The sequence below is a fragment of the Triticum aestivum genome, chromosome 6D, assembly GCF_018294505.1.
Source record: "Triticum aestivum cultivar Chinese Spring chromosome 6D, IWGSC CS RefSeq v2.1, whole genome shotgun sequence".
Classification (NCBI taxonomy): domain Eukaryota; kingdom Viridiplantae; phylum Streptophyta; class Magnoliopsida; order Poales; family Poaceae; genus Triticum; species Triticum aestivum.
This window is the reverse complement of record NC_057811.1, coordinates 4,489,273-4,561,361: the sequence shown is the minus strand read 5'-3', so window position 1 is coordinate 4,561,361 and position 72,089 is coordinate 4,489,273. Positions and strand designations below refer to the sequence as shown.

Below are 72,089 nucleotides of genomic sequence, written 5' to 3'. Positions count from 1 at the left end.
TTGAAGAAGGACACCAAATTCAATTGGACTGAGGAATGTGAAGCTAGTTTCCAAGAGCTGAAGAAACGATTGGTTACATCACCAGTGTTGATTCTGCCCGATCAACGCAAGGACTATGAAGTTTATTGCGACGCTTCTCGTCGAGGACTTGGAGCAGTGCTTATGCAGGAAGGAAGAGTTGTGTCGTATGCTTCACGACAACTTAAACCCCATGAGAAGAATTATGCTACGCATGATTTGGAATTAGCAGCCGTGGTGCATGCATTGAAGACATGGAGACATTTTCTCATCGGAAACCATTGTGAGGTGTACACGGATCACAAGAGTTTGAAGTACATTTTCACGCAGAAGGAGTTAAATCTCAGACAGAGGAGATGGTTGGAGCTCATTAAAGATTATGATATGAGATTGCATTATCACCCTGGAAAGGCTAACGTAGTAGCAGACGCGTTGAGCCGCAAGAGTCATATCAACACCCTCATGACAGGAGAGTTACCTCAGGAGTTAGCCGAGGACCTTCGTGAGCTATGTTTGGAGATAGTCCCTAGAGGCTATTTAGCGACATTGGTGATTCAGTCTACCTTGATGGAAAGGATCAGAGAAGCTCAGAAAACAGACAAGGAGATTGAAGAGATAAAGGAGAAGATGAGCAAAGGAAAAGCCAAGGGATTTCGTGAGGATGAGCACGATACCTTATGGTTCGAGGACCGCGTATATGTGCCAAATGATCCGGAGATCAGGAAGTTGATTTTGCAAGAAGCCCATGATTCACCGTACTCGATTCACCCAGGGAATACCAAGATGTATTTGGATTTGAAGAATACTTTCTGGTGGATCGGAATGAAAAAAAGGATATTGCGGAGTATGTAGCAGTTTGTGATGTATGTCAGAGAGTGAAGGTAGAGCATCAGAAGCCAGCAGGCTTGCTACAACCATTGCCGATACCCGAATGGAAGTGGGATAAAATAGGCATGGATTTTATCACGGGATTACCCAGGACTCGTTCAGGCTATGACTCGATATGGGTTGTAGTCGATCGTTTGACGAAAGTGGCTCATTTCATTCCAGTGAAGACCACTTACGCCAGTGCTAAGTTGGCAAAGATATACATGACCAGTATCGTATGTTTGCATGGAGTTCCGAGGACCATTGTATCAGACAGAGGAACCCAATTGACCTCGAAGTTTTGGAAGCAGTTACATGAAACATTGGGAACCAGGCTGGAATTTAGTACAGCTTTCCACCCACAGACAGATGGACAGACCGAGAGAGTCAACCAGATTTTGGAGGACATGTTGAGAGCATGTGCACTAGATTATGGATCTAGTTGGGACGACAATTTGCCATATGCGGAGTTTTCATATAACAACAGTTATCAAACCAGTTTGAAGATGGCCCCTTTCGAAGCTTTGTACGGAAGGAGGTGTAGAACACCGTTGTTATGGGACGAAGTTGGAGATCGTCAGTTGTTTGGACCAGATTTGATTAAGGAGTCTGAGCAGAAAGTGAAGTTGATTCGCGATAGGCTCAAAGTAGCCCAGTCCAGGCAGAAGAGTTATGCTGATTCTAAACGAAAGGAGACAGTTCACGAAGTCGGAGACAAAGTGTATCTTCGAGTATCACCACTTCGAGGAGTGAAGCGTTTTGGAGTTAAAGGAAAGTTAGCGCCCCGTTATATCGGACCATACAGAGTGTTGGAACGTATGGGAGAAGTTGCTTACAAGCTGGAATTGCCCGAAGGATTGTCTGGAGTACATGATGTATTTCACGTTTCGCAATTGAAGAAGTGCCACGCAGAGATGGCTGAGATACCACTGAGAGACACCGTGCCACTGGAAGCGATTCAGTTGGAAAGTGATTTGACTTATGAAGAGAAACCGGTTAAGATTCTCGAGTATGCCAGCCGAGTTACCCGCAGCAAGGTTATCAAGTTTTGCAAAGTTCAGTGGAGTCACCACACAGAGGATGAAGCCACCTGGGAGCGAGAGGAAGATCTACGGAAAAACCACTCCCACCTGTTTTCTAGCCAACCCGAATCTCGAGGGCGAGATTCATCTTAAGGGGGGTAGGTTTGTAACATCCCAAATTTTCAATTTGGAATGTTATACATAGACCATCATTGCATATCATGTTTTGTTGCATTTTGACAAATCCTCGATAATCCTAAGCAACTCAAGGACCCTCGGAGAGAGTTGGGGATTTTCTCGAATTTTCAAATTTGATTTTTCAAACGAGGATTGTGGTTTTAATTATTTTTCTCTCCGGAAAAATATTTCATTTTAAATAAACGAGAGGAGAAAATATGACTTCTCCAAAACAATTGAAATACTGGAGGAAAAATGTTAAAAACATTATTTGAAATTTATTTGGATTTTATTTGCAATTTTTATTGCATTAAAAATATTGCATGTTTTCAAATTATTTATTTTGTTTTAAAAAAATGTTCACCCTATTCTAGATTTTCTAACAAGACGGGGAAAATTTATTTCATATTTTTCTGATTTTGATTTATTTTTCTACGTATTATTTTCCGCGGAACTTATTTAAAAAAAAAACCGCCCGCGCGCCGACTGGGCCAAAGGCCCAGCCGACGGCCCGCCTCGCGCCTTCCTCTTCCCGCACAGGAGCTCGCCGCTGGAGTCCGTCCCGGGCACGGGAGCCGCCGCCGCCTCGGGTGCCCCCTTGCCCAAGCCGCCGCACACCCCCCTCCTTAAATTGAACTTTCTGGTTGGATCTTTCATTCGAGTTTTACCTGTGCATTAGTTGAGTACTGATTGTATGCTTGTTTGTTTGCGATAGAGTACCCGGAGTGTGCCGCTTGTTACTTCGACTCGCTAGATTTTGCGGATCATCAGCAAGGCAAGTAACACTTTGATCATACCCCGTTCATACCCAGTTTTTATTGCATTAGATCTATTCCTCAAACACATTGCATGATTAGGATCTAATTAAACTGTGGGTATTGGGAAGTAGTTGAGGTAGTACCTATCACCTGTTTTACATTATCAAACCCTTGGGAGTTACTTCTACGTTGCTTTTATTATTGCCATGCTATGCTCGTAGACGTGGATTGGGTTTGAGTGATATCCATGACAGATGTGAGATGTTTATTAATGGTTCAACTTAAGGTGGCAACTAAAAACTCACATCTGGGTGGATTGAGGCACCTGGAGAACCCAGTGTTGTCTGTATGTATAAGGTCCGCCACCCAGGCTCAAAGGGATCATAAGATTATTCATGCTAGAAACTTCCGTGTGCAGCCACAAGCTATTATGGGCTCTAGCAGAGCTGAGTAGGTTACAGGATCTCTTGAAGAGGTGGACTAGCAGATGTAGGGGAAAGTAGGTGTACCGGTCCATCCAGAGTAAAGAGTGATTGTTTCTGAAAGACCGTGTCTCGGTCATCCGTTTCTCAAACATCATGCAGTGCGAGAATCAAGCGGAGGCGATCGAGTCTTGTGGGGAAAAATGCACAAACCTCTGCAGAGTGTACAAACTGATCATGATTAGCCGTGTCCCCGGTTATGGACAACTTGAGTATCTAGTACCTGGATTATCATTTGAATCTCATCACCGTGATACTTATAATTAATTTTGTTGGGTTAATGATGATACTTAATTGGGATTGAGTTGGAGGTACCTTCTCAATGTTTCAACCACCATGATAGTTAAATAAAATTTATTCCTTTTGAAGTAGGATAAAATTGGCTTTTCGCAAAACTGTAACCATAGAGCTTTCCACCAGCCATATATGCATATAGTATAGCATTATTATTGTTCATTGCTCTCTATGTGTTACATTGCCAGCATATTCTATGTGCTGACCCGTTTTCGGGCTGCAACGTTTCATGTTGCAGACTTTTCAGACGACGAGTAAGGTGCTTTAGGTCGTGGTCTTATACTCAGTGATGCCGCTGGAGTTGATGGACTCACTTATCTTCCAAGTCTTCCGCTGTTATCGTTATTAGATGGCCTTAAGCCATGTTTATCATTCTTAATCTCTTTGGAGATATTCGATGTAATGAGTGTGTGATTGCTACTCTATTATAAATCCTCCATTTGTACTGTGCGTGTCAGCATTACTGATCCAGGGATGACACTGGTGCACAGCAGCACAGGCCATTTGAGGTCTGGTCGCTACAGGTGTTGACGAGCCTAGCATGTACAGACATGGCCTCGGAACACACGCAATACACTTAGGTTGACTTGACGAGCCTAACATGTACAGACATGGCCTCGGAACACGGAGGACCGAAAGGTCGAGCATGAGTCGTATAGAAGATACGATCAACATGGTGATGTTCACCGATCTTGACTAGTCCGTCTCACGTGATGATCGGACACGGCCTAGTTAACTCGGATCATGTTTCACTTAGATGACTAGAGGGATGTCTATCTGAGTGGGAGTTCATTGAATAATTTGATTATATGAACTTAATTATCATGAACTTAGTCTAAAATCTTTACAATATGTCTTGTAGATCAAATGGCCCACGTTGTCCTCAACTTCAACGCGTTCCTAGAGAAAACCAAGTTGAAAGATGATGGCAGCAACTATACGGACTGGGTCCGGAACCTGAGAATCATCCTCATAGCTGCCAAGAAAGATTATGTCCTAGAAGCACCGCTAGGTGAAGCACCCATCCCAGAGAACCAAGACGTTATGAACGCTTGGCAATCACGTGCTGATGATTACTCCCTCGTTCAGTGCGGCATGCTTTACAGCTTAGAACCGGGTCTCCAAAAGCGTTTTGAGAAACATGGAGCATATGAGATGTTCGAAGAGCTGAAAATGGTTTTCCAAGCTCACGCCCGGGTCGAGAGATATGAAGTCTCCGACAAGTTCTTTAGCTGTAAGATGGAGGAAAATAGTTCTGTCAGTGAGCACATACTCAGAATGTCTGGGTTACACAACCGCTTGTCCCAGCTGGGAGTTAATCTCCCGGATGACGCGGTCATTGACAGAATCCTTCAGTCGCTTCCACCGAGCTACAAGAGCTTTGTGATGAACTTCAATATGCAGGGGATGGAAAAGACCATTCCTGAGGTATATTCGATGCTGAAATCAGCGGAGGTGGAGATCAGAAAAGAACATCGAGTGTTGATGGTGAATAAAACCACTAAGTTCAAGAAAGGTAAGGGTAAGAAGAACTTCAAGAAGGACGGCAAGGGAGTTGCCGCGCCCGGTAAGCCAGTTGCCGGGAAGAAGTCGAAGAATGGACCCAAGCTTGAGACTAAGTGCTTTTATTGCAAGGAAAGTGGTCACTGGAAGCGGAACTGCCCCAAATACTTAGCGGACAAGAAGGCCGGCAACACCAAAGGTATATGTGATATACATGTAATTGATGTGTACCTTACCAGTACTCGTAGTAGCTCCTGGGTATTTGATACCGGTGCGGTTGCTCATATTTGTAACTCAAAACAGGAACTGTGGAATAAGCGGAGACTGGCAAAGGACGAGGTGACGATGCGCGTCGGGAATGGTTCCAAGGTCGATGTGATCGCCGTCAGCACGCTACCTCTGCAATTACCTACGGGATTAGTTTTAAACCTCAATAATTGTTATTTAGTGCCAGCTTTGAGCATGAACATTGTATCTGGATCTCGTTTAATTCGAGATGGCTACTCATTTAAATCCGAGAATAATGGTTGTTCTATTTATATGAGAGATATGTTTTATGGTCATGCCCCGCTGGTCAATGGTTTATTCTTGATGAATCTCGAACGTGATGTTACACATATTCATAGTGTGAATACCAAAAGATGTAAAGTTGATAACGATAGTCCCACATACTTGTGGCACTGCCGCCTTGGTCACATTGGTGTCAAGCGCATGAAGAAGCTCCATGCAGATGGACTTTTGGAGTCTCTTGATTACGAATCATGTGACACGTGCGAACCATGCCTCTTGGGTAAGATGACCAAGACTCCGTTCTCCGGAACAATGGAGCGAGCAACCAACTTATTGGAAATCATACATACCGATGTGTGCGGTCCAATGAGTGTTGAGGCTCGCGGAGGATATCGTTATGTTCTCACTCTCACTGATGACTTAAGTAGATATGGGTATGTCTACCTAATGAAACACAAGTCTGAAACCTTTGAAAAGTTCAAGGAATTTCAGAGTGAGGTTGAGAATCAACGTGACAGGAAAATAAAGTTCTTACGATCAGATCGTGGTGGAGAATATTTAAGTCACGAATTTGGTACGCACTTCAAGAAATGTGGAATCGTTTCACAACTCACGCCGCCTGGAACACCTCAGCGAAACGGTGTGACCGAACGTCGTAATCGCACTCTATTGGATATGGTGCGATCTATGATGTCTCTTACCGATCTACCGCTCTCATTTTGGGGCTATGCTTTAGAGACTGCCGCATTCACTTTAAATAGGGCTCTGTCGAAATCTGTTGAGACGACACCGTATGAATTATGGTTTGGGAAGAAACCTAAGCTGTCGTTTCTAAAAGTTTGGGGATGCGATGCTTATGTCAAGAAACTTCAACCTGAAAAGCTCGAACCCAAGTCGGAAAAATGCGTCTTCATAGGATACCCTAAGGAAACCATTGGTTATACCTTCTACCTCAGATCCGAAGGCAAGATCTTTGTTGCCAAGAATGGGTCCTTTCTGGAGAAAGAGTTTCTGTCGAAAGAATAGAGTGGGAGGAAAGTGGAACTTGATGAGGTGATAGTCACCCCTTCCGAACCGGAAAGTAGTGCAGCGCGGGAAGATGTTCCTGTGGTGCCTACACCGACTGGGGAGGAAGTTAATGAGGATGATCATGAAGCTTCAGATCAAGTTACTGCTGAACTTCGTAGGTCCACAAGGACACGTTCCGCACCAGAGTGGTACGGCAACCCTATCCTGGAAATCATGTTGTTGGACAACGGTGAACCTTCGAACTATGAAGAAGCGATGGCGGGCCCGGATTCCGACAAATGGCTAGAAGCCATGAAATCCGAGATAGGATCCATGTATGTATGGACTTTGACTGACTTGCCCGATGATCGGCGAGCCATAGAAAACAAATGGATCTTTAAGAAGAAGACAGACGCGGATGGTAATGTGACCATCTATAAGGCTCGACTTGTCGCTAAGGGTTATCGACAAGTTCAAGGGGTTGACTATGATGAGACTTTCTCACCCATAGCAAAGCTGAAGTCCGTCCGAATCATGTTAGCAATTGCCGCATACTATGATTATGAGATATGGCAGATGGACGTCAAAACGGCATTCCTTAACGGCTTCCTTAAGGAAGAATTGTATATGATGCAGCCGGAAGGTTTTTTCGATCCTAAGAATGCTAACAAAGTATGCAAGCTACAGCGCTCAATCTATGGGCTGGTGCAAGCATCTCGGAGTTGGAACATTCGCTTTGATGAGATGATCAAAGCGTTTGGGTTTACACAGACTTATGGAGAAGCCTGTGTTTACAAGAAAGTGAGTGGGAGCTCTGTAGCATTTCTCATATTATATGTGGATGACATACTATTGATGGGAAATGATATAGGATTCTTGGAAAGTATAAAGGCCTATTTGAATAAGTGTTTTTCAATGAAGGACCTTGGAGAAGCTGCTTATATATTAGGCATCAAGATCTATAGAGATAGATCAAGACGCCTCATTGGTCTTTCACAGAGTACATACCTTGACAAGATATTGAAGAAGTTCAATATGGATCAGTCCAAGAAGGGGTTCTTGCCTATATTGCAAGGTGTGCAATTGAGCACGGCTCAATGCCCGACCACGGCAGAAGATAGAGAAAAGATGAGTGCCATCCCCTATGCCTCGGCCATAGGGTCTATTATGTATGCCATGCTGTGTACCAGACCTGATGTAAACCTTGCCGTAAGTTTGGTAGGAAGGTACCAAAGTAATCCCGGCATGGAACACTGGACAGCGGTCAAGAATATCCTGAAGTACCTGAAGAGGACTAAGGATATGTTTCTCGTTTATGGAGGTGACGAAGAGCTCGTCGTAAAGGGTTACGTCGACGCTAGCTTCGACACAGATCTGGATGACTCGAAGTCACGAACCGGATACGTGTATATTTTGAATGGAGGAACAGTAAGCTGGTGCAGTTGCAAGCAAAGCGTCGTGGCGGGATCTACATGTGAAGCGGAGTACATGGCAGCCTCAGAGACAGCGCAAGAAGCAATCTGGATGAAGGAGTTCATTACCGACCTAGGGGTGATTCCCAATGCGTCGGGCCCGATGACTCTCTTCTGTGACAACACTGGAGCTATTGCCCTTGCGAAGGAGCCCCGGTTTCACAGGAAGACCAGGCATATCAAGCGTCGCTTCAACTCCATTCGTGAAAGTGTTCAAAATGGAGACATAGATATTTGTAAAGTACATACGGACCTGAATGTAGCAGATCTGTTGAGTAAACCTCTCCCTAGAGCAAAACATGATCAACACCAGGACGCTATGGGTGTTCGATTCATCACAATGTAACTAGATTATTGACTCTAGTGCAAGTGGGAGACTGTTGGAAATATGCCCTAGAGGCAATAATAAATGGTTATTATTATATTTCTTTGTTCATGATAATTGTCTATTGTTCATGCTATAATTGTGTTATCCGGAAATCGTAATACATGTGTGAATACATAGACCACAATGTGTCCCTAGTAAGCCTCTAGTTGACTAGCTCGTTGATCAACAGATAGTCATGGTTTCCTGACTATGGACATTGGATGTCATTGATAACGGGATCACATAATTAGGAGAATGATGTGATGGACAGGACCCAATCCTAAGCATAGCTCAAAGATCGTGTAGTTCGTTTGCTAGAGCTTTTCCAATGTCAAGTATCTTTTCCTTAGACCATGAGATCGTGCAACTCCCGGATACCGTAGGAGTGCTTTGGGTGTGCCAAACGTCACAACGTAACTGGGTGACTATAAAGGTACACTACGGGTATCTCCGAAAGTGTCTGTTGAGTTGGCACGGATCGAGACTGGGATTTGTCACGGAGAGGTATCTCTGGGCCCACTCGGTAATGCATCATCATAATGAGCTCAATGTGACTAAGGAGTTAGCCACGGGATCATGCATTACGGTACGAGTAAAGAGACTTGCCGGTAACGAGATTGAACAAGGTATTGGGATACCGACGATCGAATCTCGGGTAAGTAACATACCGATTGACAAAGGGAATTGTATACGGGATTGATTGAATCCTCGACATCGTGGTTCATCCGATGATATCATCGTGGAACATGTGGGAGCCAACATGGGTATCCAGATCCCGCTGTTGGTTATTGGCCGGAGAGGCGTCTCGGTCATGTCTGCATGTCTCCCGAACCCGTAGGGTCTACACACTTAAGGTTCGGTGACGCTAGGGTTGTAGAGATATTAGTATGCAGAAACCCGAAAGTTGTTCGGAGTCCCGGATGAGATCCCGGACGCCACGAGGAGTTCCGGAATGGTCCGGAGGTGAAGAATTATATATAGGAAGTCCAGTTTCGGCCACCGGGAAAGTTTCGGGGGTTATCGGTATTGTACCGGGACCACCGGAAGGGTCCCGGGGGTCCACCGGGTGGGGCCACCTGTCCTGGAGGGCTCCATGGGCTGAAGTGGGAAGGGAACCAGCCCTTAGTGGGCTGGGGCGCCCCCCCCTTGGGCCTCCCCCTGCGCCTAGGGTTGGAAACCCTAGGGGTGGGGGGCGCCCCACTTGGCTTCGGGGGGAAGCCACCCCCCCTTTCCCCTTGGCCGCCGCCCCCCATGTAGATGGGTTCCAGGGCCGGCGCCCCCCCCCCCTCCAGGGGTCCTATAAATAGTGGGGGGGGGGGAGGGAGGGCAGCAGCACCACAGCCCCCGGCGCCTCCCCTCCCCCTGCAACACCTCTCCCTCTCGCAGAAGCTTGGCGAAGCCCTGCCGAGACCCCGCTACTTCCACCACCACGCCGTCGTGCTGCTGGATCTCCATCAACCTCTCTTTCCCCCTTGCTGGATCAAGAAGGAGGAGACGTCGCTGCTCCGTACGTGTGTTGAACGCGGAGGTGCCGTCCGTTCGGCACTCTTTCATCAGTGATTTGGATCACGGCGGTCCATCAACCCCGTTCATTGGAATGCTTCCGCTCGCGATCTACAAGGGTATGTAGATGCACTCCCTTCCCCTCGTTGCTAGTATACTCCATAGATGGATCTTGATGATGCGTAGGAAATTTTAAAATTCTGCTACGATCCCCAACAGGATGTGGCCGCGGTGGAGGTGGGCGCCTCCCACCCCCTCTCCCGCCTTGCCGATAACCTCCCCGAAAACGCTCATTGGGGCCGGTGACACCTTCAACAAAATTGCCGAGCGGTCCCTGAAATCGACGTCCTGGACCACCGCCATTGTACCAGTTGAAGCCTCGGCCACCACTGGAGGAAGATCCACGGTGCTGCCCCTCACTATATGCATCATAACCATCATCTCCCCACTGTTCGTACCGGTTTCTCGGACCATCTCTGCCGTATCCACCTTGTCCGTGAGCATCCCATCCATGGTGAGAACCACGACCTCTTCCAAGGGCCGGCGCCTTGGCCACCGGCGCAGCACGTTCCTGCCTGCGGCTGCCACACGTTCCTAGCAGCCTGCCCCGGCGCCTGCCGTCCTGAAGCGCAGGCAACGGCCCCTACCTCGCGGGAGGTGGAGCGCCACGACCGGCTCCGCCGGTTCCTGCCTGCGGACCGGCCGCGGTACTGGCACCGCAAGTGGCGGCCCTTGCCTGGCTGGAGGCAGAGCGCCTCGGCCGGCGCCGGCGGCTCCGGTGGCGGGCGTCAGCCCATGCCTGGCTGGTGGTGGTCCGCGTCCAGCCATCTTGCCGGCGCAATGGATCCTGGCCGCGTGCCCCGCGCCGAGAGTCGGGAAGCCTGGCGTGCGTACAACCATAGCTGCGATCAGTGAGGACTCGAGTATCGGTGATACTTGCATGCACGTAAGATGCGAGTCGGATGTGGCTTGGGCTTCTAAATGGGCCTCGCCCGAGCCTAGAGAGCCCACGACCAACGCTGCTTCCGTTTCGATCCCTTGGCCCAGCAGCAAATTCAAGCGCGCCCTTCTGGCCGCTCGAATTGCGCTCGTCGATCTTGTCGGCGGCGGCCGACCTTTCTTTCCCTTCTTCTTCCGAGTAACTAGAGTCCATGATTCTGGAATAAAATCCGACAAAGTAACGGGTTCACAAAATACCTTAGGGATCGGGCCGATCCAGGGTTTCACGGACGGCTTGGGTCGTTGAACCTTGGACCGATGCCGATCGGGTACCGATTTGAACTCCGACGGCTTCATCGATCCCGTATCCTTCAAAACCTCAAGCAGATCCGGCGAGGCTTGTTTCTCGGCCTGTTCTTCATCATCACTCTCAATAAGAGCCCAAAAGCGCCCTCCCGGTCTTCCACGTTCTATCGTCTCCGTCAGATCAACTAGCTCCACTACGTCCAGAGCCAGATCAACCTGCACACAAGGACCGACAACCACATCATACATATCAATCATGAAATGGAGCCCTACCTCGATAAAGTCGTCGTTCGGAAGATAGTCGCCGGCTAGCACTTCGTTCTCCATATCATAGTTTAAAAAACTGAACCGGAAATCGAACCGGAATGGTTGTCGGTTCAGGTTTTTACCGGTCGGACCGCCGGTTCACCGGTTCGATTGTCGGTTTTTTAAGAAATAAAATAATATATGTTAATTAATATATGTGCTAATATACTGTGAAATAGTGGTCAAATAAAATTATATCCATGTAGTGGACAACAAAGTAGCACAACCAAGTTGGTTATTGGGCCATTGGCAGGCCCCACGTACTGCTCAGACGACCTTGGATCGAATCCCAATTTCTATAAAACTTTTTTCCTGGTTTTTCCCGGTTCAATGGCCCGGTTTTCCAGAAAACCGGCCGGTTCGACCGGTTTTCTCTGGTCTAATTGCAGAACGGTCTTATTAGCTCAAAAAATCGATGAGGCTGCCGGTTCCGGGTTTTTTTGGTTCGACTGCCGGTCCGGTCCGGTTTTTTTAACTATGCTCCAAATCTAGGAGAACCATCCAGCGCGACTTTGGAGTAAATCGGAGCCGGCCTTCGATCCATTTGCCGGGATCTGTCCCGACGGAGAACTGAATCCTCCATTGTCCCGATCTAGTCCTCTCCTACCCGATCTCTCCATGCGCCGTGACTCCGTGATCAGAGCCTGGCAATCTCGCCGGCCCCTCCTTTCCTCCAGGTGGCGCCGCCACAGGGGCACTTGGAGAGGATGCGCGGATCCGCGGCGGCCCGGTCACAACACCGTCCGGCGAGGGGTGGTTTGCTAGTACATTTTAGCTGTGCAACAATCATGATATATTGCACTATTCGGTTAGAAACTCATCATGTTGACAGAGCATTCATCTTAACTATGCCAGCATGAATGAGCGAAAATCAGTTTACACGGGAATGCTGCTACTCAGTCGCTCCACTGTTGCTTCACAGGGTTGGAAATATGATACTTCGATGCCAGGTAAATCATAACGCAATGTACTACATGAATAGAGTGTTTCTTGTCAGCAAGAGGTGACCCATAATCATCACATATCAGTTGAACTATACTTTGATGAATGACTGACCCATAAAGCAAACTTTTTGGGTGCAGCCTGCAGCATGCATGCAGACTTTCGGATATACCAGCAGGTCCGTATGTACATAAAAATGAACTCACATCTCTGGATCAAGTCAATATGTAATAACACTTGAAAAAACAAAGCATTGAATCTGCCATTACACACGAAATAATTAAATGGACTCTACACGAAATGGTGCCTGATTTTGTGCAATATGGGTCAACCAATTTTGTACTACTCTCACAGACTAGCTTAATTTTTCATGATTCCAACAATAGATTTTAACTTTTCCATTGTGCAAATTATATGAAAATATCCAAAGCTGAATCATTTGAGAACATAGTTAGACAAAATAAATAATAATACAAATGGACAACAAAAAAAGAAGAACAATTAGATTCTGTTGCTGCGACTTCAACCACTATGGTTGATAAGTTCACAATTCGTTTTGCTACAAAAATACGTACCATCGGAATATAAACTAGTAAAATGTCAGTGCGGCATGCATCCATTCATTAGATGCAAAGACTAGACTTCCAAGATTGTTTTAAATAAACAACGTACTGTTCACACACTGTTCTGACCCGAATTTTTTTTGCTGAGCGCTGCTCAGATGCCAAAATAAGTGGAAATTTGGAGCGAACCTAACGCATACAATTTTCTATCACACAAAAAGAATTTGGATTTTTTTAGTATTTGTTTTGATTTTTTTCTAACAGGGTGCAGATGAGCCTGGGCACCGAATTGGATTTTCGATTGTTTGTACACTACTACGTAAATATGCAAACTAGTCCGAGCGAAAGAGTTTCTACAAGAAAGGTAGTATTGCAGCAACAATATTGAAAATTCAGAACCTAGTTCAAGGCAAACACTAGGAAATCGCACCGCAGCAAGAATCCAAAGATGAATCGCGCAAAGGATGTCAGAAGGATGCACAGAAAATTACCAGCCAAAGATCTGACAAATCCACAAGGTTGATATGATATAGTGGACCACCAAGTTGTCAAGACATAATGGAAAATGAGTTAACCACAAGGTGCTAGTACACTGAAAAATCCAGGCATATTAACTGAAGCAACTCCGTGATACACTGGACGTCAAGTCCACTTCACATGCAGCACCATCCAAGACGAAACAACCGTACCAACATGTTACAAGAAGGATCAAGTTCAGAGTCAACTCAATAGAGAGCGCACGAATGGACGATCTATGTACTCATTTTCAGCTTCACCTTGTCCACCAGCAATGCCTACAAGAAAAATAAGTCGAATAAACCAATGGAAAAGATTAAGATGTAATGTAATTTGAGTCACTTTATGTCAGTTCTACTTCTCTACTGGCCTGCGTGCCGTTCGGTGGCCTGGGTGCCCTGTAACTCACACTTTCGTAACTTCTGCTTGCCCTTGGTTGGGCGTGGTCGTGGATGTCGGTTTGGTGTGTCTGGAACACTGCCGAGTGGCTTTATTTATAAAGTCGGGCTCATACCTTTCCTCTAAAAAAAATGTAATTTGAGAGGCAAAAGGATAATACTCTGTAGCACGGATTGAAATGTGTAAAAGAAACCACATATATCGGCAAGTGCAAGGAAGAAGGATGATAATCATTACCAAGTTGAAGCAGATTCTATGGCAATTTCAATGTTCGAAGGACATGTATTAATCAAGATTTACTCACAAATTTCTCGTCAATCCTTAAGCAGACACTATGGATATTTATAGTGCTCCTTTCCACTAGTTGGAAACCGACTGATAAAAATACAATGCATGCACAGAACATAGTTAGAATTTAGCAAAGGCAACATACAAATAGCCATATTATTTTTCTAGCTATAATGGGCCCAATAATAATAAGAAATTACTAGCACATACGCCCATGCGTTGCAACGGGCATATGCACATATGCCCGTCCGTTGTGCCTGCCTCTTCATTTGGTGGCTCTGCGGCGACCTTCGGGACACGGTTGCTTCGACCACTTTATCCTACGACGGCGTAACCGGCATTATTATTAATTGCAGCGTATAAATCACGTTTCATTAGCATAATCAGGCATGAATGTCCCTTCTTTTTGAGAATTTATTCTGTTTGATTATTTTATTGCTCAAGTGCACATAATTTTGCTCTAACTAAAGCCGAACAACATTTTCTCTTTTATTGGCATGTGCCAACAATTTCTTTCACTTATAGACAACCATCATAGAACGAACACGCACCGCAAACCAATGGCTAGCGCGAATATTTAAGAAATATTATAGCGTCAGATTAGAAATATGTTTTGACTTTTTGAATATTAAAAAGAATGAATTAGCGAATATTCTTGGAAACATTAACAATTTTTTTGTATCCCGTTTTATTTTCAAATAATGTGATTTTTTTCTGAAAATTCGAATATTTTTGGAAAAACACGAACAAAATTAGAAACATTAATAGTTTTTGAAATTCACAAACTATATTTTAAAAAACATGAAAATTTTATAAAAACACAAACATATTTGTATTTTTGTGTTTTTTAAGTGTAACGTTCCAACCAATTTTATCAAATGTTTTCTTAGAAGCAAATATTACTTTAGTTTTGTGAACATGTCACAGAAAGAAGAATATATTAAAATATGGAACATTTTATAAACTTTACTATTTATAAAAAAATCTTGATGAATTTTTTAAAAACACTAACATTTTTTCAAAAATGAGAACACTTTTTTAATGTTGAGAAAATTTTGAAACAGAATTTTCAAAAAAGATTCGAACATTTTTCAATTTTTTAACAGAAATTGAAAATCTTAATATTTTTCTTAATTTTTACTTCATAGTAAAAATAAAAATAAAAATAGAACAACAAAAAGGGGAAACAGGTCGGCGCAGTCTTAGGCCCCAGGTGGGAAGCTTCAACTATTTATCGCTTCATGCGACAAATAAGGTCTTTCCAACTGCGTGGTCAATACTAAGTGGGCTTGCTTCGTTGAGCGAGAGCACGCGCTGCTAAATTACGGAATTCTGAACAAACCTTTTTAGTTTTCTAGCGGATAGACGCACAAAAATTTAGTACTACCTCGGATAGAAAAAAAAATCTTTTCAACGTAAATTGGAGAAACACACCTTGCTTTATTAGTAGGGGTATAGATATACACATCATCACAAGTTCTCGTAGTGGATGTACAAACCCAACATCTGGGTTCAAATCCTCATGGAGGCCAATTTAGGTTCCTATTTATTCTTGAGGACCAGGCTTTCCTGATACTTACGCATTTATTGAGGACTAGGCTCAGTGCATAACCGATATTAAAAATCCTAATACTCATACTTAAACGGCGTATGCATCCCTAGTTGGTGCAGAGGCCGGGGAAGTGAAATTCTCTCCCAATTTTATATCTACCATCTGGCAGGATACGAGATCGCCTAGGTCGCTCCCGCAGGTGGCTGGGCGAAACCCTAGCCACCGCCGCCGCCCGCACCTCCTCCCCGCCTCCCCCTCCTCTCGCTGCCGCCGGAGGGCCCCGCCGGGCGAAGCCTAGTTGGCGTTGGCGGTGGCAGGGCCCTTATCCTTCCTCCCCTGGTGGATACGGCGAGGGACGTTGTGACCGGGCGTGGAGCGCGGCGCTCCCGCAGGGCGTTGCGGCGGCGTCTCGAACAACCAGGCCTTGGGCGCGGTGGTGCGTGGACGCGACAGCGACTGCATGGCGAATGTGGCGGGGCGGGCCGGCGTGGCGTGAGCAGCGAGGGCCGGTGTCCTCCGTCGAGGCGGCGATGGCGTCAACGTGATAGAGGCAGCGGTGTGGTGGCGGTCCTTGTACTCTTGTCGCATCACGGCAACGATCTGCTTGATCGATCCTCCTTGATCTGGCTGTCGACGTGTTCCGAAACTACTGCTAGAGATCATACCCAATGATATTTGGACCGGATAATATCCGGTCGTGCATGTCCATATCAGCCTACGTTGCTCCAGGAGGGCGCATCGCGAAGCTCTGTTGTTTGTTGACATCATGAGACATGTCAGCATCTTGATTTCCATGACACGGACAACACCGGAGGAAGTCTTGATGGCTAAGATCGGAGGATCAGTACGGCAGATGGGGCCTAGTAGGCGATGGAGTCAGCCATATGTTTGATAACTTTCAGTAGCAGTAGTGTCAAGTGGGGGCGACAGCACATGAGGATTTGATTTTTGGTGGTGCTCCTCGGGTGCTGAGTCGTGACTTTCAGGGTGAAAACCTAAGCTCTGGCCTTCATTGGTTGTGCCTGGCAACTGCCTTGTTGAAGGTATTGTTTTGAGTGCTCGATCTTTCTCCAGGGTGAAAACCTATGATCTTGGATTGGGCGACAATGGCGCTGGTGCACTGTTTCCTTCTTGAAGGCGTCGTTTTTGGAGGTCTTTTATATTTTCTGTTTGTTGTCTTTGGTGGTGGTTGTGTGCCGATGCTTGTAAGTGCATCTAGTGCCCCTTAGTGATTTTGGTGTATTGAAGACTTATAGGTTAAGGGACTAATGTGTTTATGAGTGTACACAGGTCTATAAGTCTACGAGGAGTTTGATATTTACAGAGAAAGTCGACCCCTAAAAATGAAGTTCTTCGACTGAAGACTTTCTGAAGACTTTGAAAGTGAAGAAATTGGTGTGACCTTGAAGACTTGGTATTCATTTGAGGAACATGAAGCGTGAAGAATTTTGTTTTCGTAGTTTCATTTTCTCTTTCTTGAGTCATAGGAAACACCGTACTGTTAAAGGGGTCGAGGAAATACTAAGGAAAATTTTCCACCTACCAATCCCTTCGAGTGAAGCCATTGGAAATCTCATACAGTTCAGTCATATTCTTCAGTGACAGAGACGAAGTTCTTCTGGTCTCTGAGGAATTTGTTCTGACTGAGGAGTTAGGTATTCGCCAGTGCGGATTGCCTACGCAGTGAGGAACATGATAGCCCTGAGGAATTTGATACTCAAATTTCCGACCGTTGCTGTGCTATGCGCCAGCTGTCCCAAAATATCTACCCACCTAACGGTCATATCATTAAAGTGCATTTATGTCTTATCATGTCGGGCTGCTCCCTAGGCTATAAATAGCCGCCCCTATAACCACTAGCTGATTGGCTGCTCCGAGAAAAACTGACATTTGTCATTTGAGAGCATCCCATCCTCCGAGGACTTTGAGCGAAAATCATCAAGTGAGGAAAACCCAAACCCAAACACCTACAAACCCAAAGTGATTGAGCATCACTGAAGAGATTGATCCTGCGTGGATCCGACACTTGTTACCTTTGAAGACTGTGCTTCTTCCAGACGGTTAGGCGTCATGGTCTAGAGCATCCAAGAGGAATTGTGGATCGCCGAGTGACCGAATTTGTGAAGGTTCAGAAGTCACCTGAAGACTTACCACGAGTGATTGGACGAGGTCTGTGTGACCTTAGTTCAAGGAGAATACGGTGAGGACTGTGTGTCATCAGGTTTAAATACCTAGCCGCTCCAACCAGATGTACAACTGAGACAGCAGTTGAAACTGGTCTACCAAATCATTGTCTTCACCAAGCCTATTGGTTCTATTTCCTCAACTCTTTCATTTCCTCATTACTTTGTTGTTAGCTTGTCATATCTGTGTTTGAAGACTTTGACTGAAGACTTTCTCAATTTCCTCAGTTCAATTTCTTTAGTCTGTTTGTCTTCATCCTGTGTTATCCTGTGATTACGCTTTCTGTACTCTGTGCTTGTTTTCATTTCATCATGATGACCATGCTTGTATTCTGTTATGCTTACTTTTGAGGACTTATTCCGCTGCAAGTAGTTCTTCGCTAAGGAATTTCCTTACCGGCAAATTCCTCAGTGAAGAATTTATAAAAATCGCCTATTCACCCCCCTAGTCGATATAACGCACTTTCAATGCTGAGAGGAGTTGGTCACCTTGGCGAGGCCATTTTTTCCCTTCCTTTTCTTTTCTTTTCTTTTCGGGCTGTGTGCATCCTAGATATCTTTGTGACTTCTTGTTGGTGCAGAGACCGGGTGTAATTGGTATCTTCACGATATTAATGTATTCTCCTTCTCAAAAAAAATCATAGGTCATCGGACCAATAAATTAACTAGCAACTCCTTGTATTATTCTATGCTTGGTCGATCCTTAATCACTTGAACAATATTATAACAAGCACCTACCAAATGTAGCTTTAATGAATCTCAGAAAAAAAAACTTAAATGAATTTGTTCACTTGTGAAATGTAGATAGGGCGGTATTACATCTAGCATAGAAATTTGTGTAGGGATGATATTCGAGATAACATATGTCATTTCTTTTAATAATCTGTTTGATCTGCATCGAGTCAAGTGGGAACATGAAGACGCCAACAATAGATATAACAATCACATTTGTCTCGTCATCATACTCCACAGAAACAACTATTATGTGGTCATTATGCATTCTCCGTGGGAACAACCACTCATGTGGGATGGTTTTCCGCAATGACACCCATCTGACAACACCATCACAGTAAGATTTCCTCTCCCAGAATTGGATGGTCTGTTTCGACGAAACAGCAAGGCCAAGCCCACCATCCTTCATCCGCAAGAGCTGGAAATGCCACTGGGAAAAAACATGCTTGTCTGCCAGCTTCTCGATCACACAAAGGCTTTGTATTTGAAAATCAAACACAAGGACATCACCTCCGTAACTCAAAGAGAAAAATGCATTCCCAAACAGCAGATGTCGAGTCGTTGAGAGAACCAAATGCCCGTTTCTTTCCAACGCAGACCAAAGCCAATTTAAACGGACTTGAGACGCAACCTTCATGAACATGCCCATCTTGGGCATCAGTGCACAACTTTGCGACATCCCAGGTCTTGTAATGCCCCCTTAGGGCATTATTCAGCCCCAATGGGAAAGTCACCCGGTGTTGTTGTCCAATGAGGGGATCCCACACAGCAATACCGTGCTCCCATTCATTTGTTAGGAGAACGAGGCCATTGCGGCAGGCCATAAAATTACAGTGTTTGTTGTCCAGTAGGGGCACAGGGAAGCGAGCGACAGGTATGCGGTTGGGGGGCTCCAAGATGGGGGTGAAGACGTGTTTTGTGTTATGTGACCCTTTGTAAAGAAGCCTAGCAGAGGCCTTCAGTGGTGCTTGGAGAAGCGGTGGAGGAACTTAGGGTCAAATACGATGCTGGGCCAGCGCGGGCAGACGAGGGAGGCGCACGGAAGGGAGGATGGCTGGTGAGGGAGGCACAGGAGGATCTCCTTGAGGAGTGGAAAATACTGTCAGAATGCAATTGGGAAAGGAATAGATAGTAGAGGAGCACTAAAAAGCGGTTTTCACCACTTGTTTGTTTCTTCCAGCAAGCGCCGCCGAGTAGCTAGGGACAGGGCATGGTTGAACAACGGAGGTCTTGCGGGCTGAAAGAAGTGCCCTGCAGGACGGGTTGCGCTAGAGCCTACAGCCTAACTTGGCCGAGGAGACATAGCTTTGCACTTGTCCAGTTTTGATAGTACTGATTTCGGGCACACATGAACAGCTAAGATCGATGCAGGTAACAATAGTAGAGCAATAATATATTAATTGATGGCAGAGATAATCTATACATACCAGGTCAATGCCATCTTGATAAAGTAGTATTTATTTCCTGGTCAGCAAATGGTGAGCTCCTCGATTGAGCAGGCTAATAATACATACCAGGTCAATGCCACCTTGATCTAATGGCAGGGATACCATCGCATGCAGCGTCCTGTCATCAGTTGAGCTAGCAAATTTAAAATATTATCCCGAATGCTTCGGTTTATTGCCTATCCAGCGACTCTGGGTAAACTACTAAGCGTGTTGCCTACAAGGAATCAACTCATGTGCTGAGTTGATTCCCGATAAGATATAATTAGTTTCAAATTGCCTGGTGATGAACAGGATGCTGATTTGTATTCTCTGATTGGCGAACCATCTTGTAACAACCATCTACCAATTTGTATTCTCTCTCCCAAAAGCTTCTTGTTGCATCCCACCCTAGCACCAAGATTAGTTTCTTCTATTTTTACTACGACTGCCAAATGACGTGTTGATGTAACTGTAAATTTTGGAAGTTATCAGCTCCAGTAAAATGTGAGAACCAAGAAAGATTTGATGCTTGTGCAACACTTTCTCTGTTGGGTTAGGTGCACGTTTTAATACATGTGTAAACTGTTTTTATGAAATCTCGGTTAAACATACGTTATACTTGACCAGTAGGAGGCTTCAACTATATTAACAGTAGTACTGCCTCTATAACTTAAGATAAGAAGTTTTTTGGCACTGTCATAGTTTTGAAAAATGTCTTATTTTATGTTACAGAGTGAATACATTGTAGCTGCACACTGATGATGAATTTTTTTTGCAACAGAATTGGCACCACATATTAATTATGTTGCACTATTCGGTTAGAAATTAATCATGTTGACGGAGCTTTCATTTTAACTAGTACTTGTAAGAATGAGCTAGAAATGGATTATATTTGAAAGCTGCTACAAAGCTGCTCCCGGTATCAATCTCCATGCTGCACCTCCCATTTCATTACGGAATTTAGTTCTTTTTGAAGATTAAGAAAGATCCGAAATAGCTTGAAATAAATAATAATTGGTTCAATAATAATTGTTCCGAGAGAACCTTGTACTAAGATAAGAGTTGGCCATTGGTACATGGTATAAACATAATCTTAATGAATTAACTGACTTGTTTTAGTTACTAAAATAAAAAATCTTAAAAATCTAAAATTTGACCTGCTAGTGTTCTAAGTTCAAAAGTCTAGTAAAGGCAGTAAAGACAATGGATTTTATCGCAATCGAAGGTCATGCAGTAGGCTACGGAACTATGCAGAGTAGCAATGAATGACGACGACCAAGGTTATGATATGACCCAGAAAACTCTTTGTGGCGCACATGGAGCATAGTAACTAGAATGAATTTGGAAGGTGCATGCATCATTAAGTACCCATCTACAGAAACCTGATGAACATTCTACAAACATTAGCTCTCTTTTCCAGAAAATTCTTTGTTATGCACAGTAAAGTTTTCAAGTACAGGAAACCTGGTGAACATATAAATTAAATTAAATTTGTGTTTTCAAAATATCTGCTCTTTCACATAAATAAGAATAGTACTATGAATCTCGGTTGATTCGAACTGTGATGGTCAAAACCAATTGTATGTACACTAGATTGGATGGAAACCGACGTATGCGTCGTCCACAGTCTTGAGTATCAGTGGTTCTGTGGGCATGTGTAGTCGATGCACATGTGCATGACCAAAACCTCAGGTCCATGTAGATGGATGCGTTGGTGTTGCTCATTCGGATCCAAACATCCTCACGTGTTGCCCTAGTCACATGCCACCGTGCAGGTTGGTTTGATATTGATTACATTTTGTGCTTTTTTCACCAGAATCTGAGGGTCGTTGAATTACTTGTGGCATAAGAAGAATCAGTCTAATGGATTTTTGGAAACTGGAATTGATCTAATCAAAGGAACCGATCTAATCATTGGCGGATTGGTTGCCGTGGAAATTGATGGTAGGACTCGTTGTACTAGCCGCTCTAATACTCTTCCGAAGTAATTTCTAATTGTATTTTATCATTATTGCATATTGTTAGTGTGTATGCTTCACTTTGATTTTGCATGAAACAACTTTATGTTCAAGAGTCTACCCTGCCTCAATTTTTTTTTGTTCTCCACCGCTGATTAAAACCACTCTTTTTAAGAGACAAGCCGTGATGCTTGACTTTATTAATAAAGCAACCATCGGCAATGCCAAATAACATTCAACATATGGATATGAAAGATAATGGAGTCAAACACTCAAATGACCACACTAGTCGAGAGACACAAAATACAAAGATAGGTAAAGTAGCCAACTAGGCCAACTGAATAGGCCAACATAAAGAAAAGGAGTACTATAGGGGTGGAGGCAGGTTGTGGTGAAGATCGAGGTAGTACTTGGATCCTTTGTGCTTAGTGCATCAGTGGCATCGATTTCGGCTCCCTTAGTGAGTGCCTTCAATCCCATAGCTACAAAAATCCAATTAATTTGAACAGGCAATCAGCTGGGATATTAGGGAATAATTTTTCAAAGGTGAACTTGTTACGTGTGGTTCAGAGGGAGCAACATTGAGCATAAAAAGCAATCTAGAAATAGGGAGAGCTTTGCTATGAAGGCTAGGCACAAAAGTAAAGAGAACATTGAAGTTGTTACGACCCCGATGACGTTCAGCCACAACTAAATGCAACTCCAAAAAAAATAGCAAGCACACATTGAAACTAGATCTGCTAGGTATCTTCCTTTGCACCACAAAGAGAACAGGCAACGTTAGTTGTTCCATTATGCTTAAGTATCTGATCACTAGCCAACTCTCAGTGAAGAAACATGCATGATGTTGAGTCGTGAAACTACTTGGACTTTTTCTTTTCGAAATTATCCTTTTTGCACTTACCTAAAAAGTAAATTTTAGTTGAGTAGTAGGACATCTAAAAAATTGACAGAGATATTGTAATTTATGGGTGTCCAGTTTTATTAGTTGGTTCATGTTTGCATCTCTACTGAGTTCAAGGAAAAAAGGGTCAAGTTTTCTTCTTAAGAACTTAATAGAAGGTAGAAAATCAACAATTACTTTGGTTGTGTCACCGCTGATTAGCAGAACTCGGATATCCATTCTTTGAGAAGATATATTCTGGTGGGTTTCTTGATCTTGCATGAGACTCTAAATTCAATGCAAGTAGGAAAGGAAAGTGGATTAGTGTGTAGGATGAAATTTGAGAATGCATATGATAAGATGATCATTTGTGCATCCGATCTTATAGATGAAAGGATTCCCTATGTTATGGACAGTAGAGGAGAAGGGCAGCTGGGTGTTAAAGTGAGTCATGTACTTGGATCTTACTTCAAAACTCATCAACATCAAGATGAGCAGGGACACCGAGATAGTGCATTAGTTCATCCACTACGTCCCAATTTTCATCTCCTATGTCTCCACCATCAACTTGCATACCTGCAATTAAAACAAGTAAAATAAACCACCAGTAAAGTTGAATTTGATAGTATATATGTAATACCTGCAAAATGTTATATATCTTATCAATGATGTAATGTAACTGTATGCTGGGAAGGGGGGGGGGGGGTAGGATGTTATTTTTTTGCGACAAAGATAAAAATGTGTAAATGATGCTACATATATCGCCGAGTGAAAGGAAGAAGGATAATAATCATTACCAACTAATAAAGGACATTTTATGGGAACTTCCATGTTCAAATAAAATGATTTAGTCAGGAATTATTCATAAATATTTAGTCAATATTTAAGCACACTAGGGACATTACTGCTAGATTCCACTTGTTACCAACCTCTTGATGAAAATACAATAAAAACACAACCATAAAATCACTGGACCGAAAAATTGCTTCACCATAAAATCACTTGACCGACAAATTAACAAGCAACTCAATTTATTTTTCTATATCCTAGTCATCCTTAATCACTTGAACAATATTACAACAGCCATGAACTAAAAGTAATGTTAATGAATCCAAGAAAAAGAAACTAATTGGACTTCCTTCACTTGTGTAATGCAGATAGAGCGGTATTACCTCGTGTATGGCAATTTGCATAGGAATGATAGGTAAGGTAACATATGTCACTACTTTTAGTAATATGTTTGATTTGCATCAAGTCAAACCGTACCATGAGGACACTAATCATCATAGTCAGACCAATCAGATATGTGTCCTTATCATACCCCACGAAAACTACACTTTCACCGTCACTACATATTTCCCACTGAATAATCCCTCAAGTGGAATGGTTTTCTGCAACAACACCCATCTGACAACACCACCAGAGTTAAATGTCCTCTTTCGTATTTAGATGTCTAGTTCCGACAAAACTACAACGCTAAGTCCACCATCCTCCATCCGTAGGAGCTAAAAGCACAAGTTCTGCCAACATGGTCGTATCTTAGCTTCTTGATCACACAAAGAGTCTGGATTTTGAAACCAAACGTAAGGAAATCACCTCCAAAATCTTACCAGCAAACTGCATTCCCCACAACGATGATGGACCTTACCTTAAAATTGCCTTTGATATCACCACTGAGCATATATTTACCCAAATACCAGACAACGGGTCACGGAGAGAACCAAATATGGATGTGTGTATCCACCAAAACCAATTTGGCAGGATCTAGTGCACATATCCATCTTCGGCTTCAGCATGCAAGGGTGTTGTATAACACCGATTAAAAGTCTCGCTGGCTATGGGCCAGTCAGAGAATCACACACGACTATCTCACAATCCCGACCATTCTTTAGGACTGCAAGACCATGGAGGTAACATATGAAGTTTGAGTGTTCATTAGCAAGTAAGGTTACAGGGAGAGGGCAACTAGTGTATGGTCGGGGTGTGTGTGTATCTGGTAGGAGTGAAGACCTGTTTAGTTTGATACAACCCTTTGAAAAAGCCAAGTGGGGGGATTTCCAAGTGGTGCTTGTGATAGTTATGGGATGAATTTTGGTCTTAGAGGATGTTGCGCCAACACGGACAAACAGGATGGCATGTGGGAGGGAGGATGGTTGGGTAGAGAGGTGGAATTCCTCCCCATCCAGTGGGGGTGCTATTGCCGGCAAAAGAGGGGCAAAACCAGGAATCCCCTTAGCTGAGCTGAGCTAAGGCTCCTAAAATGCAAAGAGAAGAAGAGAATCATCAAACTGAAATTGGAAAAGCAGCAGGAGACATAAGATAAGCAACAAAATTACGGGTGTTCATAGCCTGTTTCTCCTAATGTCCGGTCAGAGGGCTGCCGAGGGGTTAGGATCAGGCTGGACACAGTGCCCAGTGGGATGATTGTGCTAGAGCTTACAACATAACTTAGCAGAGGAGACAACTTGCACTTGTTCAATTTCGGTAGTGCAAATTTCATGGCAGAAAATAACAACTAACATGGCTGTTGTCGATCTCTCTTCAGATATCGAGGTCAATCGTAATAATCATTGTCTATTAGTGGTATGTAATTTAGTTAGTTATTGTTATACATGAGCGACGAGATTATGCTTCAAATAACATTTTTTATAGATTAGTTACATCCCATCCTTCCTTCAAGTTGTATCAAGACATCTCGTAATAGCTCTAAATGATTAACTCAAGTGTCTGGTTAGGGAGAAAAGAAGATGATGCTTCAAATATATTAATTGATGGTAGAGACAATCTACTTATTTGTACTAGGTGAGTTGTACAATGATTAATTTGTAATTTATTGCTCAGTGAGTGGTGATCCAGACCCATCACATGTGGTGTCCTGTCTTAGTTGAACTAACTAATGCTAGTACATTGGTTTGAAATATTGTCCAAACTATGTCGGTTGACCTACTTAAGCATCTAATGACTCACTAAGCATGTTGCATAGAAGAATTACTTCATGTGTTTCCATAAAAAAATATGTGCACTGAAGTTTAATGAACGAAAAAAATATAACAAGATTAGCTTCCCGATGTACCAACCGAATTGTCATTCTGGATATGTGCTGGTTTCGCTATATTATTTTTGTGAAATTGTTTCCAATTTTGAATTATAGGAAACCTCCCCATGACCCCATGGTAACTACAGGATAAATGCATGTACAAATGAGTTGGCAATGAAATGATGGTTAGCGTGTAGCAATGGGTAGACAATGAAGTAATAGCCATGTACCTGGTCTAGCTTTAATGTAGCCTATTTTTGAACTATGAAGTTACATCACCATACAATGACCACAGCGAAAGAAACAAATAAACCAATATGCTCTTATGTATCTAGTCAATCCATTATCAGATGAACAATAGGACAACAAACACGTATGAAAAGTAACTGTAACAAATACAAGAAAAATAACCTAGTTGGACTTTTTTGCTAGTGTAACATAGATAGGGAGGCATTACCTGCAACATAGAAATTTGCGTACGGAAAGGTAAATCCATCTCCTTTTCTTTTCTGAATATGTTTGATCTCCATCGTGTCAACTTGCAGCATGAAGTCGTCTCTCAACACAGACAGAACAATCGCATTTGTCTCCTCGGCATACCCTGTTATGTGCACCCTTTTCCTCTCACTAAACATTCCTTGTGGAAAGAGCTCCTGCAATTGAATAGTTTTTTGCAGAAGCACCCAGCCGACCACGCCATGACAATTTGATTTCCTCTCCCATAATTGAATGGTCAGTTCTGACAAATACGCGAGACCAACACCACAATCCTCTGTTCTTAAGAGCTGAATAGAACCGGAGGTGTACTTGATTTCCAACGGCTTGTTCATCACATGAAGGCTCTGGCTTTGAAGACAAAATGCCAGAACGTCACCTCCAGAAAGCAACCAGCAAAGTGCATTCCCAATAAGAACGCCAGGCCTCATGCTATAATTATAATTCTGTTTTGTAACCTCCGTGAAGACAGTGTCTCCCCATACACCGGTTGCTGATTCATAGAGGCAAGCAAATGCCTGCGTGCATCTGACGACCCAGATTGCGACCAATTTGAACGGGCTCGAGAAGCAATCCCCGTGCACGTGCCCATCTTCGGCATCAGCGCACAACAGTTCGGCATGCCAGTACGTCACTTTGTTGTTGTCAAGCCCCGCTGGAAAACCCACGCGGTGTTGTTGGCCGCTGAGGGGATCCCACACGATAATCTCGCGGAGGTGCAAGTTGGTTAGGACGGCGAGGCCATGGCGGCAACCGAGAAAGTGCTGGCTGGCATTGAATCTATTCTTGGGCAAGGAGAAGCGCTCGGCGGGGATTCGATCGGGTGGGTCGAGAGCGGGATTGAAGACGGTGGGAAAGCCCGTTTCAGAGAAGAAGAAACCGAGAAGCGGGGGTTTCCGATGGTGTCTACGGAAGCGCTGGATGAACTTGGGGTCGGAGAGGATGCAATGCCAGCGCGGGCAGACGAGGGAAGCACGGGGGAGAGAGGATGGCTGAGGAGGCAGGCGGAGGAGAATCTCCTGGAGGAGGTCCTCGTCGTCCAGCGGGTGCACTGGCGAGGAATGGAGGCGGCTCATCCAGGCTAACCTTCTTCCATCTGCACATTGAGAAAAAAAAGGCGGCAGTATATCTTACACTTGATATGAACACAAGACTCAATATTCATGGCGTTCACGTTGATGAGATACTAACCTGCTGGCAGCAGCGACGCCGAATCCATGGCTTGGCTTTCTGAATCCATGAGATCCATCGATCTAGGGGTCATACGGCACCGAGATCAGGGAACGAAATTCCAAGGATCCATCCATCCACAAAGCATGGTAATGAAATCCGGAAGCTCACCTGAATCGACACCTAAACTCAAATTGGGAAAGCAAGTTCTCAAAGAAGCAAGAGAATCGTCGCCGGGTGCTAGGGGCGAGGCCAAGCGTCGGAGGTTGGGGAAGGCGTCTGGGGCGGGTGGGGCTGAACGTGGTGTCGTTGAGAGGGTGTTGTGCTATAGCCTCACTTGGCACAGGAGACTTAGCTTGCGCTTGTCCAAATTTTGTACTGATCTCATGGCAGACAAGAACAGCTAAGATTGATGCTGATGGCAGAGATAATCTATTATACGTACCAGGTCAATGGTACGTGCCTAGTTTAGTAGGAGGACTAGTACTTATTTCCTGGTCGGTGAGTGACACATGACCATCACATGCAGCATCCTGTCATCAGTTGAACTGGCTAATTTAGAAAATTATCCTGAAGCATCCAGCGAATGTAGGAAAACTAAGCACGTCTCCTACAAAGAGTCACTACGTTTATCTCTATCTCCCAAAAGTAGCACATCCCACCCGGGCACAAAGAGTTTCTTCTATTTTTACTACCACTGCCTAATGACATGTTGATGTAACTGTAGAATCTGGAAGTTATCAGCTCTAGTATAATGTGAGAACCAAGAAAGTTTTGACACATGTGTTGCACTGCCTTCTTTTGCTTTAGCGCTGTAGGTTATGATACACGAGTAAAATGTTTTGTTATACGACCAGTAGCAGGCTTCTACTATAGTAACACACTAACACTAGTACATTTTAGCTGTGCAACAATCATGATATATTGCACTATTCGGTTAGAAACCCATCATGTTGACAGAGATTTCATCTTAACTATGCCAGCATGAATGAGCGAAGAGTCAGATTACACCGGAATGCTGCTACTCAGCTGCTCCACTGTTGCTTCACTAGGCTCGAAATATGATACTTCGATGCCAGGTAAATCATAACACGTTGACCGAAATGGAGGATAATAGTTTTCTATACGAGGCGAGCAAATCTATCGCCAGGCCCCCGCGTCGCTCGCACAGAGCGGCTCGGGCGGCGCCTCCTTCCGCGGCGGCCGCGGCCACCCCAGCCTCCTCATCTCCTCGCCATCGCCAGCGTTAGCCACCGGGGCAAAGCCCTCGTCTGGTGCCGGCGGCGGCGGGACAGCGCCCGCGTTCATAGTTTTCTTCAAATCCCGTGGTACCTTCACCAGATCTATCCATGGTGGCTACTCTGACAACGGTGCAACTGCTCGCGGCCTTCACAGCTGCTACTCCTCGGCTGTTCGGTGGCACGCTGCTTCGTGGTGACGGCTCGTTGGTGAGTGTCCGCCGGCGCGGCGGCAACCTGGATCTGGTGGGCATGGCGGCAAGCGACGCGTTGGCGCGCTGGGACGTGTGGACTTGGTCCAGCTGATGCGTGCGTCCTCCGGCGTCGCTTGGGCCAGGCCTTGCTAGATGGTGGCTCGGTCTCCCGTCGTCTGTGCGCGGTATCTCGGGCGGTAACGGTGATCCAGAACTTGTTCGGCCTAGAGATGGTGGCTGCAAACTGTGATGGTGCAGCGATTAAGATACGTACTTAATCTTGAGCAATTTTGGTTAGATTCCGACGATAGATTCTAACTTTTCCATTGTGCAAGTTATACGAAAATATCCAAAGCTGAATCATTTGAGAACATAGTTAGACAAAATAAATAGCAATACAAACAGAAAACAAAAAAAGAAGAACAATTAGATTGTGTTGCCGCAACTTCAACCACTATGGTCGACAAATTCACAATTCTTTTTGCTACATAAATACATAATATTCTAATATAAACTAGTAAAAGATCAGTGGCCACATACATCCATCCATTAGATGCAAAGACTAGACTTCCTTGATTGTTCTAAATCAACAACATACTTTAGAGAATTGTACGGACATGACATTTTAGAAATTAATCAAATTAATGAACTAGAAACTTGAAAAATAAAATAAAGCATCATCTTATAAATTGAGTATCCAAGATGAAAAAATATACTGCCTTAAAGTTAAAAGCTACGGACACAGAAAGAAGATAAGTTTAACTCACCTATTGAACCCATATGGCACATTAGTAGATCTTTGTGTTCGAAGTTCTAGATGCAACCATTTCCATCCAACTCCCTTGTCTACAAGCAAAACAAGCCCAAAAACAATTGACAATTTGCAAAGAGCAGTTGAATCGATGATAAACTGTTGATTTAAACACCATATCTTTTTATTAATTGGATGAGGTGAAAGTATAATTTTTTACAAGGATAGTAAATGAAGCCACTCTATTGTTAGGTCCATAGCATCAATGGTTAAAAATAATGGTATGACAGAATAGATGTTTATAGAAAATGCAGCTCTTCAGTGACAAAATTAGTATCCCATTATATAGCAACTTTAGAATTTAATGAACTAGGACTGTTATCGACAAGAAATAAAGCGCATGGTATTATGAATTGATGATTATTATCAAGACCGGCAACGATATTTTTGTCTTTTTGAAGAATAATAAATGAACTGGAGCACATAAAAAGATTTAAGCCTCCAATTGTGCCAGAAGAATTGCTATTCAAGATAACATATAGTTTCAATATATCATTTTCTGTGAAATTGGTGCCATTTTCAGATTACATGAAACTCCTAGTGAATAATTATAGATAAGTGCAAGTAGCAGTGGGTACGCAACAAGTTAGCATGTTAGCAATGGGAATGCAACATAGTAAAATTTGCATTAATGTCCTACCTTCAATATAGCCCCATTTTAAACTAATAAATTACATCACTACATGATCATCATACCGAGCATATTCTTATATATCTAGTCAATCTTTAATTACATGAGGAATATTTCATGAATCAGGTACCAAAATTATCTTAATGAATCTTGGCAAAACAATCTATCTAGATTTTGTTTTGCTTGTGCAATGTAGATAGGGAGGAATTACCTGCGGTATAGAAATTCACATAGGGATAGTAGGTGTTCGAAGACTTGAAATTTCTTTTAATAACGTGTTTGATCTCCATCATGTCAACTTCGAGCGTCAAGTCACCTCTAATCGTAGAAAGAACAATGACATTTGTGTTGCCATCATAGACCTTTATTTCTACTGATTTTTCATTATACCCCTTTTTTCTTACACTTTCTTCATCCATAAACATCTGTTCAAAAAAAAAACATCTGTGGAAAGAGCTCCTCCAGTTGAATGGTTGTTTGCAGAAGAACCCATCTGACAACACCATCATAGTCCGATTTCCGCTCCCATAATTGAATGGTCTGTCTAGACAAGTATGCTAGGCCAAGTCTACTATCCTTTGTCCGTATGAGCTGAACAGATCCGATGGACACAGTAATACATGCTAGGTTCTTAACCACACCAAGGTTCTGATTTTCAAGATCAAACACAAGGACGCCAACTCCACTAAGCAACCAACAAAGTTCATTTTCCAGCAAAGACACCAGGACTTATGAAATAAATTTGATTTGTAATTTCCATGACAATCTCTCCCCATACACCAGATGCGGATTCGTGTAGGCAAGCAGATGCTTGCTTGTGTCTGACAACCCAGATCAAGACCAATTTGAACGGGCTCGAGAAGCAATCGCCGTGCACGTGCCCATCTTGATCATCTGCACACATCACCGAGGCATGCCAGAACGCCACTTCATTGTTATCAAGCCCTGGTGGAAAATTCACGCGGTGTTGTTGACCAGAGAGGGGATCCCACACAATGATCTGGCGATGCTGCCACATATTGACTAGGACGGCAAGGCCATGGCGGCAGCCGAGCAAGTCCCAGCTAGCGTAGGGTTTGCTGGCCTTGGGCATGGAGAAGCGCTCGACAGGGATGTGATGGGGTGGATCTACTGGTTTGAAGATGGTGGGCATGCCCCATTCTTCGACGAAGAAGCCAATGATTGGAGGTTTCTTGTGGTGTCTGCGAAAGTGGGTGAGGAACTTGGGGTCAGAGAGCATGCAGCGCCAGCGAGGGCAGACGAGCGAGGTGTGTTGAAGGGAGGATGGCTGTGGAGGGAGGCGGAGGAGGATCTCCTGGAGGATGTTCTCGTCCTCCAGCGGGGCCGCCGGAGCCGGCAATATGAATGGCTGCAGCTCATACTTGAGTGTATGTACAATGAATCAGGAACAACTTATATCACCTAGCTAAAAATCCTAAAACACAAAAGAGGAATGAAATCATAATATGAAATTGGGGAAGGAGGAGACGGGAGGGAAGTAAGAAAAATCAGGGCTGCTCACGTCTTTTTCTCCCAGCGTCGTGCCGGAGCGCCACCGAAGGTTGACGGCAGGGCTGCACTTCGGAGGTTGGAAGAGGAATCGATGAGCGGGTGGGCAGTCGGTGAGAGGGTTGTGCTGCAGTCGGTGACAGGAACAGCTAGGATCGATGCTATCTCTCAAATATCAAAGTCAATCGTGGCAATCGCTGGCCATGTACCAGCCAATAATTCAACTCTGAGATGCTGCTATCGATTGATGACAGAGATAATCTATTATATAAATACTGGGTCAATCCTACCTTGATTAAGTGGTATTTATTTCCTGCCGGGCAAGTGGTGACCCATAACCATCACATGCAGCGTCCTTTCATCAGCTCAACTAATGTTATCATTATATTAATTTATAATATTATCCTATATTAATTTAAATATTATCCTACAAGCAGCCAACTTCCAGGCCATATGAACTAATATCGCCCTTCCAAAAGCTTCCAGGATTTCTTCTGGTTTTACAAGTACTGCCTAGTGACTGATGTTAGTAGCAAAAGCACCGGAAACTCTGTTCTTGGACTCTATTTTGGGCTACTAAATGCTACTTTTTTCGAATGAAGGGACTCCTGCTGAAAGCTACATAGAACCAAGAATTTTTTTATTTCTTCTTGCAGGCACCAAGATTAATTTCTTCTATTTTTACTACTAGTAAAATGTGAGAACCAAGAAAGTTTATCCTATGTTGCACTGCATTCTGTTGGTTTATGTGTAAATTTTCATACTTAGCAAAACGTTTTTAATGGAGTATCAGCAAAACATACTATATACACGAACGATAGCAGGCTTCAACTATAGTAACACTTGTACATTTTAGCTACGCACCGATGATGACATTTTTTTTGCAACAACAAATGCCATACATATCAACAATATTGCATTAATCAGTTAGAAATTTATCATATTAACGGAGCATTCAAGTTAACTCTAGAAGTAGGAATGAGGTATAGGCGTGTTACATTGGAATGCTACTACTCAGTTGCTCCTGTTTTCGAACTCTACGCTGCACCACTACAGAGAAGCAATCAGTGATGGTGGGCAAGGTTATGTCAAGTATTTTATTAGTTCATCTTAATTAAGATAGGCTTTTGAATTCTACAAATTGGTAGGACATGAATTTTAACAACAAGCTTCAACCTCATGTTTTGAATCTTTTGGTTCTCCTGCTGAGTGAAGGCTGCCGCTTCAGCTGCTAAAAGTATCTCTTCACCCAATACCAGGACGACCGGGTCATAAAATAGAAAACTAAATTAAGGGGAATAAAGTTTCGAGATTTCATAAAAAAAGGAACTCTTTTGGTCTTATTGCATTGCCTACAACCACTTGATCTACTCATACTGATACAACATTATGTGCAGCAAGATGCAGATAATTTTATAAATTACAAACACTTGATGTTGCTAAAAAATATGGATTTATGTATTTTCAGCTGGGTAGCGCAGGGCGGCTTGCAATAGCGAGCTGGTAAGAGCAGTGAGCACACAGCTGTGAAATCATAGTTACCAGCTGAAGGAGGAGTGATGACGAAGACATCACCAAAGAACCCTGGGTGGAGAGTGTTTCAGCCAAGTCGTCCATAAGGTTTTCACCTTGTTTTCCCCTGATTAACTGCACATTTCTCTTTGTTTAATTAATCGAACTAGTCATCAACCCGTGCACCTGCACGGGCTAGTGTCCATGTTAAAATCATTATTAACAGTAATGTAAATATGCAGGAATTTGAATATTAAACTTAGAGCCCATATGATGAGCCATCATTATTTGGGAAGCCTACTTGTTGATACCCAAATGCTAATTTCTTGTAGGAGTTTACGTAAAGTTTCTGGTTGTGTTCATATGTAAACTTTTCAAAGATAGCTTTTTGAGTAGACGAAACTTGTTGAAAAGTGAAACATGCCAGAATAATGTTGGTACTATAAATGTATATCATGCATCATGGTGATAGCAACATAACACTATTATTTCCTTATAAGGTAATTTACTGGAACAACTCTGTGAACCAAACACTATGATTTTTTTTACTTGTCATAGGAATATTACAATGAAACTGAATTATAGTGGAAAATTTGATTCAGCAAATTCCTTCTGTCTATTATATTAAATGTCTCAAATTACTTGGTGCATGCATGTGAATTCAAGCATTTGGTTTTTTTAAACTCTACACAACAGCCAATACTCGATTCTCTAAAAGGGAATTTCTCAAACACTATTTGAAAGGCTCAATTGACGTTCAATACTATTTGATGAAGCAAGTCATTATGTTGAATGAACACCATGTAATAACTATACTGGGCCACACATACAGTAGATCAATCCAATACAACTTAATTTTCCAATGCCCCAACAGTAGATCAATTATAATAGAAACATCGATTTAACTTCAAAAATGCAAATAATTGCAATGTCTAACATTCAAGTCACTGGAAGGAAGTACTGGTATTGGTATCGAGAGTCATCACCAGCGGTGCAAGATATTCAAAATACCAGAAGATATTCAAAGTTTTTAGAAAATATAGCATAACTAAACAGCCGGGATACACACAAACATCATTTATGACATGTGTAGGTTTATAATTCTGAATCACCAAATACATGCCAAGTAATAAAAATGCATTTAAATGGATGGACAAACTATGGCAAAGGATAAAGGGTAGCATTTAGAGCATATAGGGCAGCGTCCCAAGACGAAACAATATGATATGAAAAAATGGTATGCAGGGAAGTGATAGGACCTTCTGTAAATTTGCAGCAAGAATTAAGCCCATTAGTTTTGTATAATGGTAGTACTGTACCTATACATTAGAAAAATCTAACTATTCACCACATCAAACAGTAAGGTTAAGGAAAATATGTGGTCTGGGATAACGTATAAATTTGGCTGGAAAAATAGATAAACAAAATTTGCATGTTCGAACTTTATTTGGAACAACAAAAATATAACATACTGAAGGCGTTAGTGTGCCATAGGCTTCTACAGAATCAACAGTAGAATTTACTACATGAGTATAAATATAACTTATATGATTAGAAAATCTCTTAGGAGCTCAGTTTAAATGTAAATATCCTAATGATGTATTAATTGACTGTGGTCACGACGTACATAAAACTCGTCTTTCAAGCAACAATATCCCGTGGTAAAAAAAGTGCACCTCTAGATTCAAATGAAAGAGGAAAGGTTGCCTACATGCGATAATGGCAAAACTGACATCAAGGTCCAAGCAGAGGCACCCCGCTAATGACGTAGTTGATGAAAGTCGACATCATGGAGGTGCACAATCTGTACTATGGATGGGGCCGTTCGTAATGAAGAGGATCGCGAGCTAGGAGCAACATGATGCACTGCGAGAGGTCGTTTGGATTTGAAGGCTAGGTGGTCCAAACTCAATTATATGAAGTTTTGAACGCAAAGAGAAATATGTATCTAACTGAAGAACAAAACCCACCCAACTGAATGTTCTTTTGATGCAATGCTCTTTAGATAGCAACTAACATTCACAATCATAGCATGTATTTTGATCCCCCCTCACAATGGACAGAACTTTAGTAATGCTAAGCACGACAATGAATTGCACACCAATATAAAAGAAGTGAAACCTCATGCACATGAAACAAAACTGTATATAACTGAATGTGTGGTTTATCTGTATTGTACTTATGTGTGCCTAATGAATAAGAATGGATATTTTTAATGATATAGGGTCAGAATTTCATCCTTGGTAGATAGAGAACATGTACATGTTTGTGATGCAAGATTCTTGTATGTAACTACGAACTACATTCTTTCTACAAAAATTGTGGATGTGCATCCCGATACGATTATACTGAATGAAATCATGAGGGTAACTTTGTTTCTATGAAAAGGCCCTGTCCCGGTTCCATGCATATTTCATTGAAAATGAAACACATAGAACATCGTTCTATGGACCAACTTACAGCAACACTGCTGGTTCAGCGAAAGGAGTAAAACAAAAACTGATATCATCCTGGGCAAGATAACCCGGTAACCAAATATTCAGAAACTAGGGGATCACCACAGTTCGAGTCTTTGACCACTCTCCTTCGTTGGTAGTCCTCTTGTTCAGTAGCAGGTGAGCACTAGGATTCCGCCCCTTTCAGATCGATTTCCATGGTGCCGTCATGAGCATAAATATAGCATGTATGACTGAAATTCGACTATTCCCAAACTTACTCTGCAACTCTGCATGTAATTTATTCTTTGAAAATATTCTTATCTTTTTATATCCAGTAAATTCAGCGGGCTAGCGCTACAGGTTAGGCAAGAGCAAAAAAACTCAGGCATATTTATCCAAAGCAGCTGATGGTATTACCTCTTGGTCGCCATTGCCAAGGCGGATGCTAGTCCGGAGACGACCCCAGCATGACTTGTTAAGTAGTGGTGACCTCATGATAAATTTTGATGGTGTTGGTGATCCGTCGGCCTGGCCTTCCGTGATTTATTTCAGTCCAACAAACTCTTAATTGTACAGTAATTTTCTGATTATGTATGAATGTAAGGCTATCTCTGGAGAAACATCTATAACGACCATTAGATGATCACAATAGCTGGATCAAACAGACATATAATCTGAATTTTGGTTCCACAACAGCACATGTGAAGAAAAAAAAGTAACTTCAGGGTGCTCTTGCGTACCTGGCCGATAGCGCAGGCGGCCGCTGCGATCTCGAGCAATCATGATGGGTTGGTGAAACCGCGAAAAGTTGAGGCTATGATTATTTGCTATGGCAAGTAGGTCTAGATCGGTGCGAGGCCAAGAAAACCACAAAAGTACTGCTGCAAGTAATTTTGGAGGGGGTTAGTCAAACAAATCTACCGCAGCGACCGGCAGGGAGGAGGAGCATATGCCTGAAACGGAGGCGATCGTAGATTGAAAGACCTCATCATCAAGGAGCAAGCGAAGAATATGTATAGGGAGAGGTAGGTCGGTTGATTTCTGTTAGGAGCAGCAGAATTTTTCATGTGGGGAAGAAGAAAAACATGAGACCAAGAACGACAGGAGAAATTGAGAGAGAGAGAGGTCGTGACAAAGAGAGATTACATTCGAGGGGCTTAGTCAAACGGGTCTGTAGCAGCGAGAGAGCAAGAGGGACTTGAGAGATCGAGAGAGAGAGAGAGAGAGAGAGACGTGAGAAAGAGAGACTGTTTTTTTTCTCTTTCAAGGAAAGAGCGACCACGTTTTGAAGGAAAGAGAGACCATGATTGCTACGATTCTGGTCTTGATGTTTTTTTTTGTTGTGAGATTTCTCGGAAGATCTAGACCGTAATAACTCGGTCCCACCAGATTAACGACTCGTAAAATCTGATTAACATGGTAATTTCTAGGGTCTGTAGCAGCGAGAGAGCAAGAGGGACTTGAGAGAGAGAGAGAGAGAGAGAGAGAGAGAGAGAGAGAGAGAGACGTGAGAAAGAGAGACTATGTTTTTTTTCTCTTTCAAGGAAAGAGCGACCACGTTTTGAAGGAAAGAGAGACCATGATTGCTACAATTCTGGTCGTGATGTTTTTTTTCTGTTGTGAGATTTCTCCGAAGATCTAGACCGTAATAACTCGGTCCCACCAGATTAACGGCTCGTAAAATCTGATTAACGTGGTAATTTCTAAGGAGTCTAGAATTAGTATAGGTATAGATAGATAGATAGATAGATAGATAGATAGATGTGGTCTTTAGGCTTTGGCTGAAAAAAAAAAAGAATGATCCTACGGAATAAAGTTGAGATGCGTGTGAAGTAATGCAATTATATTATATCATTTTTTGGGTGGATGGAATAAGATTCACCTCATCGTAATAAGAACCATGAGAAACAAAATAAGAACATGAATACACTCACTATATACATAGCTCTTTAGTGCAAAGTTGCACACACTTGAGAGGAACAATTGCTGACATGCACGGACCCCCACGACTACTTGATCTAATCAGACTTAGACAACATTATGTGCAGCCAGCTGCACATAATTTTATTCATTACAAACCCTTGACAAGAACAACCAACTGCAGATAGTACAGACATGCACATGTAGCTAATAAAACTCGATCGACTCAGACTCGTACAACATTATACGCTGCAAGGAGCGCATAATTTTATTCATTACAACACAATATAGAAAAGTACGAAATGCAAATACGAAACTGCCAGGTGCACTTGCTCCAGGGCTTGTTGCATTTGTTCATGGACGGAAGCAAGGATTCTGGCGCTCCATCCTAGCCAATGCTTCGCGTATCTCTCCGATACCTTGCATCACCTGTCCCAGGTCACTCCTTAGATGCCGGATCTCTCTGCTGAGATAAGACATCGTCTGATCCATGTTCCTGCTCAGATCTGCCAGGATTTCGACCTGTTCATGGGTCTCATGGCCTTCCAAATGCTCAGCAATTTCACGAGGCAGTCGCTCTATCAACTCTTTTATCTTTTCAACATCTTTCTCTGCCTTTATCTGATCGATCACCTCTTGATGATCCCTGTCTATGTCACTGCCAAGCTTGTTCAGTAAAAACAAGTTTGTCCAGTTGAGCTGCTTATGCTCCCCAAAGCCCCCTTCTCCCGCGATTATGAAAGGCACAAATTTTCCATAAGGCCCACCCAGATCCAGGTAGCTGTTTGATGGAAGCTCTCTAGCCTCATAATTGGAAGTCCTAACTCCTGCCAGTGGAAGCCTGTAAGCCATTGATTATCACTTACTTGCCAAGCTGAAGAACTTCGGCGCCTTTGGAGAAGAGAACCCTCAACTCCTGCTGCTGCACCCTCCCTCTAATGCTAATGGTGTCTATGGAGCTCGAATTGGAATTTCTATTTTCTGAGGCATGCTTGGATGGATGAACTTGATGTCCTATTTATAGAGTGCAAGCCACATGTGAAGTTGCTAGAAGTGCTCACAATCGAGCCATCATGGCTCTGATTGAAGTGGCAGTCACGGGTGAAGCTGCTAGAACACTAAGGACGTGTGCACCTTCACTTTGTACGTACTTGCATGTATATATTGCGCAAGAACCATGTACACTATCAGTATGGGCAGCAATAATGATCAATAATTTACACAAGGATATTACTACGTGTTGGCATCAAATTATCCTTTAGAGAAAAGGAAAACGCACCACGTCACACGGCATGCTGCTAGAACATTGAACACGCGCCCCATTACTTTGTACTTGCTTGCATCTGGGCAGCAACCATGTATGTCATGGGCAGAACTAATCTACAGTACCAGTATGCGCAACAATAATATACTCCGATATAGGACAATTTCATACATGAATCACGCAAGCCTATTGGTTTTTCCTGCTGGCGTCAATCTCTAGCCGGTTAGAATGTTGATACTTGATGAATGGAATAAGATCAACACAGATGGCTTAAAACTAGTAGGGGTGTGTTTGGTTGCTTTCTTAGCCGGGCCTGGCTGAGAGGAGAAAACGGGACAGGCTGAGCAGGGCCTGGTTTAGGAAATACAGGGTAAAATATCACATTGGCGTGTTATCAGCCCTTGCCAACCGTCTACCGGGGTGGGGGCCTCGGTCCGCGACCTTCTTGGTGCATCGGGCTTTGAGGTGGTCCGGCTCGTGGCAACATAAAGTCTGGTGACCAAGTGGGCCGGAGGCGAGCGTCGCCTTGCAGCTGGAATGCTGGATCGATCTGCCTCAATGTTTTTAGTGCACGTCCTAGATCAGGAGCTCGGCTACAATGTTTTCATGGGAATGACCATATCCTCGACATGATTTGCTTGCTCCTCTATGTGTATGGTGGTGATCTTGGACGTAACAATGTTCCACTTATTTGGTAGCATCACTCCCTAGTCAGCTAAGCTTGATAAGGTCGTTGATAATGTTAGTAGTGTCGAAGGTAGATTCTAGATATTTTTTATATGGGATATTAGAATTATATGAAACATCACATGATTTTGGAAACCCATTTATTCAGTAAAGGATAAATATCTTTATTTTATTTTCTGAATTTTTTACTATTCCTATTTCGTATTTTCTTGGCTTTCAATGTCATACATCGTACTTTGCTGCCCTTAGACTTTACAAGACCTGGTGTAGAAAGAGAAATATGGTGTAAATTTACATCTGGCTTTAAACCAACTCTGTTGGTCTTATTCCATTCATCAAGTATGGACATTCTAACCAGCCAAATATCGATGCCAACAGGTAAACAAATAGCCTTGCGTGATTCACGTATGAAATTGTCATATATCGTACATTGTTGCTGCCCATACAGATATTGATGCAAGTACAAAGTGATGGTGCACGTGCTCAGTGTTCTAGCGGCTTCCCATGTGACTTGGTGACTTTTCCTACCAATATCTTTGCGTGATTCACGTATGACCTTTGTCCCCTATTGTATATTATTGCTGCCCATAAGGATACTATCAGAGCATCGACAGACGGGTCTCTCATACCCGTCACAAGCGCCCGGCAGGCTGTCTAGTCATTGACCGGTCACAAATTTCATCCAAACAGACCTCTCAAACGGGCCTCAAATGCCCAGGCTGGCCAGCACCCCTCATATCCAGCCCAAATATAGGACGGATATGGGGCTGCCCGGGCACGCCTGGGCATGTCCGCCTGACAGGTCCGGCCCATCACGGACCCCACAAAAAACTCCAATCCGGGCGGCGAGCTCAAACCCTAGCTCACTCTCTCCCTCTCTCGCTACGCCCGTCCACTCCTCCCCCTCTCCGATTCCGATCCCATCCACCACCATGAGCAGTTCTGGCAGCAACTCTGGCTTGGAGCTCTACTATGAGGAGGAGATGGCCCTCCGCATAGGGCTGGAGCGGTCCAAGGTGGAGACCGGCGGCAGCTCCGGATCTGTAGCGTCGCCGCACCTCCCGCGCCGACGCAGTGCGGACGCCGGAGCTAGACCCTCCCAGCCCGCGTCCAGCGAGGCCCGGTCAGCACAGTCCGCGCCTCGGCCCCACGCCGTCTCCTTCCCCTGTCGGCCACTCCTGCATGCGGCCCGCTGGGTGCTTGTGCTCGTGCCTCCGGCCCGCACGCGCACTCCGGAGTCGGAGGCGCGCGTCGCGTACCATGAGAGGCAGCGTGCATGGGAGAGGGAGGCGGCGAAGCAGTCCGTGCGCCGCCGCGGTGGGACGGAGTCGGATGCCGACGAGGACGCGCGCCTCCTCGCCTCGGTGTACTGCCGCTCCCTCACGACGGCGGAGACGGACGCTCGGCGCCTCTGACAAAAGAACGCCAAGGCGCTCCGGCTAGGCATTGAGCAGTCGGAGCGCGAGTCAAAGGAGGCAGCGGCGAAGAAGGCTCGGGTCAAGGCTGAAGCGGGAGCAGGACAGGACGGCCCGTCTGATGAAGGGGCTCGTCGTCCTCTCCGACGCCTGCTCTGACGGCGGCGACAGCTGCACCTCATCGTTTATCCGTTTGGATGTGGTGAAGTATGTTTATCTGTTTGCAGCTCAATTTTTTGTCCGTCGTTTGATCATATAGAATAGATCAACATGTGTATTGATAGTATGGATATAAGACGCCGGATAAGAGATACGCAGATGCACAATGGCAAATATGTGGGGTGTCCGGTCAGTGCCCGCGGACGCGCCTGGACGACGTCCGCGGATGTTTGAAGGGTCGGATTTGTCAACTCCGGATGTAGATGCTCTTACTATACATGATTGTTGCCCATATTATACATGCAAGTACGTACAGAGTGATAGTGAGTGCACACGTCGGCAATGTTCCAGCAGCTTCACCTGGGACTGCCACTTCAATCAGAGCCATGTTGTCTTGTACTCTATAAATAGGAATTTATAATCAGAGCCATGATGGCACGAGTGTGAGGATAAGGGCTTGCAACACAATGTTACAGTAAATCATGCAATATGTGTCTACGATCTGCAATAAATGTTGAGGCCTGGTGGTGGCGGTACCGGGCTTCTTCAACTAAGAGCGGACGCAAGATCATGGCGGCATCAGGCATCTTCAATGGTTATAAGATACTTGTTGATAGACTTTGCCAAATAAATTTTTTGATGATATGTCATACAATAAAAGATTGAAGAGAAGAAGGTTGTATGTACATGAACCAACACCCCTTGCACAAGGTTCAATGTAGAATGAGAAAGCACCTTATTTATTATCTCACATTCTATTGGGTAAACTAGATACAACTCATTAAAGTTGTATGTTAATAAGATGTTAGTTGATGACATGGCATATTTTATCAACAAGCTAACATACAAACTATTGGAGATGCCCTTACTGGCAGCGGTGATGGGCGGGTGGATGCTGGCGCCGACCTACTGCTTCGTGGCCGGCGGGTCTTTGCGGGCCCGATTTAGGCGTCGCCGGGCCCAGGGTGGAATGGTATGCCCAGCTGCCGCGTCCGGACGGCGACCGTGACGGTGCCGAAGGCACGGGCCTTCCGCACAACGACAGTGGAGATGGTTCCCTCCCACGCGGCTCCGGTGCTGCTGCTCCGGTCACCTGGTGCGTCTCTCTCCGTCCTCTTGGCCTCGTGGTGGTGATCTAAGTGAGGCGGCGTGGGTGGCGTCAAGACCGCGGTGGCACATACTCGTGGGCGGCGAGGTGGCTGCTTGGCTTCGGCCCGGTTTGGCAGTGGGGTTTGGATTGCGGGAGAATTCCTTGCCGGTTCTTCCGACTCCGATGCGGTGACACCTGCGGTGCCGCCATCCCTTCCTAGGGTGTTGGAGGTATCCATCCCCCACTCCCTTCCACGTGCCGAGAGAAACCGTAGGACATGTCCGAGCAGCAGCGTAGTCGGCGTCACATTCCTTCTTGGAGGTGCTGCTTGGTACGCGGCGGATCGGAGCTTTTGTCTGTGGTGGGTCGATTTCGGAGGGCGCAGCAGTAGCGGGTCATCCATGCTTTGTCGAGCTGCCGTTGATGGCATTTGTTTCTTCTTCTTTGTTTTTTTCTCTTTTCTTTTGGGCTTCTTGTCCTGGTTGCCCCAGCAATTGCTATGCAATCAGTGTTGGTTGCTTTGTAATACATAGCGGGGAACCTTTTTTGAGTAAAATGAAAGAGACATAAGGTCTAAATTTGACGCCAACGTGTAGTAATATCTCTGTCCCCTATTGTACATTATTGCTGCCCATACTTATAGTGTGCATTGTTGTTTCCCATAATATACATGCAAGTACGTACAGAGTGAAGGTGCACACGCCATTAGTGCTCTAGCAGCTTCACCGGTGACTGCCATTTCAATCAGAGCCATGCTGGCACGATTGTGAGCACTTCTAGCAACTTCACATGTGGCTTGCACTCTATAAATAAGACACCAAGTTCATCCATCCAAGCATGCCTCAGAAAATATAAATTCAAATTTCAGCTCCATAGACACCATTAGCAGGAGTTGAGGGTTCTCTTCTCCAAAGGCGCCGAAGTTCTTCAGCTTGGCAAGTAAGTGATAATCAATGGCTTACAGGCTTCCACTGGCAGGAGTTAGGACTTCCAATTATGAGGCTAGAGAGCTTCCATCAAACAGCTACCTGGATCTGGGTGGGCCTTATGGAAAATTTGTGCCTTTCATAATCGCGGGAGAAGGGGGCTTTGGGGAGCATAAGCAGCTCAACTGGACAAACTTGTTTTTACTAATTAAAAAGCTTGGCAGTGACATAGACAGCGATCATGTAGAGGTGATCAATCTGATCAAACTTGTTTTTACTAATCAAGATAAAAGAGTTGATAAAGCGACTGCCCCGTGAAATTTCCGAGCAATTGGAAGGCCTCGAGACCCATGAACAGGTTGAAATCCTGACAGGTATGAGTAGGAACATGGATCGGAGGATGTCCTATCTCACCCAATGTTTAAATAGCGGGCTATGGCATATAGCGGCAACCCTTAAAAACAGCTATAGCTGGGCTATAGCGAGGCTATGGCGGCAAATTGTACATGAAATCATTTAGCGGTAACATGCTCAAACAGCTATAGTGGGGCTATAGCTGGATATTTGAAAATATGATCTCACCACAGAGATCCGGCGTCTAAGAAGTGACCTGGGAGAGGTGATGAAAGGTATCGGAGAAATACGCGGAGCATTGGATAGGATGGAGCGACAAAATCCTTGCTACCATCCATGAACAAATGCAACAAGCCCCGGAGTTTGTGCTCCTGGCAGCTACGTATTTGGGTATCGTACTTTTCTATATTGTATTGTAATGACTAAAATTATGCGCTCCCTGCAGCGTATAATGTTGTACGAGTCTGCGTCGGTCGAGTTTTTTGGGAAGTAGATCATCTCCGAGGGGGCTATACAGAAGTACGTCATCGTCACCATCATGACGAAGTTGCCACCCCTCATGCTCTACTACTTCTGGTTTTTCCTGAGGAACTCCTCGGTGACTCCACGAATAAGAAACGGACAAATGTTACAAGTGGTAAATCCGAAACAGTACAAACCAAACCAAGCGAAGATTCTGATCACGGGTCCATAATAGGAGTAACTAATTTTTACTCAAATTAAATAGTCCCAGCTTCCCATATAAATACGTGGACACCTAGACAAACAAGAAAGTAGATCATCTCCGCTGCCAAGTCCATCTGCCCCCTCGGTGAAATCACCTGCAATAATGCGGTTACCTTGTCTTCCAGTGTTCCTTAGCCCAACGCTTTCTTGGCCCTCTGCAAGACGTCTATCTTCCGCCTGCTGCCCCTTGGCGGTCAGTGTCAAGCTCGTTCTCCTTTTGTTGCTGGTGGCTACAGAAGCACCACAACGAGGCTGTATTCAATGGTGACACCCCCTCTCTCGCACGCCTTTTGAGCTTATGCCATGACAAAGTCGCCAGCCCTAGTCGTATAGGGACGATGTGGACTCCTGGCTTGACTACCTCTCTCTCTCTCTCTCTCTCTCTCTCTCTCTCTCTCTCTCTCTCTCTCTCTCTCTCTTGTAATAACTCGGGTTTCTGCCACTTCCTTATATATGAGAAAATAGAAACGATTCCCGTGAAACTTGTCTAGAGAATAACTATTAATTCTAGTATTTTACCACACATATCCTAACCACTATAGTTTTTTCCAGCGACTATTTTAACAATGCATCTACATCTCATAGCAAAATGTGACGCTTTTATATTGTAAAGCTTTTATAATCTAGAAGGTCAAAGGTCAAATTTATTGTAAGTGTGACCAAAACACCAGGTACACTAGAAAGAAAGTTGAAACTTTGTTGGCTAGAAATAAGGAGCGAGGGAGTACCCATATGCCAAGAGGGAGTACCCACAAGCCAGTTTGAGCGCGAGCTGCTACATAAGATCCTGCTAATTTGATCCTCTGCGTGACATCGTCACTACTTTCATCTTGCATAGGATATACACGATTACCATTGCCACCCAAACTTGTCAAGTATGTCATATCATCAGCGTAGATGTGGTTTCTCTGCACCCTGCCAAGTCCAACCGCCGGCACGTCAACCGCCCTGGACATTTTCCCCAAAAATAAGGCACAGTCTCCCAAGCTCGTTACCTCCTCCCACTTACAAGCATACTTTGTCGTCGACTCATCAGCCAGCACAAAAACCTTGAAGAAAGGCTCGTGGCAGTTGTTGTACAATGGTAATTTCCCTAGCACCATCGCTAGCTTGCCTCGCAGCTCAACAATGTTAGTTGACCATATGAAAGGTTCATTATCAATCTGGATACACAACTCGACCTCAACAGCGACAAGAGGCCTGCCGTATTTGTTCACGCCTATATTGAACTTGATCAGGCCCATTGAGGCGGTGAGGCCATACAATCTTCCATTGTAGAATACGATGTCCTTAAGGATGTGTCCATTAAACATGTATGTCGTCCATCTGTCGGCTAGACAACCAATCTTGCAGACGGCGATGTTGCTTCGCAGGGGGGTGGTGGCGAGGATGCAGTCACTTGACACGGGGAATTTCGAGAAGACAACCTTCGAGCCCGAGTAGACATTCCTCATGTTCTTTGCGTGGACGAGCAACTCAACACCGGAAAACACGTTCACAACATCAAGCTGCTTGTCCTTCCCGAGCGCGGCGACCCAGCCGCCGCCATTTGCTCCCACTAGCCGCTTGCCGACGAGCGCCTCGCTTTTGAGCGGGATGTGCAGGACCCTGCCGTCCTCTGGGCAGTATGCATGCATTGTTTTGCAATCATCGCCGTATAAGGAGGGGAAGATGAGCCAGGGCAGGGTGGGCGGCGCGGCATGCCTGGCCGTGATCGCGACGGCTCGCCACGAGCTACACACGGCGGCGAAGCGTACGCGGTGGAGGAAGCTGCCGACGTTGAGGTAGACCACTTGAAGGAGATCGTCAGGGAGATCGGTCCACTGTACCGATGTCGCCATCGATGGCCTCCTATGTGTTATGGCAAGTACTGGGCAAGCTGCCGACGTTGAGGTAGATGAAAACAATGAACACGCGCAGAAAAAAGGGATAGCCGAGGCTACGTCTCCTACTATTAGTTTTCCTCTTTATTTCCTTTTCTCCCGGTACAATATTTTTGCGTTGGCTTTGTATATATGGATACACAGTCGACCCAACCGACCCAAAAAATCAACTAAACCTACTCGTATACGATGACTCACGCAGCATATAAAATCGTAATCGGACTCAGCATGAATTCTAGCTAACTTCTAGTGACGTAGGCAACTAGCAAAGTTTTGGGCAAGTGCTACTCCTAGCCAGACTCAGCATGCACACTAACTACTGGACACCTAGCGCAGATACTCGCCTAGAGTAATACAATGAAACTAATTAACCTCTAATCAAGATTACATCCACTAGCAAAGTTATCTGCTGAGTTCGCCCTTACGTACGCAACATGTATATGCTTTTATTGCCTGGCTGGAGTCCCAAACGTATACTTACGGAAACCGACTTAATTGATAGTACTTGATAGTCGTAGCTCTGTTCCGTATGTTAGAATGGAGAGAGAGGATTGGTGGAATAGTTGTTGTATTGTTTGAGCCTCATGGGCATATATATAGGAGTACAATGACCTACTTGGAGTACAAGAAAAGCCAGAAGAAATCGTAGTCTATCTCGTTTTTCCTAATAATCAATATACTCAACATCCCCCCGCAGTCACAACGGTAGCGACGCAGACGGTGAGACTGGAGACGAATCCGAAGGTAAGCCGACGGACACCCCCGACAGTCGACGCATCGCGTTAGTCGTGGCTGGAGTGAAAACCGACGAGTTTGCTCAAGCAAGGCAGCAGCCCTTTGTGCCGTTTGTCGATGTAGCCGAGAGCGTGGGTGGTGTAGCCGTCGTCGAGGTAGCCATGCTAAGAACGCCGTGATCGATGTCGAGTCGGGGTAGCCGGTATCGAGGTAGTCGCTGTGGACAGGGAAGAAGAGCGGCGGCGGCAGCCTGAGGAGGCGGCAGCGGCTAGGTCAGAAGCGCGGCGACGGTGCTCGAAGTAGGCGAGGAAGAACCCGACAGCGTGGCGAAGACCGGCGCAGACGGTGGCGTTCCCTCGCCTAGGAGACGGCGTGACGCATACCACGTAGAAGTCGACGCGCGCGGGGACGGCGAAGTGGACTGCGAGCCGCGACGCTATGTCCCGAAGGGGCGACACAATGGCAGCGCGTGGGTCGGGGTGACGGCGGGGAAGACCTCAGGACGGTTGCGGTTGCAGGAACCGTGTGTCGCGCTCACTATGGCCCGATAGGACGACGAAGTGGCAGCGCGAGGGTAGGTGCAGCCTGAGCGGACGGCCTCGGGGCGGCGATGGACCGCGGGCCACGGCACTACGACCCGAAGGGGCGACGCAGCGGCAGCGCGCTGGTCGATGCAGCCGCGGAGAGAACCACGTGGCGACGGCAGGAACCGCGTGCCACGCTCGCTACGGCCCGGCAGGGTGATGTAGCGGCGGCGCGAGGGTCGGTGCAGCCACGGGAACGGCCTGAAGCGGACGGCCTCGAGGCGGCGGTTGACCGCGGGCCGCGCACTACGGTCCGAAAGGGCGACGCAGCGGTAGCACACAGGTTGATGCAGTCGCGGGAGTACCACGGGGCAATGACGCTGCGGCCTTATGAGGTGACACAGCGGCAACCCATTGCTCGATCGATGAAAACGCTCATACTCGATGATGATCTTCACAGACCTGCGAAGCTGTGCGCAGACGGCTGATTAAACCGAAAACACAGTAAGCAAAGTCGAGAAGGCGCGGACGAACGACGAGACGCGCAGGGATGCAGGCAGTGATGCAGCCGACGGGAACCGGCCTTGTGCACGGATGCATGCATGCACCCAAGCATACCCGCACGTGATGCAGCCCACCGCAACAGCACACGCGTTGCACGCGTGAACCTGGGGTGCCGGCAACAGATCCGGGTGAACGGGAGTTATTGTCGGGGTCAGAGTAGAGACGCGTTATAGATGACGAACGGCGGCGGACGACGTAAACGGATATTAAATCGGAAAATCAAAAAGAGACGTCGATCAAGACCACCGGCGTGAGAGAGAAAACCCGGATCAAGAATTGGAAAAAAGACTCTACGGCAGCCGATCAACATGACCGGTGGACGAACCCTAGGTACGGGCGGCGCGGCCCCAAACGACGGACATGGAGGCCGACCGCCCCGGGGGCGGCGCGCGGGGCGGAAGCGGCGTGCGACGGCGACGGTTTGGATCGGTTAGGCTGATACCATGTTAGAAGGGAGAGAGAGGATTGGTGAAATAGTTGTTGTATTGCTTGAGCCTCGTGGGCATATATATAAGAGTACAATGATCTACTTGTTGTACAAGACAAAACAAAACAAATTCTAATATATCTCATTTTTCCTAATAATCAATATACTCAACAACGTACATCTTCTTTCTCCTGCCACTCGCGGAAAACACGTATACCTACGGAAACCGACTCTATGGCATCTTCTTTCTCCTGCCACTCGCGGTCAGAGGCGCCTCATCGCCCCGTGCTCCCCAAGCCGCCACCTCTATCGGTCTACCTTCAGCTCAGGTCATTCCTCCAAGCCCCGCCTCATCTCCAACGCCGTAAATCACCGACTTCGCTCCACCGGCGATGTGTGGATAGCTATGTCAACCCCGGGCTGGGTCTCTCGTCACTCTCGGCATCGCCCTCATGCCCGCCATGAGTTGCGCCTGGATTCCCAGATCAACAGACGCAAGTTGCATTTTTGTAGAACTTGGAAATAGAAAAGGCGGAAAAATAGATTAAGAAAGTAACATTACTTGGTATGGATTCCTTTTTCAGTGGAAAAAATTAGCGAACGATGTGATAGATGTCTGAACTTCTTTGGAAAAGGATGGATTTGATTAACTCAATGTGAAGCTTCAAGAAAATACAACCACGATGAGCACACACCCGGCCTCTACGTATGATGCACACAACCAATACCAACACACGCAAAAATATCCCTGCAAATAGCAAAGTGATATAAGACCAAAGCTATGATTGGGCGAGATAAAAAATCCTAAATGATAGGATCCGTGATTGGCAAACTACAAGAAAGGCCATATGCTCACAAACCATCTCAAGACACCATATGTACGATGAGTTTCTTCAACAACAACACCTTAAAGAAGGGAGCGACGCTTAATTTTTAGCCGGCCAGAATCTAGGTTTTCACCCTGACAGTCCGAGCATATCTGAGCAATGCCTTTAACAAGGTAATGACGTATTACCATCGGCAATGGCAGACTTCAGGAAAAGGCTTTCACCCCGGAGCTCCACCATCAACGTAACCACATTTCATGGTCCCAGTAGTTACATGTGATGCACCGCTGCACAACCAATCCTCTGCGTCAAGCCCTCATCCATAATTTGCATCTCATCGCCAAAGTCAACTATTTGATATGGAGAGATGAACTTCTCGAAGATCTTTCGATGTCGACCGCCGCCATGGAGCCACAGGAGGTCGCTGCACCATCACAGTCTGCAGCCACCCCCGCTAGGCCGACCTAGATCTAGATCACTTTCACCGCTCGAGGTACCGTGCACCGACGACGGGAGACCAAGCCGCCATCTAGCAAAGCCTGGTCCAAGCGCCACTGGAGGACGCATGCATCCACCACATCGGCTGGACACTTGTTGACACAAAACATTAGTGTATTCGTGTTCTATGCAAACGGTTTAAACCCACTTTTGCTGACCCAGTTTCAAACCGTCGCCTTGCTAAGATGGGCGATAGGGGGCGTCGGAGATAACTCCACTGATCACACACACTAGGAGTTAAAGAGCTCGTGTGTAATAGGGAGTGTTATCACAAACAAGCTGGCCAGATAAGCCATGTGAGATATGATGAACGTCCCACACAATGTATCTAAATCAAATGTTTGTGTTAGTGTAGGGTATCACAATGATGCGCTGTAGTTATTCGTGTGTGATAGGGTGAGCCATCACAGACGTGTTTCCTAATAGAAGGGTTTGCGTTATTAATGTATATCACACAGGAGACGTGGGAAAAAACTGTGTGGCATAGGACGAGTCATCACACATGCTTTTCCTATTGGAAACGTTTGTGATTTCTCATTGATCCCACACTCTTATTTCGTAGGAACTGTTTGGGTTGCCAGTCGTCAACGTCCATGAAGCTTGGGTACTAACGTGTGAGCTATAAAAACTCAACAAGAAGGCTAATTATAGCCTGTCGTGTAATCCCTTTATTATTAAATAAATTCACATTCCACTGTTGAAGCGGAAGGCAAATATTGGATGTAACTCAAGAACGACTTACTGGACAGATGTCGGAAATGGCAAGTCCAAGAACTGAAAAATATCTTAAGTGTAACTCAAGACACGATAAATATCCATGAGAGATCCAGAATAGGACTAGCATCTTTTTAAAAAATCAGTAATTTTCTCCACTCAAACAAAGTTCAAACAAAATATTGCAACACTCTTTTTATTAATAGCGAAGTCACAACACTTTGAAGTTCAAACAAGATCTGACAACACCTTCTTGATTAGTCTCCTCCAATAAAGAGCCAAGTCAGTCTCACCCAACTAGGTAAACATCTCCTTTGTGTATCTTGATCTTGCAATCCAGAAATCTAACAGATGTTAATAAGCATGACAAGTTAATAGCCCTTGTTGTCTTTCCATGCACACTTTGTAACGTAAACATGCTTCAATAAGCTTTTCTTTGGTCCGGCTCCGGTTAGTTGAATTGGGAGGTGTTTCGTTGGCCACACGAGTATGGTGGGCTTGACGTTCTCAACACCAACAAGTTTGCTCGTGCATTGAGATTGAGATGGCCTTGGTTTGAGTGGAAAGAGCCAAGTAAGTTGTGGGTTGGGTTGGGCAACATGTGTGACGAGGAGGACCTTAACTTCTTCTATGGCTCAACTTCCATCATCTTAGGGAATGGCGCCAAGACACCCTTTTGGGAGGTTCCATGGGTTCATGGTCAGAAACCCAAAGACATCGCTCCACTCATATTTGAGGCTTCCTCGAGAAAGAATTGGAGTGTGCGCGAGGCACTTGCAAACAACACGTGGATCCTCAAGGTCACCCCCTCGACCATTGCCACTATTGAACACATCCAACAATTTTTCAATCTTTCAATGCTTGTTAGTGAGGTCCACCTTAATAAGCTCACCGATGATGACATTGTTTGGAAGCATATGACTAGGGGACACTACTCGGCGGCTTCCTCCTATAAGGCGCAATTCCTTGGCATGGTTCTCTCCCCCATGGACCAAATTGTTTGGAAAGTTTGGGCGCCACCGAAATTTAAATTCTTTGCTTGGTTGGCAATCCAAGATAGAATTTGAAGCCCCCCACCGTTTAGCCAAATGGGGATTGCTGAACTGTGATCTTTTCCGCCCTTTGCAAGAGACTGCAAGAAAGTGGGATATGTCTACTATTCAAGTGCCGGTTCTCCATACGTGTTTGGAACTTGGTCATTGAGAAATTCGATATTGAGAACTTGGACACTTCCACTTGCCATTTGGAAGGCTCTGTTAAGAATTAATGGGCTAATAGAACTGGCGTCGGCACTCTTAATCATAAAACCTTACTTCTCTAACCATGCTTGTGTGGTGGACTATTTGGAATGAGCGCAACACAACAATGTTTCGCGACAAGAGTACCCCACCACCAATCTTCCTCACCACCACCATTTGTCAAGTGAAGCTTTGGGTCACCGTGAGGGCCAAGAAATTCGGGTCAATTATTTTGAGAGAGTAATCATGCATCTTGCCGTCGGTATTGTTTGGCCATCGGCGAAAAAAATTGGATGGCAACTAACGGTGACATTGCCACGTCAACCCACTCAGGAGGTCACACATGGTGCCACTATGCCGACGGCAAAGCCCTCAGCATTGCGACGTTTGTCCCCTCGTGGTTGTTTGCAAGGCCACAGGTATGCCGACGGCTTCTATGAAGCCATATATGTCCCACGTGGAGGCCACCTGGGAGTCCCTTTCCTAGATCTATGCGAACGGCAAAGCCCTTGGCATAGTTTCAGAGCTATGTCGACGGCATTTCTGCTCAAGGGACTCCCAGGGCCCTCCACGTGTTACCTATGCCGACGGCACTGTGTTAAGTCGCCGACATAGATGACACATGGCGGCTCCTAGCAGCTAGGCCACAACCTGGCCGTGGGCTGGCCAATTTTTTTATTGTGACAACACCAGTGCCACGTATTTGTCATCCAGTTGTCACATCCCTAGTTCTGGTATGCTCTAGGCTAGCTAGTCATGTGTGCATCATGTTTAAATTTTATTTGAATTTGAAATGGGGATTTGTGAAACCCTCAGAAATCATTTCTGATAATGACCCGGATAAAAATTGCTCCAAAAAGGTCCAAGAAAATGTTCATGTTGCTCTCTGAAAATATTGGACAGAGATAAAAATCAAACCAGTATTTTAGGAGCTCATAAATATTTATCTTGGCCATTTGGGATTAATGCATAATTATTTGCTTTGGATATATATTTGTTGTATATATAATATATGTCCAAAAATTATGTTAATTGGTGAGGAGTGTTGGAGCAATCCAACAAGTTCCTACAAAATTTGACAGAAGTAAATAAAATGATTTAGTATTTTTATTAAATCAAACAAATGTCAGAAAAATAGAAAACAGAAAGAAATGGAAAAACCTACCTGGCCCAGCTTACTGCACCTGTTGCAGCCCACCTGGCGGCCCAGCTGGACAGCCCAGCCCACCAGCGCCTCCCTGTTGCCTTCCTCCTCGCGCCAGTCGGACGCGGAGTGCGTGCCCGTAGCTCGCCACCTCCTGCTTGCCGCCGACTGCCTGGAGTTGGGTAAGGGCCCCACGCAACCCCTCTGGCCCTCTCTCACTCTCCCCGTGCTCCTCCTCCCCTCTGTCTCTCTCCACGCGCACGGCCGAACGCAGCCGCCGCCGCCGCTCGCCATTGCCGCGCCCAGAGCCTCTTCCCCGCCTCACCGACGCGTCCCAGGGTTCCGCCTCGTCGCCCTCTTCCACCTCGTCGAGCCACGCCTCATCGGAATCCCTGCTTCGTCGTCACTGCGTCGTCTTCAACCTTGGGATGCCGAGATCACCACCGCCGTGCCTTCTGCTTCGAGCCTCCCCCGAGCCCATGTCGACGGCTCTGCAACCACTGTGAGCTCCTGCATCGGAACCCCCTCTCCCCGAGCTCGATTACGCCCTCTAGTCGTGCCAGCCGCCGTACCCGAGCGCCGCCGTCCGCCATGGTCGTTGCCCTCGCAGCCACTGTGCATCTCTGCTCAAGCTTGTGCCTCTGGCGTGCTCCTGGAGCAACGACGAGTCCAACGCAGCCCCTAACTAGCTCTCCCGTGCGCTGGAACCACGCCCCCGCACTTGCCCGAACTCCGGCCGCCACCATAGCTCATCGCCGGGCTCGATTCCGGCCACCCTACGCCCAACCGCAGCCACCACTGGATGCGCGCGAGCGCCAGCAATCTGCAGCAACAAACCGCGCTCAAAACGGAGCCCCATTGGCGATTTCCGAGCCCCTCCGCCGCGACTGCTGTCGCCGGCGACTAACCCCGACGGCTGCCGACGTGGCCTTGTCATTAGCCGCTAATGGCCGCCCTAATCACCCTAGAGCCACTGCCATGTGGGCCCCAGCGCCCATTTAGGTTAGCCTAATCTCTCTGTTTAGATTAGTGCTAAGCATGTGGCCCCACGTGTCAGCTTTACTTTGACTTAGTCAATGTTGACCGGGCCCACCTATCGGCGACCTAACTAAACCCAGGCTCACTGACCAATGGGTCCGGTAGGTCAGGTTTGACCTGGACGACCCCGCTGACCTGCTGACGTCACAGTGGCGTCGTGCTGACGCAATAACTCTTTTCTAGAATTTAAATAAGTCTTAAATGATTTATTTATTTCAGGAAATAGCCAAAACTTTGTAAAATCATAGAAATTCAACGGTAGCTCAGAATGAAATAATTTATATATGAAAAATGATCAGAAAATCCAAAGATTATGAATATGGCATTTTCATGCATGTTAGAACAACTTATCGCTATTGTTTAGGACAAATCAAATGAATAGCATTTAAATAACCACATGTGGAGTTTGAATTTGAACATTGGGTTCAAACCAACTTCATTTAATTGTGTTGCTAGTTGCATTAGCTCAATGAACATCATATTGCCATGTCATGATCATGCATCATACTGTTGCATTGCATTGATTGTGTTTTCTCTCTGTTGCCGGTAATTGTCCCCTCTCGGTAGACGTTGCTTCGACGATGTGATCGATGACACCGATGAAGAGCTATACTTCTTCAGAAGTGCCAGGCAAGCAAAACCCCCTTGTTCATTCCGATACAATCCCACTCTCTCGCTCCTGCTCTCTTTTACGGCATTAGGACAACAACGATTCAACTGTTACATGCTGCGGTAGTTGAACCCCTTTCCTCTGCATGACCTGTCATTGCCACAGTAAATAGATGAAACCCACTAGCATGAGTAGGAGTTGTTTGAGCCCTGATGTGCCTACTCATTCATGCTTGTTTGTCATGCCTGCTATTGCTTAGAGTTGAATCAGGTCTGAATCATCGGGGATGAATTGGAATGTGGTGAACATGTCCTACTGTTGAGAGCTAAGTGTGTGAACACAATTTGGTAAAGGTAGCGGTGAGAGGCCATGTGGGAGTACATGGTGGGTTGTCTCATTGCAGCCGTCCTCAGGAACTGAGTTCTGTGTTTGTGATCCATGAACAGTTACTACCACACATTGGAATGCTTAAGTGCCGCTCTCGACTTATTAATCAACCTGATCTCTGTCCAGGAGTTGCAACAAGTTTCTGGTGTTTGTAGGTTGTGTTAGTAGTCTACCAAGTGGCACCCGGTACATGTGGGCTTGGGTCAGACTAGGCACCGTGGCCGGGTATGCCAAGCGCCGCCCGTTTGGTGGGCTTGGAACCATGTACACATCGTTTGGGGCCGTGAGCGACACCCCGGCCGGATATCCTTGCGGATGGAACCCGAATAGGCGATAAACCTGGACGAGAGACTTGTGTGGTTAGTCAGGTCATGGCCGACTCCCTCGCCAGGCTTCCGCTTGAAGGTTGCCGAGATACACATCGTGTACATGGTGGTAAGTGGCGAGAGCGTGTGTGAAGAAGTACACCCCTGCAGGGTTAACATCATCTATTCGAATAGCCGTGTCCGCGGAAAAGGACTTCTGGGTTGCCTGTACAGTTCATAGACAAGTGAAAGTGGATACTCTAAAATGCGCAAGATAAGCGTGAGTGCTATGGATGGCGTTCTCGTAGGGAGACGGGAGCGGATCCATAGTGGTGTGCCGATTGGTGAATATGTGGACTCGTGTGCGCCACCTCAAAAGAGTTACTTGCAGTCGTAGTTCAGGATAGCCACCGAGTCAAAGGTGGCTTGCTGCAGTTAAACTCCACCACCCCTTTTGTTGATACCGATACATATGTAGCTAGTTCTGATGTAAGTCTTGCTGGGTACATTTGTACTCCAGTTTGCTTATTTTATGTTTTGCAGAGAGACTTCAGTCTCACTAGTAGTTCCGCGTGGACTTCGATGTTTAGCTTGTTACCTCAGCTACGATCTTGTACCCTTGGGAGGGTCTTGTAGATAGTCAGGCTTCTCAGCCTTCTTCATTTGTAGTTGTCTGTACTCAGACAAGTTAAGCTTCCGCATGTGCTCGTTGCTTGTATGCTCTGTAGGTTGGGTCACGAGACCCATGTTTGTATTACTTGACTCCTCAGAGCCTAATGAATAAATACTTGAGGCGTAGAGTCTTGTTGTGATGCCATGTTGTATTTGCACATATTGAGCATATTGTGTGTATGATTGAAATGCTTGGTATGTGTGGGATCCGACAATCTAGTTGTTTATCCTTGGTAGCCTCTCTTATGGGGAAATGTAGTCTTGTGCTTCCATGATCCATAGTAGTCCGCTACAGCCCGGTTCACCGGAGTCCTGCTAGCCCAGCACTACTGCTCCGGAACACTTGACTGGCCGGCATGTGATTCACTTCGTTCCTGTGTCTGTCCCTTCGGGGAAATGTCACGCGGTGACATCCGGAGTCCTGCCTAGCCTGCTACAGCCCGGGTTCCCGGAGTCCTGTTAGCCCAGTGCTACAGCCCGGATTCACACGCTGCTGACCGACATGCTCGATGTTGATTCATGTATGCCTGTCCCCGTAAGTTAGTTCCACTTTGGGTTCACGACTAGTCATGTCGGCCCAGGTTCTCTGTCATATGAATGCTAGCGACACTATCATATACGTGAGCCAAAAGGCGCAAACGGTCCCGGGCCATGGTAAGGCGACACCCGTGGGAATACCGTGCGTGAGGCCGCAAAGTGATATGAGGTGTTACAGGCTAGATCGGTGTGACTTAGAATCGGGGTCCTGACAGCTTTGGTATCAGAGCCTGACTGCCTATAGGATTACCAAGCCAAACTAGTCAAAGTTGAGTCTAGAAATGCTTTAGTTATATAAGGGAATTGATTGTGGAAGGAAACGTAAGGCTCTTTTTACTCCTTTACCTTATGCCTTCTGATCTGAGTCAACCTCTTCTTCCTACGGGGATTAAGGACTAGGTTTCTCATCTTTCTATCAGGATCACGTGTTACTAATCTGTAGACTTGTAAGATTATTAGATTTAAGCCCCAGTTCAGTTTCTAATACCTCTGTGTGTTCATAGTTGGTCTCGAAACCTTGTTATTGTGCTTCTGAGTGGTTATGCCACCATTTTTGCTGGATGTCTCAATCTTCTTGAGCATTTACAGTCGTTATGCTGTCCGAGTCATCCCAGGATCCTAAATAGTCTGATGCATTTGCAAATCCTTTCCGTCCGTTCTCGATGTTCCTTTGGGCCAGATTAACCACACTAATCATCGAGTTGAGGTACTCCGCTACCTCGTCGTTTATGTTGGAGTTATTATTATGACCCTAGGTGTCTTAGAGGACCACTTAGTAATCTAGCAATGCTTTGCATCCCCAGTGTGATGATTCTGGCCATTAATCTCGAACGCATCCTGTGATGCCATTTAGTTAGTAGGCATTCTATTTCTGGGTTCTTGAACCCAAGATTCACTCTACTTATTTCATGTTGATAGTGTTTGCTAGTTCCTTAGGATATTAGTAACCTTGCGATAGTCCTTGAGGTTCGTGGTTTGTCATTCTTCCAATACCATGGACCAATATGGCAGAAGTCCTTTTGAACCAAAAGATCACAATAAGAGTGCTCTTGACGAGTTCTCCATTCAAATTGTGAATCTGCCAGTCCTTTTTCTTTTGCATGGGTTATCCGGAAGAAACCTGTTGAACTTGTTCGACATACTAATCCATCCGTCCACAACTCAGAAAGTTATATGCTCCTTGAGTTGTCCATTTTCAGTTGTATTCCGACCATCATCTATCAGTTGATAGTCAAGAGTATGTGTGCAATCGTGTTCATCGATGCCTATTATTCTTGTGGTCCGTCAAGCCGTTCTATTTTAGAATGACTAGGAGAAACAAACTCCAGAACCTCATCCATATCTAGGATTGGGTCAAAGTAGTTGTATTCCGCAAATCAAATGACAAACCAGCTTTTGTTTTGTTCTACCTTGGAGTATTACCCTATTTATGTCAAGAATATCATAGGAATTGCACCATCTCTTATGAATTCTTGATGCAGTGATACTTCTCACCATCATCATTCATTCCTCGGTCCTCGTGTTGTTGTAACCGGAATGCCGACAAGTGAATTGTGATGTGTGAAATCAATACTTCGAGCAACTCGTTGCTTGTTAGTAATTGGACAGTGTTCTCATTCTTAGTGTGTTGGTTATTAAATCATCATCCTAAGTTTGATCGTGCTACCTTGTCCTTATTTCTGGTGCACTCTTCGATCAATGAGTTAGGATTGTGTCAATCCCTCACTCTTTTGATCATATCATCTTGCCCTGAAAAGCAAGGTTGTTCTCGAGCTTAGTAACTTATCGGTGGTTCATGATATTCCGATTATCTTCTCGAAAGTATTACCAGGTTGTCCCCTGACTGTTATGTTGAGATCGTGATCAAGTTGGTTTTCCTCTAAACCAACCATTCTCCAAGAATCTGTGTTGGATACCCTGAGCTAGTTGGTTAAGCTAAACAACAACCTGGAGAGTTGGAAGATAAAAGCTTTATCCGACTTAGTTCATTCCAAAGGGACAACTCTTTGTATATGTGTGTTGAAGAAAGATGGTATTTTCATCGATTGACCCTCGTGATCAGTTAATGGAACTATCATCTTATCCAGTCTTTGATTTGACTATGGGCTATCGTCAAATCAAATCAGAACCAATGATGTTCGTAATGTTGTCTTACTCGTGGTTGTTTCCTCGAGCATACACCATTATATCTTTTGGGTCTGACCAATGCTATCACCTTGTCCACATAATCATGGAATTCCATCTTCACGAAAATTTTGATGACTTGTTGTTGAGCTCATTAGCAGCATTTTATCTCCTCCATGATTCATGTTGAACAATAAGCTAGTGTTGGAAACTTTGAAAGCATTTCTTCATGCTAGCTCATGAAGCATATGTTCGGTGTAAAAAGTGACTTTCTCCAAGTTCATGTGCATTAGGTGCAAGTTGCCGCCATGAATTCGAGAAAGCTTGTTTTTCTTCCTCTGGAATCATCCTAAGTCAATCATGCACGTGCGAAGTATTCTATGGTCTGATAGACTGATCATCTTCATTCCATATGCATCCCTAGCACACCAAGCCACTGATTGATTTCTTCAAGATAAAGGAGTCTCTTCTAAGGTGAATTCTTTGGACTTCCACGCGTGGAGACGTCGATGTCATTAATGATGGTTCCCCACCTGAACTCGATAGTGTTTTATTATAAGACTACTATGTGGTCATTCTTGTCTTGGACAACATGCTCATATGTATGTAGCAGAACCAGCTCATGTTTTGGAGCTTGCTATTGCAGTTCATTTCTTGAGAATCTCGCAACATCGTCTTGTCGATTTGTGTTGCAAAATTTCTTTTCCAGACATGATGTCTGAAATGTCCTGTTACCGACCAGATCTGAATCTCAGGCAGATATGATGGTTGGAACATTTCCCAAGAAATATAATATTGGTCTCTCTGTAACCCGGTAAAGTGGATGTCGTGGCCAACACACCTAGCCGGAAGACCTAATATTGTAGTATCTTGATTGAGGAAGTTGGCCACCTCCCCATAAGGATTTCGTAGGATTTACTCCCTAGTTGTTCCTTATGGATAGTTGTGCTCCCGAAGTCCGACCTTTTTACTTGATGTTCTAGATATCAAACCATATCAATAAATGGGTTACGCTAGCATATCAAGGAGAACATTAGAAGCGGAGTGCTAAATGTCTCTCGGTCGATTATCCAGATTTTTTTCCTTGGTCTCCCTAAGGTGAAATCTGAGAAGGTGTTCTCTTCCTTTGCATCTGCATCGTCCATCACTATTCATCATGGTAGAATTATGTGTTGCCAGGATCCTCGGCATGGATGTTGGTAAGACCCTGATGGATATGGAAATGCTCAAGTTCTTGAGAGCATGCTCAGACACTAGGTTATATCCTCGGTATCAATTGGAATGTGCCTTCCGTTTGCCGAGTTGTCTTATAACTCTAGTTTCCTTTCCAAACTGAGTATGCCATTCTTTCGAATTCATTCAAACGATCAATTGTGATTTGCCTTAGGCTGGTATAAGGAGTTTCAATGATCTAGGTATCAAAAGTAATTCTTTTTGCCACTTAAGGGAACAATTCTACGAGTCACCTTCTCTAAGGTGCCCCGTTATGGAATCACGGCAATTATCTCCTCGCTACTTTGAAACCATGCACCATCTTACTCCAGCGTGGAGTTGTTGCCTACCAAATTGAATCTTCGTCATCTGTTTATTTCCATCCCTCCTGATATGTGTTGTGTCTCCGCTCAGGAGGTGTTATATGCCTCATTCCGTGAGTTGATCGTCAGTTGCTCGATCCTCAAGAAGATCGATTCTTCTAGAGTTTCCATTTCTTCTCGTGGTCATGTTGAATGGAGTTCTCAAAGCAAGATGTCAAGATCAAGATGATGCAATGAATCAACATCTTCGAGAAGAGCAATTGGATCATGAAGATTGTGTTAGTTTGTGTCCCCTTTGTCCTCTTACCTCACGTCTTGAATCTCGGGACGAGATTCTTGTTTTAGTGGGGGTGAGTTGTCACATCCCTAGTTCTGGTATGCTCTAGGCTAGCTAGTCATGTGTGCATCATGTTTAAATTTCATTTAAATTTGAAATGGGGATTTGTGAAACCCTCATAAATCATTTCTGGTAATGACCCGGATAAAAATTGCTCCAAAAAGGTTCAAGAAAATGTTCATGTTGCTCTCTGAAAATATTGGATAGAGATAAAAATCAAACCAATATTTTAGGAGCTCATAAATATTTATCTTGGCCATTTGGGATTAATGCATTATTTGCTTTGGATATATATTTGTTGTATATATAATATATGTCCAAAAATTCTGTTAATTGGTGAGGAGTGTTGGAGCAATCCAACTAGTTCCTACAATATTTGACAGAAGTAAATAAAATGATTTAGTATTTTTATTAAATCAAACAAATGTCAGAAAAATAGAAAACAGAAAGAAATGGAAAAACCTACCTGGCCCAGCTTACTGCACCTGTTGCAGCCCACCTGGCGGCCCAGCTAGACAGCCCAGCCCACCAGCGCCTCCCTGTTGCCTTCCTCCTCGCGCCAGTCGGACGCGGAGTGCGTGCCCGTAGCTGACCTGCTGACGTCACAGTGGCGTCGTGCTGACGCAATAACTCTTTTCTAGAATTTAAATAACTCTTAAATGATTTATTTATTTCACGAAATAGCCAAAACTTTGTAAAATCATAGAAATTCAACGGTAGCTCAGAATGAAATAATTTATATATGAAAAATGATCAGAAAATCCAAAGATTATGAATATGGCATTTTCATGCATGTTAGAACAACTTATCGCTATTGTTTAGGACAAATCAAATGAATAGCATTTAAATAACCACATGTGGAGTTTGAATTTGAACATTGGGTTCAAACCAACTTCATTTAATTGTGTTGCTAGTTGCATTAGCTCAATGAACATCATATTGCCATGTCATGATCATGCATCATACTGTTGCATTGCATTGATTGTGTTTTCTCTCTGTTGCCGGTAATTGTCCCCTCTCGGTAGACGTTGCTTCGACGATGTGATCGATGACACCGATGAAGAGCTATACTTCTTCAGAAGTGCCAGGCAAGCAAAACCCCCTTGTTCATTCCGATACAATCCCACTCTCTCGCTCCTGCTCTCTTTTACGGCATTAGGACAACAACGATTCAACTGTTACATGCTGCGGTAGTTGAACCCCTTTCCTCTGCATGACCTGTCATTGCCACAGTAAAAAGATGAAACCCACTAGCATGAGTAGGAGTTGTTTGAGCCCTGATGTGCCTACTCATTCATGCTTGTTTGTCATGCCTGCTATTGCTTAGAGTTGAGTCATGTCTGAATCATCGGGGATGAATTGGAATGTGGTGAACATGTCCTACTGTTGAGAGCTAAGTGTGTGAACACGATTTGGTAAAGGTAGCGGTGAGAGGCCATGTGGGAGTACATGGTGGGTTGTCTCATTGCAGCCGTCCTCAGGAACTGAGTTCTGTGTTTGTGATCCATGAACAGTTACTACCACGCATTGGAATGCTTAAGTGCCCCTCTCGACTTATTAATCAACCTGATCTCTGTCCAGGAGTTACAACTAGTTTCTGGTGTTTGTAGGTTGTGTTAGTAGCCTACCAAGTGGCACCCGGTACAGGTGAGCTTGGGTCAGACTAGGCACCATGGCCGGGTATGCCAAGCGCCGCCCGTTTGGTGGGCTTGGAACCCTGTACACATCGTTTGGAGCCGTGAGCGACACCCCGGCCGGATATCCTTGCGGATGGAACCCGAATAGGCGATAAACCTGGACGAGAGGCTTGTGTGGTTAGTCAGGTCGTGGCCGACTCCCTCGCCAGGCTTCCGCTTGAAGGTTGCCGAGATACACATCGTGTACATGGTGGTAAGTGGCGAGAGCGTGTGTGAAGAAGTACACCCCTGCAGGGTTAACATCATCTATTCGAATAGCCGTGTCCGCAGAAAAGGACTTCTGGGTTGCCTGTACAGTTCATAGACAAGTGAAAGTGGATACTCTAAAATGCGCAAGATAAGCGTGAGTGCTATGGATGGCGTTCTCGTAGGGAGACGGGAGCGGATCCATAGTGGTGTATCGATTGGTGAATATGTGGACTCGTGTGCGCCACCTCAAAAGAGTTACTTGCAGTCGTAGTTCAGGATAGCCACCGAGTAAAAGCTGGCTTGCTGCAGTTAGACTCCACCACCCCTTTTGTTGATACCGATGCATATGTAGCTAGTTCTGATGTAAGTCTTGCTGGGTACATTTGTACTCACGTTTGCTTATTTTATGTTTTGCAGAGAGATTTCAGTGTCACTAGTAGTTCCGCGTGGACTTCGATGTTTAGCTTGTTACCTCAACTACGATCTTGTACCCTTGGGAGGGTCTTGTAGATAGTCAGGCTTCTCAGCCTTCTTCATTTGTAGTTGTCTGTACTCAGACAAGTTAAGCTTCCGCATGTGCTCGTTGCTTCTATGCTCTGTATGTTGGGTCACGAGACCCATGTTTGTAATACTTGGCTCCTCGGAGCCTAATGAATAAATACTTGAGTCGTAGAGTCTTGTTGTGATGCCATGTTGTATTTGCACATATCGAGCATATTATGTGTATGATTGAAATGCTTGGTATGTGTGAGATCCGACAATCTAGTTGTTTATCCTTGGTAGCCTCTCTTATGGGGAAATGTAGTCTTGTGCTTCTATGAGCCATAGTAGTCCGCTACAGCCCGGTTCACCGGAGTCCTGCTAGCCCAGCACTACTGCTCCGGAACACTTGACTGGCCGGCATGTGATTCACTTCGTTCCCGTGTCTGTCCCTTCGGGGAAATGTCACGCGGTGACATCCGGAGTCCTGCCTAGCCTGCTACAGCCCGGGTTCCCGGAGTCCTGTTAGCCCAGCGCTACAGCCCGGATTCACACGCTGCTGACCGACATGCTCGATGTTGATTCATGTATGCCTGTCCCCGTAAGTTAGTGCCACTTTGGGTTCACGACTAGTCATGTCGGCCCGGATTCTCTGTCATATAGATGATAGCGACACTATCATATACGTGAGCCAAAAGGCGCAAACGGTCCCGGGCCATGGTAAGGCGACACCCGTGGGAATACCGTGCGTGAGGCCGTAAAGTGATATGAGGTGTTACAGGCTAGATCGGTGTGACTTAGAATCGGGGTCCTGACACCAGTCATGTTCCACATCCACACCATCCATGTCGAAATCGACCTTCATTTCGTCCGGGACCGCGTCGCCTTGGGTGACACACATGTTCTACATGTTCCCTCCGGGTCCCTATATGCTGATGTCTTCACCAAGGGACTCCCCTCTGCCATTTTCACAGATTTTCAGTCCAGTCTTAACATCCACACAGGTGGAGTTCCGATTATGGGGGAGGGGGTGTTAACATGCTTCTGTATGTACTTGTATTGTATGAGTTTTATACGTGGTTGTAACCGACTCCTAGTCGTGTGGATAGCCCCCCACGATCTCCTCACACGGCATGCGTGCCTGTCTATGCGGGAGAACGTTGGCCTCAGGCTATATGTAAAATGTATCTCCTGTGCATGATCAATACAGTTGACATAGCTTCATATCTCCCCTCATCTATCTGTTAGGAGGCGTCGAGCGAATTGCAACCTATAGTTCTACCTCGGAGAAGTAAGATTCAATGGAGGATGTAACCACGTCCGGTTTGATTCCACTTTGTGGCACTGGACCGGTCCGTGGACGTTTGATGAACGATGTTAGATGGCAAAAAGTGTCCGGACACGAGGCTCGAAAATTTAGGGGCATTTTGATGCACGTCGTTGGAGTTGCGCTAATTGAACAAGGCGTAATAATACTATGATCGAATTGAACTATTCCTTTTTCCGATGGAGACTGAATTGATCTATTCAATGTATGTTGTTGAAGGAATGCATGGACAAGAGAAAAATTCATCTACAAGGTCAAGGGAAGGATACAACATTGTGAATGTGATTTCTGTGTATTGCAAGCAAATGGACTATGGAGCCGGGCCTGATGCGAGAGCCATAACGTATAGAAGAACTGTGCGAAACAAAAACTGAAACTGTGTTACCAAAGCAAAAACATTTTGATTTTGACAGCAGCAACGATCTCAGGCAGCACTTTCCTTATGCGAACGTAGCCCCAGGTGCCAAGGTGCGGCCGGAAGATCAACATCGCTGCGGCGGTCACCGGTTGGCTTTCTAACCACGCCCCCGTGGCCTCTTGTTTTTCCTGGAGAACCTACCTAATGGAGGAGTGTCGGAAACGGTAAGTCCGAGATGTGAAAAATATCTCTAGTGTAACTCAGGACAGGAAAAATCTCCATGGCAGATCCAGCAACGACTAACATTTAAGGAAAAGATCAGTATGTTCACGACGATCCTTTGACTTGTCTCCTCCAGAAAGAGCCAAGTGAGTCTCACGGAACTAGGCAAACATCTCTTCTGTGTCTTGCCATCCAGAAAATCAACTAATGTTAATAAGCATGACAACAAGTTATCGGTGACAAATATCCAGACACAAAAATATATAAGTGTATAAGCATCAAGCAGGATATACTTTTTAAAATATTGAAAAGATCAAAGGTGCTAAAGGGTCATGTAGCAACCCAACAATGAAGATTGAACATTGTTAGTTTCTTTGAAATAGGCAACTGGGGCTAGATGTGTGCTCTACTACGCAGTAAAAATGGACATATACAAGAATTATTTGCCTCTGTTGCAAGTGGTGGTGTGAGCAGCATTATCACAGTTAGATTATAGTCAGACTCACAAGATCAACCATTGATAGATACACAGGGATATCACGGAAACAGTGTAAAGTGCCAGAGCCTACTGCTTCTTGTCCATCGAGCTTGATAGTACCTGACTTGACTTTACAGACACAAGCATTAACTGGATCAACTCCACGAGTCACTAATCAGCCAATGCAAGTTGACTACTATCTGCTGATCTTAGATAGCATACAAGAAAAAGAGTTCACACCATTAAATCTGACAAGTTCCACTTCATAGACCACGCTACATAATAAAAGTAGAACAACCTATACCTCAGGGTAGACCACAGCATACATAATGGAAGAACATACAGTTTGAGCATCGACCACATCAAAATAGAACAAGTTCCCTACACCAACTAGGCATGTCCCTGTCTCGGCATCCCGAATTTAACTCTTAATACCTGCGAAGAAGCCGAGCAGAGGAGGTTTCCGGTGGTGCTTGCGGAATCGGCAGAGAAATTGAGGGTCAGACAGGATCTACCGCCAGCGCGTGCAGACGAGGGAGGCGCGGGAAGGGCGGAAGGCTGCGGAGCGAGGCGGAGGAGGATCTCACGGAGCAGGTCCTCGTCGTCCTGCGGGGCCTCCGTCGCCGGTGAGAAACGGCGGGGAATCATACTTCAGTCAAGAGCACGTGGAGGAGAATCATAAAAAAAAAAATTAAAGCAGATTGGAGGAGCTCGGGGTATTAGGCTGAACGGCGGAGGTATTACGGCGAGGCGTAGCGGTGGGTTGCAGCACGCCGCAGAGGAGATGAGGAAAGCGGGGCCCTGGGTGACCTTCCTTGTTTTGTTCCGGTCCAAAAGAGCGTTGCAACGACAAACGTATTTTTCCTTCAGATAAGAGTAACTTGCTGTAATGTGAAAAGTAGTAAAAACCTGACAATTTCACCATAACCACATCACATACCATCGCATACAAAATGGAATAACCAAGATAGGGTCCAATTTTAGCAATGACCACATCATATGCCCAGCATAAAAAGATGGAAGAACCTACGATGAATAGCCAATTCTGCGTCTCAGCAACCCAAGTTTGACTCTAGACACCCTGCAGACAACTAATGTCATCGATCATACCGATTTTTACTAGTCAATAGTCACTCATGGTGGTCGGATAAGTTATACATGCTTTGCAACTTCGTAAATATTAATGTACCCATTGTGGAAATTATACAAAAATAGTAGAAGCTGAACCATGTCAGCATTATATAGAAATATACAAAGCTGAATCATCCCAGCACTGTTAGACAAAACTAGAATTACACACGGAGAAAGGAAACAGAAAAAACGATTAGTTTGTATTACACACCTACCAATGGCTGCATGCATCCTCCAGATGCAGAGGCCGGGGGTATCGTTCTTCAAAAAAAAAAGTTTACACACCTACCAAACTTGCATATGATCGCAATATATAAGAGCACTGACGTGGTCGGAGACAAAACTAAATTTCCTAGATTATAACTCACGTGAGATTTAAATCTACATATATATGAGGCTCGCGGTGTACAAAGCAGAATGATATGGTATGTTACTCGAAGGCATGCTTTTTCTGAAAGTGCAAGTAGGTAGCCTTTTCTATCAACTTCACGGACTAGAAACAAAAATAACAACAAACCATGCATTATCTTCTAAATTCAGTACAAAGAAAAGAAAAGATATACAAAGAGGAAAGTGATAAATTACAAAGGGACCTTCTGCAAGCCTAATCAGCCTACAAACCAAGACCAACTTCAGCAAGGAGGAACCACGGATTAATAATATGCGTGCACATTGTCTACAAACCAAGACCTTTTTCAACAGGTTTCCCTTCGATTACTAACAGAGACTAGACTTGGTACAACAGTACAAATGACCGCAGTGGAAACTCAGTAATTACGTGAAAATATTACAGCAATCATATACCGAGCAGAACTGCAATGAATTACAGAGAAAATAGGGACCATTTTTGCTTTTGTAATGAAGATAGCGAGGTATTACCTGTGGTATAGAAATTTGTGTAGGGATAAATAACTTTTGTAACATATCTGATCTCCTTTAGTGATGTGGTTGCTCTGCATTGAGTCAAGTTGGAGCATAAAGCTGCCAATTGGTGTAGATAGAACAATCGTATTTGTGTCATCATCATAAGCGTACCGATCGTAACTGAATCAAAACCTTCTCGTCATTTCAGTTTAAACAATTGAGTTCCTTATGATTTGGATTTCCCTCTATGTTGCTCGAGGACGATCAAGTTTAAGCTTGGGGAGTTGATGAGGGATATTTTTACACTCATCTATCTTACTTCAAACCGAGATATTTCATATAAAAAGATATATTCACTCCAATATTGCCACTGAATAATGAATGCAAAGGATTCCACAAATCCTATCTTTGATGTGTTTCCATAGGAAATTGGCTAAAAAGGAAGAAATCACGTGGGGATGTGCAAAGGAATGAAAATGAGGAAGGAAGAAAACAACAGGGGGCGTTTCTGCAGAAACAGAGCAAAAGACGGCGTTCCATATGGTCGCATGCGCCCATATGAGCGCTCGTATGGCGTGCACTAGTAAAAAAATGGGCCATTTGTCCCGGTTCAAGAGTCCCATTAGTCTCGGTTCTAGAACCGGGACTAAAGGGTCGGGACTAAAACCTAAAACCTTTAGTCCCGGTTCGCTTACGAACCGGGACGGATACGAACCGGGACAGATGGGGCACCACATGGCCGCTGCGGGGCGCCCAGGAAGGAGGGCCTTTAGTCCCGGTTTGTAACACCAACCGGGACCAAAAGGCATCCACGCGTCAGCAGCTCAGGAGCTGGGGGTTTTGTGTTTTTTTTAAAGGGGGGTGTTTACGGGGTTTTGGAGGGTTAATTTAGGGGTTTCATATATTATGTTAGCTAGCTAACAGAGAGAAGTGACCTCTCTTATCTCCGTGCTTGGTCGACGCTAGCTATTATACGTATAGAGAGAACTCGACATGCTAGCTAGTAAGCAAATCAAGGAACCATTAAGTACACAAGATCGTCATGAACATATACAGAGAGGAGTGATCGACCTCTTTTTCACCGAGAGATTGGTCGAATAACAAATTTTCGTATATCTATCTGACGCTACTAGCTACATATATACAATATAAGATCTCTTACAATCCCTAACATCTAAAGTCAACTTCCACATGGTATTCTCCGGCTTTATTGATGACGTGGTCAATAAAGAATCCCGCCAATTCCTCTTGAATTGCTCGTATGCGATCTTTAGTAGGAGTTCATCCCGCATCTGCCGGATCTAAATTGAAGAAGAGGGTCAATACATGTATATGAATGAAACTCAACCCAAATGATGGTAATAAATATTTTTGCTTACGCACTTCATATTGTTTTTCAGAGTAGCCCCGCTTGTTAGAGGCCATCGCGTTATAGATGAACTCGCAAATGTAGTATCCACAAAAATCATTCCCGGATTCCTGCCACAAGCACTTTACAAAAAATAGAGGTCAATCAAACTGATAAGCAAAAGCATGCTAAGTGGTATTGATGAAACTAGCTAGAATCAATGGGAGATGCGCGGAACTAGGTAGTAGTACTTACTTTCGGGTGTACAAATCGCAGCTCGCTCGGCGGTCCCGGAGAAATTACGGTGAGCTCTTACCAAATCCTGCCAGACAAAGAAAATAATTACTTGATATCAGGAAATGAACAAAGTTGCCAATATGTTGCGATAATGATCAATTGAACTTACTTCTGGAGCATTTGAGTCATGTCCACATAGTCCTCGGGATCTTTTCGTCTCGAGTCTAGGACAGTTACTACTCCCCGCTCAAGCTTTATCTCTAGGAGAATAAAGTCGAAGCTGCACACGCATGCATAACTCATCAGTTACATTACTATAACCTCGAGTAATAAGGGAAACCGAATATGCACAAGACAGTAACACTCACTTGAAGTTGTAAGGAAAGAGTATTTTATCTTTGCTTTGATTTTTGAGCAACAATTGTAGCAAGTTGTCCTCGGTTTCTATGAGATTCTTTTTAACCGTCCATTCATGTATGATATTTGGGTTAATGAACCCAATGTCATAGATTTGTGCTTTTCTGCATTCGACAATCTTCAATATGCATAATATAGTGAGGATAATTATATATACACATGCAATGAAAGAGCTGAACTATATACAGAAGTAGTACTTACAGACAGTTGCAAGTCACGAGTGATTTGTCGAGGGCCTTTTGATTATAGAACTGGAATAACTCGTCAAATTCAACAGAGAACAGACCAATTCCAATGAGGTCGTGCACCTCTTTAATTCTCATCGTCAAAACATCCTTCCCAGACTCCATTGTATCAATCATGGAATCTTCGCATCATCGTTGTTAGACGAGGACATCCATCTTTGACGAGAGGCTTCCCATACTGGTATCTGAATTTGTCCACCTCCATTGTATCAAACGCTACATCATCGCCCAGGTAATCAGCAGGATTGGTACCGGGCACCATCCCCGGCAAATTAGCGACGATATCGCTAGACTCTTTGAGCGAGGGGCACGATTGGTTCGCCTGTTCGCCGAGCTGGGGAAATTTTTTCCCACTTCTTCGTTCTGCTAACCTTTTATCACTGGAAGTACTTCCCGACCGGCGCACATCTTCATATGTCTTTTTGCGAGTGCGGACATAGTTGGAATTTGGCGAACGCGGTGGTGGTCGCCAGGACATCGATAGTGAGCTTTGCTTTCACCAGATCTATTATCTCCTTCGGAGGTGGAGGTTTCTTTGCAAAAAAGTCCCTCACTTGGGCTACACAGATCTCCGCATTTTCCTCCACGGTCGTCTCATATGGTAACTTCTCTAGAGGCTTGAGAGATGGACTGTATCTGTATTGCCTCCCGCCTCTGGCTGTACTGCTAGCCGTCGGAGCGGCGGCGTCTCTCTTCCGTCATTGCTTACGAGGCGGAGAAGGAGGCGGATTGCTCCGACGCGCCAGAGGAGCGGGAGCGACGGCGTCTATCTTCCGCCTTTGCTGACGAGGCGGAGGAAGACGCGGACTGCTCGGACGCACCGGAGGAGGCGGAGTGCCGGCCTCACGCGCCGGAGGAGCCGTAGAAGGAGGCAGAGTGCCTTGATCACTCGCCGGAGGAGGAGGCAGAGTGCCCTGACTCGCAGGAGGAGGAGGAGGAGGCGGAGGCGTCCAGTTCGGAAGCTTGATGTACTTCTTCCGCCATAGACATGTAGTCCTCATAGCATAACTCAGCTGAGTCTCCCCTTCACCTGTAGGGTGGTCAAGCTCGAGCTCCTCAAATCCCTCCATTACTTCATCCACCGTCACAACAGCATAGCCATGTGGAATCGGATGGCAGTGAAAAGTTCCGTCGGGTTGAGGAGGTGCAACAGAGCCGATAGCCGCCTTCAAGGTGAGGTTCTGCCATTTCGTCATAAGCTGGCAATGTTGAGCCTCCATGATAGCATCCACGGGGTAGCTAGGAGCCGTGAAGTCAGGCTGCTGAACGAGCTCCGTGGAAGCCACGCTACTTCTCCGCTGAGATTGCAGGGTAGCTTCTGGGGTAGCTCTGGCAGCTCGCTGACTCTCAACTTGTTCCTCTAGCTTTTGTACTCTTGCATTGAACTTCTGCATTTCGCTTAGCTCCAGTTTCCTCTTCCTCTCCCGGGTTTTGTAACCGCCTGCGTCGGGAAACCCAACCTTCCACGCAACGGAGCCTGGCGTGCCTCGTATTCGTCCAGGGTGCTCAGGATTCCCGAGGGCCTCGGTCAACTCTTCATTCTCTCTGTCGGGAATGAACGTCCCTTGCTGCGCTGCGGCGATACACTTCTGAAGCTTCTTGACAGGTATTGCAAATTACTCGTCCGTCCAAACGGACTTTCCTGTTTCAGGGTCCACAGTTCCCCCAACCCCGAAGAACCAAGTCCTTGAATGGTCTGGCCAGTTCAATGTCTCTAGTTCGGCCCCTTTAGCAAGCAGGTCATTCTCAGCTTTGTCCCATAACGGCGGGCTTTGAGGTAGCCACCTGACCCCATGCGATGGTGAAACTTCTTCTTTGCAGCATTGTTCTTGTTTGTCTCTGACATTTTCTTACTCTTGTCTGATGTCTTGTAGGCCACAAATGCGGGCCAGTGAACTCTTATCTTCTCAAATCGGCCGGTGAATTCTGGAGTCTTCCCTTTGTCGACATACGCTGATTTCAACTCATTCTTCCACCTCTTGAATAGATCTGCCATCTTCTTAAGAGCACACGCCTTGACCAATGTCTCTATAACTGGCTTATTCGGATCCTCCTCTGGCTGTAGGATGAAATTTGCCTTCAGCGAGGTCCAAAGATTATCTTTCTCTCTATCGGTGACATAAGGAACTTGAGGGTCTTCGTTCTTAGGATTATTCCATAGCTGGATGCGGATCGGGATAATGTCCCTAACAATAGCCCCGCACTGAGCAGAAAATGCTTCCTTGGTCCGCCTGGGTTCAATCGGTTGGCCATCATCCGAGATTGCTGTGATCGTGAACCTTTCATCCTGACGCAACCTTTTCTTCGGGCCTCGTCTCGTTACCGAAGTTTGGCTCGATCCGGAGGGCTACAAAAGAAGAAAGAAGAGTTAATATATGTACATACCAAAACAATTAATGCATCAATTAGCTAGTCAGCACATGCTTAATTAATATATATACATCGC

At 45.1% G+C, this 72,089-nt stretch overlaps 2 protein-coding genes and 1 pseudogene across 2 annotated transcripts; 1 reads left to right on the top strand and 2 right to left on the bottom strand.

Moving 5' to 3' along the window:
* Positions 1-22,321: 22,321 nt before the first annotated feature.
* On the bottom strand, positions 22,322-28,026 carry LOC123142934 (uncharacterized). The gene is made up of 5 exons (XM_044561650.1): positions 27,849-28,026; positions 27,699-27,760; positions 26,470-27,603; positions 23,433-23,551; positions 22,322-22,574 (listed from the first exon to the last, which is right to left on the bottom strand). The coding sequence occupies exons 2-4, from the start codon at positions 27,754-27,756 to the stop codon at positions 23,445-23,447; spliced, it is 1,299 nt and encodes a 432-aa protein (XP_044417585.1). The 5' UTR covers positions 27,757-27,760; positions 27,849-28,026; the 3' UTR covers positions 22,322-22,574; positions 23,433-23,444.
* A 9,897-nt stretch (positions 28,027-37,923) lies between these two features.
* LOC123140679 (uncharacterized) lies at positions 37,924-39,035 on the bottom strand. The gene has a single exon (XM_044559965.1). It carries the CDS (start codon positions 38,780-38,782, stop codon positions 38,285-38,287), a length of 498 nt encoding a protein of 165 aa, XP_044415900.1. The 5' UTR covers positions 38,783-39,035; the 3' UTR covers positions 37,924-38,284.
* Positions 39,036-43,435: 4,400 nt separating this feature from the next.
* Positions 43,436-44,165, top strand: LOC123146441 (uncharacterized; annotated as a pseudogene).
* The last annotated feature ends 27,924 nt before the right edge of the window (positions 44,166-72,089 follow it).

Bases quoted from the DNA above. Each gene is read 5' to 3' on its own strand.
- LOC123142934 (XM_044561650.1), bottom strand. From the start codon at position 27,756: ATGGATCTCATGGATTCAGAAAGCCAAGCCATGGATTCGGCGTCGCTG. The intron at 27,604-27,698 runs GTTAGTATCTCA...CTCAATGTGCAG, and splicing joins GGCGTCGCTGCTGCCAGCAG to ATGGAAGAAGGTTAGCCTGG. The intron at 23,552-26,469 runs GTAATGCCTCCC...TTTTAATTGCAG, and splicing joins CGCAAATTTCTATGTTGCAG to GTATGCAAGTTGATGGTGGA.
- LOC123140679 (XM_044559965.1), bottom strand. From the start codon at position 38,782: ATGGCTTACAGGCTTCCACTGGCAGGAGTTAGGACTTCCAATTATGAG.